General features: G+C 39.3%; 2 protein-coding genes across 7 annotated transcripts in view; one reads left to right on the top strand and one right to left on the bottom strand.

The window, feature by feature from the left end:
* LOC103617298 (solute carrier organic anion transporter family member 1C1-like) overlaps positions 1-17917 on the top strand; it is a 48508-nt gene extending 30591 nt beyond the window's left edge. The window contains exons 1-16 of one of the 2 annotated variants that reach the window (XM_017736683.1): positions 1841-1959; positions 4167-4292; positions 5225-5376; positions 6590-6731; positions 6818-6950; positions 8258-8373; positions 8958-9104; positions 9221-9319; positions 10777-11022; positions 11881-12045; positions 12529-12724; positions 13604-13766; positions 14437-14621; positions 15664-15728; positions 15867-15984; positions 16700-17917. In XM_017736683.1, the coding sequence (XP_017592172.1) occupies positions 5248-5376; positions 6590-6731; positions 6818-6950; positions 8258-8373; positions 8958-9104; positions 9221-9319; positions 10777-11022; positions 11881-12045; positions 12529-12724; positions 13604-13766; positions 14437-14621; positions 15664-15728; positions 15867-15984; positions 16700-16913 (2118 nt within the window). In that variant the 5' untranslated portion in view covers positions 1841-1959; positions 4167-4292; positions 5225-5247 and the 3' untranslated portion in view covers positions 16914-17917. Of the gene's footprint in view, positions 1-1840; positions 1960-4166; positions 4293-5224; positions 5377-6589; positions 6732-6817; positions 6951-8257; positions 8374-8957; positions 9105-9220; positions 9320-10776; positions 11023-11880; positions 12046-12528; positions 12725-13603; positions 13767-14436; positions 14622-15663; positions 15729-15866; positions 15985-16699 lie in introns of those variants that run through there. The other variant, XR_001862744.1, reaches the window with a different exon arrangement.
* A 7917-nt stretch (positions 17918-25834) lies between these two features.
* On the bottom strand, positions 25835-47243 carry LOC103617297 (solute carrier organic anion transporter family member 1C1). 5 transcript variants are annotated; one of them, XM_017736688.1, is made up of 17 exons: positions 46691-47243; positions 44886-45074; positions 44252-44356; positions 42540-42685; positions 41174-41315; positions 40945-41077; positions 39954-40084; positions 39591-39737; positions 37238-37336; positions 36011-36247; positions 34716-34880; positions 33197-33392; positions 31256-31421; positions 30289-30470; positions 28871-28935; positions 27557-27674; positions 25835-26754 (listed from the first exon to the last, which is right to left on the bottom strand). In XM_017736688.1, the coding sequence occupies exons 4-17, from the start codon at positions 42648-42650 to the stop codon at positions 26532-26534; spliced, it is 2115 nt and encodes a 704-aa protein (XP_017592177.1). In that variant the 5' UTR covers positions 42651-42685; positions 44252-44356; positions 44886-45074; positions 46691-47243; the 3' UTR covers positions 25835-26531. The 5 variants fall into 5 exon arrangements, with proteins under 5 accessions (XP_017592177.1, XP_017592178.1, XP_008633800.1 ...); XM_017736689.1 differs by having other exon boundaries at positions 44886-44975; XM_008635578.2 differs by lacking the exon at positions 44886-45074.
* Positions 47244-54281: the final 7038 nt, after the last annotated feature.

The raw sequence follows: 54281 nt of genomic DNA, 5'->3' as shown, positions 1-54281 counted from the left end.
CCAGGTTTCTCTCCACAGCGAGAGGTTTTATTATTTAGCATTATTATCCTTTTCCTGTGTGTTTATTAAATAAATATTTTTTTATCTCTTTCACTTTCCTCCTGATGGCTTTTCTTGGTCTTAAAATCAAGAGTCAAACATGGTTAGAAGGAGAAAAGGGATTTTACCTTGGTGTTTATTTTGAGGATCCTTAGGTCCACATGTCCAGGTCAAATGCACTGAAATGCACCCCACAATGCACCCCCAAAAGATCTGATATAATATTATAGGTGTTACTAATTAGCATATCTATCAAAAATTCCCCAAAGAGAGGCTTCAATGAGCCCCCCTCCCCAAGGAACCTTCCCCTGGTTGATTCTATCTTAGTTTCTGGCGTGTGTTCTGGAGAGGACCTTGGGGTCTGGGGCACACTGATCCCTAAATACAAAGCTTCTAAAATGTTTAATCTCTCAGCTTGACAAACAAGTCTAAGAATGTAGACAGAAAGCAGTAAGAATACAGAAGTTGTAAAAAAGGTATAACAAGGGTATAAAAGAAAAGGCAAAAAATCTTCATGGCATCACTCCAAGGAAATTTTTTTTTCCCGAACCTGGTGGTGGGGGGGGTGGTTGTAACCTGCCTTCTATCAGAGGATATTTTCCTCCAAATTTGTCCAAACCAGCACAGGGTGGTCGAAGCTTTATGCCACAACAGGACTTGAAGGATCACTAATGCTGATTAAAAAGAGGCCCACATCTGTTATAGGACCATGAGTTTCCACCTCTTGCATGTACTTGATGCTAAGTAATGCTCTGACTGTGAGGAATAGCTCTTTTAGAAAAATTGCAGTGATTGCAATGGTGGTTGTTTTTTCATTCAGGCTTAAATATAATGGATGCAGTCATCATGTAAAACCATGGATTTTCTCTGCAATGATGAATCACTCAGTCATGGAAAACTAAAACTTGTTCTGCACAAAAATTTACAACCAAAATGAATCAATAAAATAGCAGCAGAAATTTATGGAAGATTATAGACCAAGTTAAGATTGAAGCCATTATTGGACACAATGGACTGGTGATTTGGAAGAGCCAGCACGGATTTATCAAGGATAAATCAAGGTCTGACTAAGCTGGTTGATTTCTATGATGAAATGGCCAGTGATGTGATAAAAGTGGTGGCAGGGAAGGGGGCAAGAACTACCAGGAGTGGAGTATTGTGGTGTAACATCCGGGCAGACAGTATTCATACCTCACCTGCCTCAAGAATAACTTATCTTTTAACTACAGTTACTCTCAGTAATCAGGCAGAATGCACAGCAGGGGCACAATCAAATAAATTATCTCTCAGGAAACCTGCTCTGGTTTCCTTGAACAAGGGTTGTAAGTAGATAAAGGGCTGCTCCAAAGTACACATAGCCCTGCCTGTGCTGTTAATAGCACTAAACTATAAATCTGAACAGTATTCTAAGCATAAATGATTCTTGAACACCCGTTTTACTCCATATATCCAAGGTATTATATTTTCTCTTCGTGAGAGTCCTTGGCTGGCTCTAGCAGATCTGAGCTGAATGGACTTTAGCCATAGACTGTGAAAATGAAACTTCCTAACAAAATGCATTGGAAACAGGGATATTTCCAAAGCTGGGGCACCACGTTTTTAAACATCAGGAAGGTGTGAACCATTATAATCTAGACAAGGTCAGGAAAAAAAAAAAGATGCTTCACAAGAATGTGCAAAAGGAACACACTTGCACGTCTTCTTCCTAATTAACTTTTGACCGCTGTGGATAAACATGGATTTTGGGACCTTTAACAGAGGGCAGAACTGGGAGGAGACAAGATTAAAACATTGGTTTGTGTTGGAAGTTAATGATTCTTCTACCAAGTACCAGCAGAGCTTTGCTTAAGGAGCGAATACTCTGACTTTTGAGCATTTATGTGATAGTATAACTGCTGTTGTTGTGGATGCAGAACCTAGGTAGGAACCTCTTTAATATTCTTTTTGTTTGTCTTGACTTTAAAATGTTGCCATTAGTGTTTGCAGCTATTGAACACGACCTGTGTGCTACCAGTTGCATTTGCTGTAGTCGGTAACACCAGTGACAGTCCTGGCGAAAGTGTCATTGCTTTAATGATGGCATTATGCACCGTATGTGTGTCTCTGAACTGTAAGCATTGTATGTTGTGGACAATGCAAGCAGCATTGATGTCTGCACAGCTCTGTGATACTCACTTTTCATATTAGGTGAACTTAAAAGGTCTTGTTGTGATTGTATTTAAAAATCAGTGAGACAATTGGATTAGCACTGCAGTTAGTGTAAATCATTACAGTTCCATAAATTACTGGAGGAAATGTGGCTCTTGATTTGCCATTTGCTCTTCTACTGGGTGATGTCACAGTCCCTGAGAGTGTAACTGTGGTGATAATCAGCCCAAAGACTTAGACTGTCTTTGCTGGATTCTTAAAGGTCCTCAAACATCACTATATTTTTCTTTTATAAGAGTCTACAAAACCAGCAGCAAACTGGTGTCTTGACCTTTGTAAACTAATTACCTGTTATTCATGCTGAAGTTTTTTAACTTATGTTCTTATTTATTATAATTTGCATATAATTAGGGGGTATAAAACAAAGCTGGTGGTTTTTTTTTTTATCCAGTAAGGAATAGATCTACTGAATAGGCCCAGAATTAGGCCATGGCCCCTATAAGATCATGTCCCCTGAAGCACTGAATAAATCTGCACCTGTCCTTTGCAAGGCTGGCTGTATTCACTCTGCAATTGAATTGCAAGTTGCTGAATGATTTCCCATGATGTTGTGGAAGCTGTCTGCTCCCAGCAACACAAATAATCCAAACTGATTGTTGGTTAAGACCCTTGATTTTTCCACACCCAAAGTCGTTCTCAGAAGAGACTGTATTGAGCATAAAATCAAGTGAATTTGTCAAATGTCCTAAAAAGTGAACTGAGTGTTAAATTTCATCTGTCTGTACCACTTAGAAGTTTTTAGTGGATTTTTTTTTCTTTTTGCTTGTTTTTTGGGAAGAGGTTTGTTTTCTTCCCCTAAGAATAAAGACAGGTTAATTTTTGTTTGGGTTGATTGACTACCTTAACAATACCAATACCTTACTTGCCTGATCTTGTCTTTCTGCAAATGCAACTCTCTCAGATCCCTATTACAGAAGAGTGGCTTGTGCAGGCAAAGAATGGTAGTTTTAGAGAACTCATATTAGTGAAAGGGCACATTTGGTGCAGAAAGCTTCATACTTTTGCTTTCATACTTCACACTTTTAACCAGACCCTTGATTTATTAAACATGGAAGGAAATGCTAATTGAAAAAAACTAAAATAGCAACTTTATCAATACTTAAAGTTATCGGGCTCAGCAGCTACTGTATGTTGGCATCAATTGTGAATTGACCTTTCATCTTTTTTTTCTAATGCTCTTGTGGCCTGGAATTTCCCCAGCCCTCATCTCATCCATCTCCAGCTGATATTGGTATAGGTCAGGGTCATCTGAGGGTGGGAGGAGACACTGCCAGCAGATTCTAAGTCATGCTGTACCTTTAAACCCTCAAAAAAAAGCTACTTCTCCTGTCCTGTGACCTGCAATGATATTGCATATTATTGTAGCCATCAATGTATCATAATTACAAGGAGGTGTTTATATCTTCAGGTTACACAAAGACAGGTGAATTTCAGAGGACCAGATGCTCAAAAGTATTTGTGTACCAACTTTTCCTGAGCACCAGTAATTTTATTTCGTAACATTTTTTGTTGGTAGCTGTGCACTCTTGGAGAAATCCTTTCTCTACTTCTTGTTCCTATCTATCTGAGTAGCCAAGGGGAAGGAGAAACTAATTTTTTTGGTCCTGATGCATGTGCTGACCCAGACTTACAGCACAGCCACAGAAGAGTTTGGGAAGTAGATATTAGCAGTGGGAAAGCAGATGGACCTTTTCCAGCATTGCAAAAGTTCATCCAACTTTTTTCAGCTGCATTCAAGCATATAAACCTCTCTTTGTGCGATTTGTTCCCCCTCTCTCTCTTTTTCACCCTTTTCTCAAATGAGGAGAGTATTGTGAAAGGTGAAACAAATCAGATCTTCTGAGCTGTGATTTCTGAGTTCTGACTTCAGGGCATTAATTTCAATTCTCTAATAGAATATGCAATACTCCTACTTGCAGATCTGAAGATTTGCAGATGAAGATTGCTTTTTTCAAGTGACCCATTTTTTTCCAAGGGGTTCTGCAGTGGCTTCTGGATCGTCCTTGAGAAATCTGTTCTGTTTGTAGTAGGAGTTGCACAAACAGGCAAGTGTTTTCATTCTTTAAATAAACTTTGCAAACAGATATCTAACTTCCTCAACAGCTTTTCCCTGAAGTGTATTTTTTAGCTGTTATCCATCACTCAGATACAGAGTTTTAAAAAGCTGAGGAAAAAAAAAGAAATATTGACCTATTCATTGCAATAAACCAAAACACAACTTAATAACAAAACAAGGCTTTCAGCACTAAAACATTATGATGTATCAAAGGATGTATCATTGTCTATGGCTACAGGAAGTTTCTGAGGGAACTGGAGCACTTCTGCTGAACTGCTGAGTTGCAGATCATTTCATGCATCTGGGCATATAGACAGCACTCTGCAAACAGAAAGAGATCAGGGATACCCTGCGTATTATTGCAAGAGGAAAAAAAACCATGTAATATTCTTACAGGAGGCCAGTTAGCTGAAATAATAAATTGTTTTGTCACTAAGAATTGTTTCCAACAAGCCAGTGAAAAGGAATAAATTGGATGGTACAGTGCTGCTACAGATTTTACCAAATTGACGACTGAATTCTAAGCCACATGGCCTGCAAATTTAGAGCTTCCTAGGACTCCCTGTACTTCAGCACTGATGCTTTGTTGACCCTTGTACTTTATTTTTGGACAGAGACTTTGTCTCTTACTCCTCCATCAAAACTGCCTTTTTAGCATTAAAAGACAGGACAAGGTAGAAAGGGGGGTGCTCATGTCTCTTAAAAAAAAGGTGTCAAAACTAGACACTTCGGGATTTAAACAAATACACACTTTGAAACATACAAGTCGTTGAGTCAAATAATTTTCCATAGAAAGGTTCAGTTTCAACATCTCCACATTTTCCTATAATTAGTTTCACCAGATTCATCAGAGAGGTCCTTAAGCAGCTCTATTTTGGCATATGTGCTTTTGTATTTATTACTGTTTTCTCTTGAGTTCAGATCACTCAGTAAAGAAATCAGTCATGACAGCGGAAACCAAACCCAGCAATGTCAATGACTCAAATCAGGAAGCAGAACCTGACCAGCTTTTGGATGATGAAGGAAACAAAATTCCACCAGTCAAAAAGATTTCCTCTCCCACTGGATTGAAGGTTTGGTGCCATAGCAATATCACCATGAATTACCATTGTTATCTGTTAAGAAATGTTGTTCAAGATGTGACATGCCAAATTCCTTCACTCCTGCTCCCCCTATCTTTTGTGGAACTGGATACGCACTAGAGGTACAGGGGATGGTCAGATCTTATCTTTTTTCTAAAGAAAGTAAAAATTCATGATCTACCATATTTACTCATAAGTTACTTCAAGTGGAAGACTTGAACGAGCCTCAATTAGGTGCCTACAATGCACTTGCCTGGAGGTTGCTGTCACCACCATTCTTGTAGGGTCAAAATAAGGCGAGGTGAACCATATTTCGTCAAATGTTTTGTGGCTGACCTGAGGATTGCATTTTAAAACCCAAACTACCCCAGTAATTTTTGTTTGTGTTTTCATGCTTATCAGCAGTTTGTGATTGCAGCCAAACCCTCTGAGAGCACTGCTGGCATAAGGCACGAAGGGTGATTCTTGGATTTTTGCCAGTCAAGCTCAGGAAATATAGAACATGTCAGGAAAGACCCCACACTTGGAGATTTTTCTCTTCATTCCTAACAAAAAGAGAGTAAATACACCAATTTTCAAGCTTTTACTTCCCAGATTGGCTTCATTTCTTACAGTGGATAGTATTGCAATGTCTATACCTATATTTACTTTGTTTAGTTACCCAAGTTTCTGTTGTATTGGAACTCTTGCCCAGTGAGCAATAAGTCTATTTGGTTTTTAGACTATGTGGAAATAGCTGGATAATATTTAAACAAACTTAAACATTTTACCAAATAAATCTTTATTTGCAAAAGCCACAATGTGTGTTGGTGGAAGAAACAGTCAAACTACAAAGAGTATTAAGCTTTTCCTTGTGAGATATATGGTAAATAGGCAACATTTCAAAATATATCATATGACACGGAGATGAACTCAATCAGTCACTACCACATTCCTCATACTGATGTATCATAAAAACTGGCATAAAGCCTTTATTTTGATGCCATATGACTGAGCTAGAATCAGTTATGAATTGGCCTAAAATAAGGGACGCATGACCCAACCAAAAGGTAATTTGGGTTAAGATGTAACTTTGCCACTGCAATTGGAGTAACAAATATATGTAATGATGGTGATTGTTCCACACAGCTTTAAATATATTTGATCCCTCTGTGACCAGTTTTCCTGCCTCTACCTCCCATTTTCTGTCTGAATCTTTCTCCAGATATTTCTGGCTGCTCTGTCATTCAGCTACTTCAGTAAAGCTTTGTGTGGTACGATAATGAAAAGCTCCATCACTCAGATTGAACGAAGGTTTGACCTGACGTCATCTACTGCAGGTTTCATCGACGGGAGCTTTGAGATGGGTAATGGACATTCCCTAACATGCAGAAAACTGCTCAGAGAAACATGAGACAGCATCTGGCACTAATTCTGGTTCATTACCTTGCAGGTAACCTGCTGGTGATTGCATTCGTAAGCTACTTTGGAGCTAAGCTTCATAGGCCAAAAGTAATAGCTGTGGGATGCTTTACTATGGCTTTGGGATGCTTTTTATCAGCAATGCCTCATTTCTTCATGGGATAGTAAGTACTAATCATGGTTAATTTGGGTAACCTAACATTGGAATTGCATTCTGCTTTCTGGTTTTTAAATGAAACTTGGTCTACATTTAGCCTTAGATTTCCAAAGGCCTGTAGAACCTCACTTCCATGTGCAATGAAGCACACGTGACACACACACACATTACTATTGTGATGGTGACTGTTCATTTAAAAAATACAGCTCTTCTGAAGTGAAAGTTCAACTCCTGGAAAAAATGGGACAATCACAATGCTTTAGTTTCCACTCAGGCTTGTTCAGAAAGGAGGCAAAGAAGGAAATTATGCTAGAGCCTGCAGACGGATCAGTGCTGGTAGAACTCATACTAGGTTTTTTCCTGATCCAAATGCACATGCCTGGTTAAACTGATTTTCTGTATCTGGTTAATTTTTATTCATTTTCTGCAGGCTCAGAGAATTACTGCATTATACTTGTATGTGCTAATGTTTCTAGCCATAGCTTGGGCACAGGGATAGCTAATAGAGAAAGACATATTTATGTTGATTTCTTAAATATATAGGAATATTTTTAGGTATACTAGTGCAAAAAGAAAACTGAGTAATGCTTTCTTTCATGTTAGTGGATCTTGCAGACTTTTCATCAGTTTTTCACTCTTTAAGACAGACCATGTATCATACTTGTCTATGCTAGGCAGCTCATGAACATGGGCCTGAAAATTTGTAGAGCTTCTCTGCACTGTCTCTCCTGATGACTGCTCTTTGTTTCAACCTGAAAAATAAGCCTGCCTGGTCTGAGACAGGGCAGCTCCTTGAAGCAGAATGTGTGCTTTACCATGTTGTTCTGCCAAAGCTAATTGTACTTTGCCTCTCAGCAGCACTTGTTTCTGGGAAAGGGATCATGCTAAAGCAGCTGAACTGACCAAATGTATATCAAAGATGAAAAGGGGACCTTTGCTCAAACTCAAGACATTCTTCTTCTCCTTGGCTGTCAGGTCAACATGGGGAGTTTACTTGGACCTGGCCCTAAATTTAGACACCAAAAATTCAATCCCATCTGAAATACTTTCACAAGCCCTTTTGTATTTTCCAGCTTAAAATGTTATGCCTTCCAGACAGAGAATTCTAAGTCTTATTTGTTCTTCATTTTAGTATTTCAGTTTTCTAAAATGTTCTTAAATAATCTTATTTGCTCCTTCAGTAGCACTTTGAATTGATATTTAATCAAAGATACGTTTCTCTTTAGGGAAACAGCAGCCAAATGGTTCCAGCCCTACCACACTGGTGTTTCCCCAGTGAGCACTGTTTCTAAACCTACTGTTGTGTGTTTGCAGCTACAAGTATGAGACAACATCACATACGGCTTCTTCAGCCAACTTAACCACCAGCATAAATCCCTGTTCCCTACATCAAGATGTGAATGACACTGTCCTGGAAGTTTCGCTATCAGGTAAGGAACTGTAAATGAAAGTACAAATACAGGAGCTTGTTTTATCCTTGGTTGCAAGGATTCAGTTACCCAGGACCTGGAGCTGGGGAGTGGAAGAAATAGGACATGAAACTGCACAGAGTTTAACAGAAATAAATGGAGATTCCTATTATCCTCCTTACAATATGGAATACAGCTGTTCTATGTGTTCCTTGTATGGGACACAGGTAGAGAATGAGCCAAGTTCCTCTTCTTTGCACCAGAAACCATCTCAAACTTCTCACATTAAAGATACATTATATATGCCAGGTAATATATTTATGAAAATATCAGTAAGTTATGTTTTTTAATGAGCATTTTTTCTGATGGGTGATACTTACCTGTATTTTTAGAAATCAAATGCAATGGAGGAAGAAGAAAGTGTTATTAAAAGATCACGAAAAGTTATAATGGGGTTGACAGCATTTCATTTATCTTCCATAAGGAAAATGTTCTTAATGCCTTGAATTCTAAGCTATAATCATTTAATGCGCTACATTTCCTGTGATGTTTCACTGTTTCCCATTCAAATATTTTATTACAAAGGTGTTAACTCTCATCTGCAGGCTGTGAGAAGGAACCATCATCATATATGTGGATATATATCTTACTGGGAAACATGTTACGTGGGATTGGTGAGACACCAATAACACCACTGGGCATCTCTTATCTCGATGATTTTGCTAAAGAAGAGAATGTTCCTGTGTATGTAGGTAATCTCAACATGAAGTAAACTGAGAGAGTCATAGTATAACAGGTTGATCACCCTCTGCAGAAGACAACATCCAGCCATTAGAGGGTACTAGCATCTGCTTCATTGTATTTTCAGCATGTTTGCACACAATAGCCATGATGGGCCCAATGTTTGGTTTCCTGTTGGGATCTCTATGTGCGAAACTGTACGTGGATATTGGATTTGTGGATTTAGGTAAGCAAAAAGGAGGAAAAGTGAAAGTAAGCTAATACTTGTTCATAAGAAGTTCATATAAACAGTTGCATATGTTCTCATTATATTAATTATATTCATATATTTTATATTTTAATTATATTTATTTAATTTTTTAAATTGTATAATTTATTAAAATTTTACTGAATTACTAAAAGCTTTTAGAGTGAAGACAGAATTAGACTGAGAGCATATTTTAGAACTGTCCTTTAAGATTAAAGGATTGTAATACACACTTAACTCTATTAGTACCAAGAACTCTCACAGAACCAAGATTTTTTTCTAAACTTGAATTTTAACAAAAAGATTCTGCTAGCGCAGTAGCTTTACAGTTTGGGGGAATTATCCACCCATTCCACTGAGTATTTTACATTATTTACATTTCACATAGTTTTTGCAGCACATTATACACTTTTTCCCACCCCTTGCTTATTCAGATGAAGTGAAAACGTGTGTAAGTATTGACATCTGCACAATGCCAGAGGGGACATGGCAATCCCTGTAAGTGGTGGCTGTGGTCCTTCATCCTGTTCCCTTTCAGTGATCTTGTTTTTCTAGCAGGACAGAGAAGTTTTCAGATGTTCAGAATCCTGTAGTTACACAGGTGAACTATTTTGTCTTTGCCTTCTGTTAAGCCAGTGTTTGATTTTATTTAAGAGTAAAGACAGTGAGCCAATTCCAGTCATGCTAGGAAAAGTCTTGTGAAACATGCCAGAATTAACAATCATAAAAATACAACCAGCTGCTCTCATCTGCCTTGCAATCCATTTAAAGCCGTGGCTAATTTCGCTGACACTACAGAGAATGTCCAGTTGCTTGTTAGTAACCTACACAATTCAGGAGAGCAGAGGATGGTCTCAGGAGAAAGGTATCAGCCTAAAAAGCACACCACACTTGAGGCCTGTCTGCCACCCCTTTGGTTTCCCACGTGTTGGGTAAGGACCTTGGTGTTGCCATGTCTGCCACAAAACATCAGTCAGTAAAAGGTGTAGAATGGCAGATAAAATAGCACTGGACAAACAGGAATGGCTTCAAACCCAAAGAGAGTAAGTTTAGATTAGATGTGAGGAAGAAATTCTTCCCTGTGAGGATGGTAGGTCACAGGAACCAGTTGTCCAGAGAAGATTTGGATGCCCCATCCCTGGAAGTGTTCAAGGACAGGTTGGATGGGTCTCAGACCAACCTGGTGTACTGGAAGGTGTCCCTGCCCATGGCAGGGTTTTGGAACAAGATGAGCTTTAGGGTACCTTCCAATCCAAAACAATCTGTGATTCCATAACACCATTCAGGGTATGATTCCTGATGCTTTCACTGCATGGATCTTCCCTCATTATTGTTGGAAGTCAGACACTATAAAATGTAGCTGTCATAGCAGACAAAGGTTGGGAAGGTTCAGCTTCTTCACTGGGGTAACTTGTGCCTGTTTCCCTCATTTCTAGGGAGCATCACTATCACCCCACAGGATTCCCGCTGGGTGGGAGCATGGTGGCTTGGCTTTTTAATAGGTGGAGCAGCCAGTTTCCTATCTGCTATTCCATTTTGCTTCCTGCCAAAGAGTCTGAAAAAGCCAGAGAAAGCCAATAAGGACAAAACTTCACGTGGTCTCTTGGAAAACATGGGTTCCTCGAGGAATAAACTTTCTCCTGAAAAAACTAAGCCAAGGAAGTGGTCAGTAATGCTGAAAGGCAAGTGTTTCTCATGTTGAATAAATGTGAAAAGCAGTAGGCAAAACACACATAGGGAATGTAACAGTTCTGCAAAACATTTTGCCTCCCCTGCACTTCCATCTAAACCAGGCAGCTATCTCCAGGAAAGGAAAGATCCACCAAAAATTATTAGAAGTAAAAGGACTCTGAGGTTCTGCATGCATCACCTGCAATAAATCATCACCTGAGAGGCACCTACCTCTAAAATTTTGTGCTGGAAGAAATTTGAACAGTAGAAAAGTGTTTCTGTATTTGAATATAAAGGAAACAATAACGGCTCCTTTTGCAATATGGAAAGACAAATTATTCATCTGAGAGAGTTCATGGAAACTCTGAAGCATATTGGTACCTGATGAAAATACATCAGGCTTGAATAGCTCTGGTTGTGCAGTCCTTAGGCCACAAAAATGGTGGAAAGGTGATGGAAAGAGGTGACTTTGCTTCATTTGTCAAATTTTTTGTTTAGATCCCAGTGCAAGACACTGGATATCTCCACCAAGGCAGTTTGCACTTAGCCTTGAGCCTGTGATAATATTCATGCAAGCTGAACAAGTCTGTGCTGTGTGGAGCCCTTCAGTCTTCATGTACATATCTCAATAGAGCACCCAGGCCTTAACCTATACTTCTGTCTTCTTTTAGGATTCTCTTCCTGTATCTCAACCTCTGGTGTTTTTCAAGAACCTGATTTTGCTTTCAGATACCCTCATGCAAATGAAGATCAGTACAACCTGCACTTGGACAGCTGAGAGCAGAACCTTGCCCTAAGTTTTGCGGGTTACTCACCAGTAATTATGCCATGCATCTTTCAATGCCCACTCATATGTCCCTTTCTTTCAGATTTCTATACCTCCCTGAAAAAAGTATTGGGTAATCGAATGTACTTTACGTTTTTGTGTTGCTCACTGTTACAGTTCAGTGGTTTTATTGGTTTCTTCACTTACAAACCAAAGTATATGGAACAGCAGTATGGACAATCTACATCCAAATCCAACTTTATAATAGGTGAGTTACACTGTGCAAGGACTGCTTGTGCTGTAAGGAGTGCATGAGGAAAGGTTCTCGTGTGTTTTATCTGGAGCTGAATTCCTTGCAGAACAGGTTGAAGTAAATGGTGGTGTGACCTGAACCTAAATTATAAAAAACACGGGTTGTGTGCTTATGGGACCATAAGAAATTTTTAAATTATATTAACATTACATTGCATTGATACTATATCTATAGCAAGGGCACCCCAAATATGCAATGAGTGCTGTGGGGAAGTTTTAGTTGCTGAAGCATCTAACAAGTTCCTTGCAATGGAAGTGGGTTTGGAGGGTTAGGCACTTCAAAAACAGCATATGCAACCCAGGGGTTGGACTGAACACAAACCTTCCTGAAGTCATAACAGACCATGAAGCTGCCAGGGACAAACTAAGGACAGACTTTGGCTCTTAAGACCATAACAATTCTTTAATTCTAACATTCCCCTTCTATAATCTCTTTCAGGAGTGACATCCTTACCTCCTGTGAGTCTTGGAATTTTCCTAGGAGGACTTATAATGAAAAAGTACAAAATGGGCATCATTAGTGCAACAAAGTTTTCATTTACCATGTCATTTTTGGCCTATGCCATCAGTTTATTGCACTTTTTTGTTGGCTGTGATAACTATGTGGTGGCAGGGATGACAGTGTCCTATGAAGGGTGAGTATAAAATAGAAAAGATTGTGGTTTTCTCCATAGTTCTCAAAAAATGTACTGTGACATCAAGGCTAAAAGAGAAACATGCTTTTGCAATACTTGAGAGAAAGTGAACACTGCCACATGTCATTGGGGTAGTTTTGTTGGTCAGCAGAGTGTCAGCGTGACAAAGCCCAATGCTGGTTAAAGATTAATTAGGAATTGCATCATTAGCAATGTAGGTTGTTTTGCTGGGGGAGGGTGGGGGTATTGCTGTGCAGTGTTTTCACTAAGAATGTAAATGGTGGACCAGGGAATATGCTTAGGGAGCACTGAGATGAAAAAATGGCAAGCTCATAAGCTTAACTTACCTAGAAAGGAGAAGATGAGGGAAGACATCCCTTTTTGCTAAATACACAAAGGAGGTCTGAAAGCAAAAGAGAATACTGCATTCTTCATATCCTCCATGAAAAGTTAGGCTAGGCATTAACAGAGGAGTATTTTTTAAGTACAGCGATCAGGAGATCTGGTTTCTGTCACTGGTGCATTTTTACCAACAGATAAAGATATTGTTGATAGGACTGTGGTAACTGTTGCTAGCTCTAAGTTCAATTAATTGACCTCTCCCTCCTTTCTCTTTTCTGTCTACACCTGTCAGTAAAATCAGTAGAAATGCTTTTATTTGTTTTAAAATTCTCTATAATCTAGTAATCACTTTAATATCAGTGCAAGTAGGATGGAATCTCAAACAGACCAATAGAGATGTAGATACTCAGCTGTGAAAACATGGCCTGGGCATATGAAGGGGGTTTCAGGACAGCAACGCTGTCACAGAGAAGGGACTTTGCTGACTTCAGCACTGAATTAAAAATTTCTTACACTTGTCTGAACTTAACTTCCAAGCAACCCCATTCCATACCACAAAAATTCCTTGTTTTCTGAGTGCAACTCTCACTGCAAATGTGCCTCCAATGTGTGGGATCCTGTGTGTGGAGCCAATGGAATCACCTATGTTTCGGCGTGTCTGGCTGGGTGCAAGACTTCCGAGGGACATGGAAAGAGCACAGTAAGACCCTGCTTTGGTTTCAGAGGTTTTCTACCAGCTTATTTTCCATGTAACATCAGGGACTAAGTAGGATAAAAAAACCAAAGTCAGTAAGGTATTTTTGATTTCTGGTTACAGAGAGCACAGAAAAGAGAGATGTCTCTGAGTTATTGCACATTAAGCAAAAAGTCCTACCTCCTTGTTGTAGATATTAACTTTAATCTTCTGTAGGTTGAAGACAAGAGGTAGAAACACACGAATCAGATAGGTTTCATGTTGCCTGAAGGTTGTCCATGCTTTGCCTTTCATAAACCTCATTTTGGCTGCCATAAGGTTTTACCTAACAGTAGAAGTACACTAAGATGGAGTAGAATCTTCCCTGATACTGATCATTAATGTTTAAGTATGAAAAATGGGTTAAGGAAAGGCAGCTTGTTTCCTCCATGTGAGACTCTGGGATGTCAGGATACTGCTTGTTTTTCTGGGTGAGTGATTTTTGCTTGCCATGGAATGCTGGAGGTAATGCCCATAGTCCCAGAGACAAAGCTCCAGTCATTGGGCTGTGCCATTTGCATGTTTCCTGATGCCAGGTGACCACTCCAGAACAGAAATGGTCTGGAGCTATCTCTTTACTCTGTTTTCTCTCCAACAGAATCCCCATTTCATGAGACACCTGCTTTGTGTCTTCCAGGTCTTCCATAACTGCAGATGTCTTGAAATCAACAGTTCATGGACAGGAAACAATTCTGCCACCTTGGGGCAATGTCCAAAAAGTGATGATTGTTCAATGAAGTTCATTTATTACACAGTAATACAAGTCATAGGTGGCTTTTGTTATGCACTGGGAGCCACTCCTTCGTACATGATTATGTTCAGGTGAGTACAGCTGGCTGTGTACCAAAGGTGGAGGCTTTCTAGTGAGACTTTCAAAGTCATGTTTTTTTCTTCACATTAGGGAAAAAAGGACTTTCTTGCTCATCAGGAACTGTAGTGGTATGACAAGGAGTAATGGGTTCAAACTGAAAGAGAGAAAGTTTAGGTTAGAAGAAAGTCTTCCATGTGAGGGTGGTGAGGCCCCGGCACAGGTTGCCCAGAGAAGCTGTGGCTGTCCCGTCCCTGGAAGTGTTCAAGGCCAGCTTGGATGGGGCTCTGAGCAACCTGTTCTAGTGGAAGGTGTCCCTGCCCACAGCAGGATGGTTTTGGAGTAAGATGATCTTTAAGGTCCATTCCAAACCAAACCATTCTGTGGTTCTATGGTGGTGTAATCAGGTTTTCCAGAACATGTCCCTTTTTTCTGCTTGGATTTTTAAAGTGCCATGCATTTGTCAGGATTTCTGGATGTGCAAGGAGATGGCAGAGGCTGGATATATAATGAATTCAAGATCAATGCCCATTTCTGATTCCTGGAGTGCAGTTCCCCACGAAACAGAGGAGCATATTGCCAGGAGGCTTTGTGCTGTCCAAGATGTGTCTTTGTACAGAGGAATTCTATTCAAGCACACAAAGATGCTGCACTAACCCTGCTACCTGCAACTCTTTTGTCTTAGGGCAATAGGATATTTCCCATTAAGTATTCCATCAAGTGAGGGAAATGTATGCCTGAGTGTGAAGGCAGTTGGAGAGCTTGTTTCAATAAGGTCGGGATAGACTCTGATTATGACTTGAAAACTTCACTTCCTTAATTATGCTTAGTGAATGGACTTGCCAGGAGCTTTTTGATGGAAATCAGTAGATTAATTCACCTTTTTCATACCACTTAACACACTTCAGCAGATGAAGGAAGCACTCTTCTTCCAAATCTTGGCTTTCCATCAACAAGAGTATTAAGTTCAGGTTATTTAATAGCAGTTTAATAGGCATGTCTAAGCTCTAAAGAGGCCAACACTTCTTACTTATCCATCTTTTTCCTTTTTTTCAGATGTGTTCAGCCAGAGCTCAAAGCTCTCGCAGTTGGTCTATACACACTCATTATGAGAATGCTGGGTAAGAGAAATCATTGCAGAGTCCAATCCACCTAGAGCCGCTCTTGCAGCTCGTAATCACCACTAAGAAAATATAAAGCTGATTTCTAAGAAGATGTCTTTCTTATGAAATCTTGTCACATTTTTGCTTGCCTTCCAGGTGGGATTCCAGCACCAGTTTATTTCGGTGCAGTGATCGACAAGACGTGCTTGAAATGGGGAAACACCAGCTGTGGGAAGCGAGGGGCTTGCAGGCTCTATGACTCCAATGCAAACAGGTGAAGCAAATTAGGGCACAAAACCCTCACTGTGGAAAGACATGCTTTGTTCTCTTACACTGTAGTGTGTGATCCACACAGAAACGCTGTGACTAACTCTGGGCTCAGCTTTAAGTCAGTCCAGAATTCCTGAAATTGAAAAATCTTAACATCAAATGTTAAGCTCTCAGTTTTTAGTCAGTTTTTATGTTGTGCAAAAGAAATTTAATATCCAGGACAGAGATGTCTGGAATGAGTTGTAATTTTTAATGTACTTAAAGCAAATTAAAAATACCTTGGACTTCAGGAGTTACCATAAACAGGAAAGTTACCCAAATTTACCTTATTTGCAGGTAGTTTGTTCACACTGATGAGAATGCTAACTTTGGGCATTGGCCACTTTTGAGAGAAAAGTCCATGCAAGAATATTGTACTGAGTAGCTGTAGGTGTTGGTGAAACCCAAACACTATCAGTCTCTTGGGGTAATGTTCCATAGATTTTTCTCAGTTTCACTCAAACGTCACCACTTCTGATGTGTATGGAATTTCACTTTGCAATTATCTTTCTGCAAGTAAAAATGTCCAGTTTGTGGTATCCTGCACAAAGAATGAGTTTTAATATCTTCCCCTAAGCTTTTTTTTTTGTATATACTAGGACCTTAGCAGCCATTAAATTGATTTTCTTCAGTGTTTTTGAAAAATTCAATGGCCCAATCCTCTATGCTCTGTCCCACAGGTATGTCTTCCTTGGTTTAGCAGCAATTTTAAGAGGTCCTTCCTACTTGATTGGAATAATTTTTTATATATTGGTAAAGAAACACTTTCAAAATAAGAACTCCAGGCCTCTAGAGAATGGACAAGAAGATGCTGCTATGAATAAAGAAGACAATTGCAAGATCAAAGAACGTTTGCCAGGTTCTTCTGATGCGGAGAATGAATCCTCTATTTAGAAAGCAATTTAGACCAGTGGCATGTGAATCAGGTCAACTTCTTTCAGAAACACTATTCACAATGCTGTGAGTAACTAAATAATAAATAATAACACTGTAGAGAGAGTATAACTAATAGCAGAACTGCAAACAACAGCAATAAATACTAACAAACAAGTATGAAAGTGCCTTATGTGTACCTGGTTACCAGTAACAGAATGAGTTCCACAAACTGAACCAAATTCTCAACAGACAAAGAAAAACCTCCCTTGGCAGTTCTGACAGAGCCAGTCTGCTGTTTTTAGTGGGGTCAGGTGCTGCCAGAACATCCACATGCCAAAGGCCCACAAAAAGTGATCCTGATCCTGTATATGGAGATCCACGCAGTGGACTGACACAAGAGAGAGAAGCTCAAGGCTAAGAGCAGCTTTCTGATTCCATCAAATTCAATCAGAATTCACAGTAAGCCAAAGCATTTAGCCAAACACCTCATCTAATTGCATCATTGCAACTGGTTTTCATCTCAAAATTAGCAAAAGCTGTATTTTTCCGAGAAGAATTTTATCTTACCTGAGCTGAAAAGGTTATGCCTGCTTAAAAATACAGAAACTTTTTCATGAAAACAATTTAAAAAAAAAAAAAAAAGCCTTATAGTGGGGGAATTTTATTTAAAAATACTTTTTTTTCTAGTTAAGTGATTCTGAAACACAAGAATTACCCGTGGCTGTGTTGCGATGCCACGCAGTGTCCGGCAGAGGGCACTCAAACGACGGCGTTTCCCCCAGTGACTGTCGCAGCTATCGATTCGTTTTTCACACTCAGTTTTGGTTATTCCGGGACAAGTTCATCATCAGGCAGGAAAAACACTCATCCGTGTTTCCACACACCTTAAAATTCCCTCGGCGTGAGCCTTTAGCTCATATACTCAAAGCTGCTTTTGTTGGTTTTCTTTCACTGTACTCGCGTCACTTGGAGCTTGACAACTTGTTATTACTTTAAATAAAAAGATGAGCACTTGAGTAGCATTTCACAACAGGACGGCTGATACTTTAAAATAGATGCTCAGGGCTCAGTGGGATATGGTTAACAGGCATATTAGATAAAAAAAAACCCAACGTACATTGAGCAAAATGCTGAATTGTTCTGAAGTAAATGTTGTCTGTTATGACAGTCACTTAGCAGTGATTGCAGCAGCTGAACGGAGAAGAATGGGACTTTTTTTCCAAATGAAGTGATATTTACTGAAGGCAGAGATTCTCCATCCATCAAACTAGAGAAGTTCTTTATTCTTCTTTAGCCTGGAGAAAATGAGGCTCAGGGGAACCTTGTGGCTCTCTACAACTCCCCGACAGGAGGGTGTAGCCAGGGGGGTCAGGCTCTTCTCCCAGTAACCAGCAAGAGGACAAGGGAAAATGGCCTCAAGCTGTGCCAGGGGAGGTTCAGGTTGGACACTAGGAATAGTTTCTTCACAGAAATGGTCAGAATAGATGGCCCAGAGAAGTGGTGGAGTCACCACTCCTAAAAGAAGCACAGCAAAGGTGAGATGCTGTAAACTGCAAAATAAATTTACATTGTTCAGACCTTGCACTATGGGTGAGAAAAAAAACACAGGAAAAAAAAAAAGTCTTCTCCTAACTTGCTACTTTCTGTGCCTAAAGCAGGCGAGGGAATTATTCTTGTCTTTTCTATTAGTGCACAGAAAAACAACTGTGTGGAATCTTTCCCACATTTCAAGGAGTGGCTGATGTCCAAAATCAATACAGAAACAATTTTTGAGCTAAGTATGCTTTGCTTAAGGTGTTTCCCTTTTTTTTAGTATCTCCTCTTCAAGACAAAGCTGGAACACATTAAAAAAAAAAAAGAAGTGGTTTTCTAAGTCTTTCTAAGCAGTCCCCTGAGCTTTACGTCTGAATCAATGCAAAACATGAGAAAGGCTCATTGTTTTTTTATGTGGTGCTACAACCCCATGGATGTTGCCACAGTTTTATTCTGGAGTATTATCTACAGGCAATAAAATACATCAGAGGCATATGACACAGAGACAAAAAAAAAATCTGTCAGTTTTGTTTTGGTGACAAGGCATCTACTGATGCAAATCCATCAGGTGTGAATAATTTGACTTTGTCCAAGCTGGGAGGTGAACTCATTAACTGTCATCTAAAGCAGTGTTAAATATTATAGCTATTCTTTTTTTAAATTTCAGAATTTATCAGATGGATTTTTTGGCAAAATGCTCATCTGCCAAGCTTTATATCCAATGCAGCAGAACAACAGAACTGACTTTAGTTGCAAACAAATATATGCATTTTCCTCTCTAATAAAACTCTTGGAATTTAAAAGATAACATAAATTTAATGCATCAGTGTGAAATATGAAAACATAAGGGACAGCCTAGAGTTCTGTGCAAGCCCACCCTGAGTGCCCCGTGGGATAAGGGTCACAACCTGACCCTGTTGTGTTCAACTCACTTCAATGATAAGTGTCTTATATGCAGTGAGATCTCTCAAGTCTTTCAAAATGTCAAATTGTTTGCTGCATTCACCTGAAATCCTAGCAGTTATCAATTATTTTTAAAAGATACCTGCAATAATAGCACTAATTATTTTTCTTAGTGCTCCTTCTCATGCATGCTTTCTGGAATTCCTTACTTACACTAAGTACCTGCAAGTATCCATATTTTGTACTATTTCCTCCCCCCCCCCCCCCACCTTCTTGAAAACAGATTTTGAAGGAGAATTCAATAGCTGACTCATTTCTGAATCATCATTAATTTCAGCCCACTAGTCTTTTTTTTTAATCCTCATTTTAATACACAGGATTTAAAGTTGTTTGTTGTTTTCCTTGACTTCAGGAATGCATCGAGTTGGTTAAAAAGAAGCATTATGGAGGGTAAGAAACGCTTTTGCCATCCAGGTCTCACAAATGCCCTGTTTGACAAATCCTCCAGGGATATAGGAAATTCAACAGCTAGTTTTTAAGGTCATCCAAGCATTAGAAGGTCTGGAAGATGTGTCATTGGGTCAGTTGTCATTATCTCTATATTGATGACACCACTGGAGAAGGGATGCACTTTGCAGTCAATTTGAACTTGGAAAAAATGTCAGTATTGGCATGCAAAGAAACAGCAGGCAGTGTATTGAACAAATATGCTCCTGCTGATCCTTAAAAGGTTTGAGAGGACTGAACATTTCAACAAACATAGAACTGCAGAACAAAACTGATGTAGCAGCAGGTACTTAAGGAAGGATGGATGGGCCAAACTCAGAATAAAAATGCGTCAAATTGATGTATTACCTAAATTGTTCTATCTCTGAGAACAGATGAATTGGTGAAAACAGTTACCTAAACTCAGTGCAGAGAGCACACATGGGCAGTCTCTGCAAGACATCAGCTCTTAGGTGTTACACTGAAAGCTGAATTAAGAGAGCAAAAAAAGGACATGGAAATACAAGGAGCAGAACTTATTACAGTAACGAGACTAAATTGGTCCAACATTTGGTATTAACAATGAAAATCTGCAGATAATCCAGCCCAGTTAATACAAAAAAAGAGGACCTCTGGATAGGGACTGCACACAGGGCTAGGATTGTTTGTGTTGATGCTGGAGTGAGTTCCTGCACTGTGCAGCTTAAAATCCTGTTAAGAAATTACTCCCCTACTTGTAATCACCTCTTTCTAAGTTGATGCAACTTACCCTCTGCAGTGAGAGCTCAATGATCAGCATGCACTAGTTTTGTTCCTTTCTGCTGCTCCTCAGTTTTTCTCTCTGAAGATGTCTTCTGGGATCTACAGAAAAAAATGGAAATCATGGTATTTCCACCAAACTCTCCATTTGTATCTTCAGCTCTTAGGTCAGTCTCTGTCAACATTATGGAGTCAGAGAACAGAGAAAAACAGACCTGGAAATAACTATTATATATTACACATAAACATTTGAATGATCTGTCATGAGAAGAAGTGTTCTTTATCCGCCAAAACTTTGCTTGGAGCATCTGCTACCCTCAAGGCAGACATTTTTTGACACTGTTCAACACTGAAGTTGAACAGACTATCTGGGCATTTGAGATGTTCACATTCACTCCCTTACTCTGTTACAGTCTTACTTCTTCAGTCAAGAATGCAAGCTAGGTAAAATAACATTTTCCAAAGCACTTATAAAGCAGATTTGTAAGTCAAACTCCTAACTTAAAATTTGTCTTTCTGGTTTTCTTTATAATGGCACCCCAATGGATGCAGGCTCCAAAAAGGTTAACTCACATTCAATAATGAAACAGGACCGTGTCAGTGCTTTGAAAACTTCCATTTGTATGACTTAGATGACAGTAAACATACAAGAAAGTGAGTGCTTCAGGAAATACTTCCTACTTTAAAGAGATACAGCTTCAAAAATCAGGATGCTATATTATTTATTAACAGTTATTGAGATGTTCCCTCGTTCTGGATGAGCTTTGCATGTCTGAAAAATGATATTATATATAGCTTATAAGTATTTTGGAAACATTATTTTATCTGAAGTTCCCACCCTTTCATTTCTTGACTCAAGAGTAATTTTTGCCTGGAGACAACAGTTCTGGAAGTTTAGCTTTAATTCATTTAGTCTCAAATGACAGTAGTTATGAACATGCCTTTGCCTTTCAGTTTCCAGCACAGGGCTTTGGCCTTCTGTCCCATCACTTTCCCAGAATCTGTAGCAGGTGCCTTTTTCAGCACTTTAACAGGTGGCAGCTGGATTCAGTAGTTTAAGCTCACTCAGGTGTGATCATACCTTTGGCTGCAATATGAATCTCGTTTTGTATATTGTTCTATAACTTTATGATCTAGCCATTTTTCCAATCGAAACAAGGTCAGGTATTTGCAGGCTAAAGCAAATACGAGATTGGAACTGTCAGGGATTGTCAAACATTCATGATCTTAAAAGGGTTGAACCTGTTTGTGTGCTTGCTCTGAAATGACACTTAAAAACCCCTGAAAATTAAAAGTTAAAATGTTTTTGAGGTGTCCTGATTTTTTTTTGGTAAAGAAATGCTTTATTCAGTGAGCCTGCTGGTAGATTTTTTCAGACTTCTGAATACTAATGATTTTAAACTCAAAATTGTGACCCAAATTACCTAAAATAGGACACACAAAAATGAAAATCTTCCTCCAAACTTATTATCATATTTTTAATATGCAGATCCATACTTATAAGCATTGGTGGGAAACTTTTTCATAGTCTCCTACAGCAAATTCTTCTCTTCATTTGTAATTTTATTCATGTGCTGACGTGTTCCACTCTGCAAACCAGGTATCCTGATGAGCCATCCTCCAAATGATATAATATTGGATTTGGCCATTATAATCTTGTGTGATTCATACCTTCTACTGGCTGTGAAGAATAAAATTCTATGTAGAAATCTATCTACATGTTATGTTTAGAAGATGGTTTTCTGACCTGTGCACCTGCAGCTTTAAAAAAAAATGTTGAAGCAATCAATACAGAAAACCTGGCAGGACCTCTGAGATATTTCAGATCATATTACTGTTACTAATATTACTACTATAACCTGTTATTAGTGCTGGAGTAATATTTCAGGTTTCATTGGTCTTGTCAGTTAAGCCAGGACTCAGCACAAAGTCTGTGATTATGTGACCTAGTGTAATACTAATTTTAGAGGTAATAATATGTGACATCAGTGTTCCATTGATAAGATGATATTAAAATAAAGACGCATTCAAATATGATTAAGTCATTTATGGGTTTTGCAGATAAGAGCACTCATTCATTTATGCAGCAATATCTCCTACTGAGAAACATGAAACTCTTCTGATGATTTCCTACCTGGTGATTTTAGAGAAGAAAATGCTGCATTTTATATAAATGCCTTATAGTGCAACACAGATGAGGAGATGAATTATTTAGGTTTGACAGTCACTGACTCAGAATGTCTCTGGTTTAAGAGGCAGATCTGTTATAAGAATTTTAGCAATACTTCCTAGTGTTTTTTTTCCTGCAATCTGTAATTCTTTTTCTGACCAAATCTCAAGGATTCCCTCAGAATATTGTGTTACCACCTGTATTCCTCTTGTAACAGTTACTGTATTGCCCCTCATTTAAGTTCATTCCACTGATACACAGAAATCTGATGACCTGTTGCTTCCTCATAATCACTCAAGACTTACTTAGTTTTTCACTAAAAGTGGTAATCACATTATAGCATGTTTAGAACACCTAGCTAAAAAAACAGCATTTCAGTCCCATTGGAAAACAATCCCCAACTTGAACTGTGAATTAGTTATGTTTATGGAGTTCAGAATAAACACATGAATTAATTAGAAAGTACCACTGGAGAAAAAAAACCCCTTGTGATTCAGACCTATATTAACAGTTTCAGCTAGAAAAAACTTTGACCATATTTCAAACTAGAGGAAGGCAAAATGACAACATACTCCACAGTGAAAACTGGTAGACTAAATCTAATGTTACCTCTCTCCTATGTTATAAAAAAATTTTGAGTGCTTTACATTTAAGTTGACAGCCTGAGGTATTTTCTGTTTACTCTGCAACAAGTAGTACTTTATTCCTAACTTATTTTTGTGCCAGGATAGACAGGAGTTGTTGATAATGGGGACACAAAAGCAATAGGAGGGCTTGATTTTTATAGGGTACATGATCCTAATGCACACAGAAAACTGTGGGTTTAGGGCTGCTGGGGCTTTTTTTTCTATTTCTTTGATAAACAACTAGAAAACATCACAAAAACAGGTAGTCATAGGTCATTATGTCTGCTCAATTGTATATCTAAACACAGAGAAATGCCAAGTAACTGGGCTGTCTTCTGTCTTCTGTAGTAATTCTGACAGAAGGACTTTGAAAATGCCATTAAAGAGCTTTTTGATATCCTCAAAGAAGAGTTGGGTAAATACAAGGCTTATGCCCTTAAACCTCCCCCATTCTGATGAAAACTCACTGTTTTTTCTATTTGTCCATTGATTTCAGTGGCGTTACCATGATTTATGGCCCAGCAAGCTGTCTATAGTGGTCCCTAAACTACACGGTCTGTAGTCGGTATTTGAAAGCATGCCATGCAAATTTGTTGCAAATTTGCCTTCAAAATAGCTTTCTTGGTTAACAATTTCTCTCATGAACTCAGAAGGCAACACGTTTTTCTTCCTTCCTGGAGGATTTTCCCAGTGATTGGGGTCAAAGACATCACTGCTCTCACACAGGACAAAGATAACAGTTCTGATCCTAGAGTCAGTAATGTGATTTTGCAATCAAACCAGACTCCCAGGAGCCCCTCTGCCTCTCAGCATGGTGAAGCCTTGCCTTTGGAGCACAAGGAATTAGAAGGGAGAATGTCTTTACTTCTCTATTGTGAGAAGCAAGGAGATGAAAAGCTTTAGGAAAATGCCACTTGGTTGACCACCTATTTAATTTTCTGTATATTCTGTACTAGTTGATTGTTGAAGTACAAGTTGTTCCCTTGAAGAAACTTCTGCGTTCTGCTCACAGGAGAGTGCTTAGATTTGCACTCAAAAAACAGTACATGTTGGAAGCACAGGGAAATGAGAGCCTTGGAGTTGTCAGAATACTGAGCAAGAGGCTCATTTGATACTACCTGCAGCAGGGTTTGTGCTATTATCGATTTAGGACTGTTATGAAGAATGATGTTAATTCTTATTTGTTTGGAAAACCTCGCTTCACTAAGTTTCACCTGGGGTAAATATCTGGACATGAATCATCAGATCTGACCAGAATCTCATTTACACTCTGACATCAATTATCAACGCACCTTTGATAAAACATTACCTCCTGGGAAAATCGAGATGCTCCAGTCACAAAAACCCTATAATGTAAAAAAACATTGTACAGAAATAAGTACCCAAACAACAGAAGTAAAAGGGTAATGATGTTAGTATGAGTAACCTGACTGACTCTATGCCTGGCACAGATCATGAGTGTTTCTAGAGCTGCCAAGGTATTTATTCAATGATAAAATACTGCTTGCAGGAGAATGACACACCATGATTGTCTCTGTGTACAGTTCCTAAGGTTTCCGGAACTTGGATTTTTCTTTAATAATTTCCAGACCTAGATGCAATTTCAGTCTCTTCTAAGTGCTTTTCCTTTCATCTCTTATAATAGACACATCTTGCCCATATCTGCTGGCAGTTTACAATCAGAGCTGTGAATGTAAAAAACAATGTCTAAATGTGCTGGTCATTGTCTTTAAGCAATAAAATGCAAACAACTCCAGCCCCAAAGGCCAGGATATGAGGAACTTCCTTTCAGTGAGTATCAAACCAACCCTTTTCCCATCCCTGTTATTGCACTGACATGGGGCAGATGGTAGAAGAAAGGTCAGAAAATAATTTAATATGGAGAGTCCCTCTCTTTAGCCCTCTGATCTGCTACTTTCTCAGATAAAGTGTGGTAGATTTTCTCTATGTCTCTATTTTCTCTATTGTCTCTATTCCAAATCCTAAGGAGGTTTAAAATTAGGAAAGAAATTTTGTTTCCCAGTTTTAGGTTTCTGCACAGCACTGCAGGGAGAGGAGATACCCTCCAGAAAATAAAGCAAAATGCCTGTAGTGATGGAGACAAAATCTGCAGTGATCTTACTAAGTAGATTTGGTCCTTTGCAAACGTACATCCTGAGGGCTGTCAAAAAATATCACACTAATAATATTTTTAGAGACTTCTTTCCTCTTTTAATAACTGTTGGGATTTTCCTCCAACAAAGCCTCTCCCTAGACAAGGCTGCCTGTGAAAAGCTGTGAATTTTCAAGTATTCAGTTATGTATTTCAAGGTTTACTGGAGGTCCCTTAAACAATGAAAGAAATTTTTATATATATATACATATATATATATATATATATATATATATGGTACTAATACAGTGGTCCTTAGGATAAAAATGCCCTCCCTTCCCTCCACACAAACACAAAAAACCAAATCAAAGATACTTAAACACCTATCACTTTATTGCATCAGTTCAGAGTAATCTTTCTCAAACCCATTACTGAGATGTGCTGCAAAATTAACACACCACTTTCTTCATTTGCTTTCCACTTTGACTGTTTAACACTTTCAAGCCAAACCCCAGAGCTGTAGTGCAGTTTGAGTTCAGAGGGTGCTCTGAACAGCCCTGGGGGTCTCACCTGGCCATGGCACATGGGACTGAATCTGGAACAATGAACTCTGGCCATGAACCCCACAGCAAAGGCCATCAGAGAAGCCCAAGTGAAACTTGATTGGCCATGTAGAGCTGTAGGACTAAATACAGAGCAAGAGGACTCAAAATAAACTCAGTGAAAAATGTCAAAGCAGCTTGTTGTGGATTTCTTCTTCTTAATTTTTCAATCATAATCAAATTTATGACACTTGAAAAATTTTGGCTTGTCCTACGGTTGGTCTAGAAAGGGACTGAGAGCAAGAGGATGAGAGAATGCCCCAAAATTTTGAACACCTTTTCCCCTTATTGTTGTTTCAGATGAGAAAAGGAGGACAATTGGGTAAAGCAAATATAAAGCCAATGTTTCAAGGATATTTTTTGAACTCCCAAAATGTAAAATAATTGTTGAAGTCAGTAATTACACTCCTTTTGTGCTCAGAAAAACTGAAGCATAGGCAAAGTTACAAAAGACCTTGTTTCTTTTTACATATAAGTTTCCTCACTCTCCTCTGAGGTTCTTAAACCAGGAAGAATTTCTCTTTTGTTGGCAGTATCTAGTTCTTTGCTGGTTGATCTTTCTGCATTTTTAGTATCTGTCATCTCTTTGCCATCTGGTTTGAAGTGTTTCATAATTAAAACAGAGAGCACTATGTACAAGAGACAGCATCCTGCCCGTAGTCCTGCAATGAGGCCAAGATAGACATTCCTAGGGAAAAAAAGGGACAAAATACATTTATATTACTAAAACTTTTCAATTCTGTATGGAACCAAGTAAGACATGAACAGCGTTTTGACAAAACCATCTATTCTCAGCCAGGTATTGCTTCACATTTTAAAATAAGAAATAACAGGCAGAAAGCAAATGACCTCGTGATATTTAGCCCCAGACAAGCTCTAATCAGGTCTTAGACATACAGCAGAAATGTCTGGAGTGTGCTGCCATTCAGCAGACTCTATTTTAGGGCTCAAAAAAGAGGAGCTGCACCAGCTGGGGCTTTTTGCCTATTGTCCCTGTCCTTCCCCAGCTCCTCACTGGCACACTCAGTGCTCCTGGCCACAGTTCTCCAGTCATTTGAGTCCCCTCTCCAAGTGGATTTTGTGAGGTGTCATACAATAGGAAGCAAATAAATGAGGGATGAGGGATGAGGGATGAGGGATGAGGGATGAGGGATGAGGGATGAGGGATGAGGGAGAGAATCTGCAGAGCTACACGTACTCCACTGTTTTTCAGCATCCCACAAAGCCAAAGTGTCACAGTGCGCTTATTTTATTATTCAGTGCAGGCTACAACAAAAGAACTAATTCTGGTGACTTAAGGCAGTGTCCTGCAATTTGAGATGTCAGATTGAATGAAAATTATTTGGCTTATTTACCTTTTAAGGTCTAGTCAAAGTAAGGAGCTGTGGTGCTGTTAGTACCCTAATCAGTCTATAAATAATTGACATGAGGAAAGTCCACCTTGGTCCTTGCTGCCCAGATTCCCAAACCTTAATGAGGATGCAGCTTACCTGAATTCTTTTGTGTCATACACTCGGCAAGATCCAGATCCCCCACAGCTTTTTGTCCCCCATTTTAAGCAGGTCTCGTCTATCAAGGCACCAAAATAAATAGGGGCTGGGAGTCCTCCTGCAAAGAAATTCTCATTACATGATCTCAGGCATGGAGATCTCATCATTTAATGCCATGTAAAGAAATGAGGAAGCGAATCTCAAGGTTTTCGAATTCTGCCTGCATAAAATGGGACTAAACATCCAGCTCCAGCTTTGAGATTCCAAGATTTATGAAACTATTTAAGCAAGTACTTAAAGGGAGATGAAAAGATGGACAATTATAGCTTAATAATATCCAGCAAGGGAAATGTTAGCAATTCCCTTTGATGGTATTTTTATTAGAAGTTTAACTTCCGTTGTTTAAAGAAATAATATAACCAACATTTCTTTTGCAATCCCTGGTGTGGAATTACATGCCATGACATATTAATATTTATGTATAGTCATATATATATTCAGGTATTTCACAACAATTTGCCATGAAAAGGTGATTAGTGCAGTGCAAAGGGATGAAATTAAGCACTTGCTCCAAAGAAACCAGGTAATAAGTATTATTTATTTATTTATGTGATACAGAAAGAATTTCTTTTAGACAGACAATGATGTTTTAGTATCATCAGTAAGCTGTTTGAGTGAGAGTGTGCAATTATGTGAAGTAAACTCTTTAAAAAGCAGAAGACTGATTCTCTGCAGTGTTCAGCTAAAACACAGAGACTGGAAAAGAGATCCAAATGACTATTTGGGTTTGTCTGCAAGGCAGAGATTTCAAAATCAGCAAACAAGGGAAGATGAGGCAAGGTTTGCTTGAGGCAGGGTAGACTGTGTGTCTGAATATTTAAATGACTATTTATTGCAGATGAACTCAAGAAACAAAATAATAGGCAAAATGCATGGGAGCTTTAAGTGAATAATGGTCAGCAAAGGGGAGCATAGGTGTTAAGGATATGCAGACTGATCAAGCTCAGGTAGTTGTATCCACAGTTTTAAAAAATATGAAACTCAAAAGTAAAATGAAATTTCATTCCTTTGCCTAATTTATTTTCTGTGTAGAAAAAAAATCTGAAGAGATTATCATAATTTGTAAATACATACCATGAAATATGTAGCAATTTCCTTCAAGTATTTTGAAATGTATAGTCTGCTTACAGAGAAAATTTGGGGAAATTTCTTTTGTTCTTCTCTGGAGCAAGGGCATTGCACTGGCTAACTTTGGTTTACCTCTTTGGCTTCTTTGACTACCCACTTGAAAACCACAGAGAAATTAAGTCTTACCTAGTACTCTACCACCCAAAGTTTCTATCCCTACAGCAAAGGATTTCAGGTCTGGTGAAACAGATCTGGAAAGGAAACAAAAACAGTGCATTGAGGAACAGAGTAATGAAGCTACAGTCCTGCTGTGTACATCTGCACATGCCCCATCACAGGAGTACTGTGGCTTACTCAGCATAGCCCACTCAGTCCCTGACTGAAAACATCCACCACAGTTAAAGTTCAGATGTAGAGTCTCCTTCCACAGAAGAACACTCATTGAAATAAACAGAAGCATCTACAGAAACTCATCTTGAACCAAAGGAAAACCGGTTGTAAATACTTTTGGGAGACAATGCACAGGCACATTAAGCCTGTGCCAACCAAGACAGTTCATGCCCACAATGTAAGCTCCAAGAAGCTGCCTTGCTTTATAAGGGGCTGCACTGTGCAGTGACGACCAGAGGGAACAAGGGTGTGTAGTCCTTGTTAGATCAAACCCACCTCTGCCTCTAGCATTTAACACCGAGACAGCAAATGTGAGTTACCTGGCTATAAAAGTCCCTCATTCCTACCAGTGGAAAGCAGCCCGTGTCCATCAGGTGAGCTGCAAGAACTGACCAAAAGCAGAGGGGAGTACTGAGCTGGCACAGGGGCAGGAGGGCACCTTGCTGTGCACAGCCTGCTCCCTGGACTGGAGTTCATACACCAGTATGTTGTCACTTCAGCATCAACATCAAAGGGTTCTCATTATACATATTAGGGTTCTGAAAACCAGCCAGCAAAGTGAGCCTTGTCCATAACCCAGGTGTGCACTACACTTAGAAATACTGCAGGAAATCAGCAGCTTAGCCAAGTTATTTAGTCATGTGCACTGACCACTGGGATCGTGATTCACCCATGAGCAGGAGGAGAAAGACATTTGCACGTGACAGGCACAGAACATTGCCTTTTCTTCTGAACGTGAAACAGTGGTGCTGCTTTCCAACTGAAGGAATGAAAATTTTAAAGATATCCCTGCTGTAATTCTCTTTTCATCAGCTGAATAAAAAAATGGGAGTATCAGACTTCTCCCAACACAGAAGACATTGTGAGGCCACAAGGCTTAACAAAGGTACCTGTTTTTCTCTGAATAATGTGAACAGCATTGGCTATGGCTTAGCACCGCATCTTATTTCAAGACCTTATTTACCAATCTCTGGTAAAAACATCCCTATAACTGGAAATGAAACCCAGCATTCAGGATCAGCATAATGCCCCTGCCTTCATCACCAATGTATCTACTCAGTATCAAATTAGAATTAAATTTCTGGGCAGATATTTTGCTCTGCCTCTGAAAGAGCTGGATTTCAGAGTACAAGCAAATCCTCAGGGGCACAATTTGATCCATTCTGTTTCTCTTTCCCCAAGCTTTATAGTCAAGGTAAGGTAAAGTATTTCACCTAAACATAATCATGTATGTAGGAGTGCCTCCTAAGGCTAAAATAAACGCACACGCAGTCTGTAATGCTAAGAAATAGGGAAAGGCTTTGGTACAGCTTTCTCTTTGGCATTGTCCCAAAACTGCAGATGAATTGCCAGGCCCGAGCCCTTGTCCTTCCACACAGCTGCAATTGTGAAACACCTGAAAGGAGAAGATGAGAAGAAGAATTTATTTATTCAGAATTCAGTGGCACTAAACAGCTATTTCAGCAGCTGGATTTTTCACTCCCCATACCAGCCAGGCTGTTGCTCATGCTGAAAAAACTTCTGTAATCATCTCTGCAGACTGATGGCCAGGTTCATTGATATGCTCCAGCATCTCTGAGCTGCTCCAGAGACACAAAGCAACTGGAATTCTAGTTTCAGCCATGCCATTGCTAGAACAGAAGGTGCTCTGTGTGTGTTTAAAATGGGTCAAAGCTAACAAAATCAGATGTGAACTGCTATTCAGCCATTTTGCTCAGGCATCCCATGAAGAAGATGAGTAACAACAAAAAAAATAGAAGTGTGGACCCAAATATGCTATCATGCATATCTATCATTATATGCCTAAGGACCGTTTGGTGCTGGATTGAGAGTGGGCTTTGAAGTTAGCAGGAGACAGGGGTTTGAAGGCAAATTTTCCTGAAGTGAAGCTTGATGGCATGTATAAATACAAGCCTGATAATGCTGCTTGTCTTTTTTTTGGTATTGTTACATGAAGACAATTCTGCTCCTGCCAGAAGATAGAATCATTTGCACACCCCTCTGCAAACATAGAACATTAGAATAATGGTCTTGCTCAGGTAGGATTATCTGAAGTCCTGGAAATGGCTTTTCTGCTGATAAAAATGTCTTCCCTATATCTAGTCTAAAGCTACCCTCTTTTAAATTAAAATCATTGTTCCTTGTCCTATTGCACAATCATCTACCCCCCTGGATATTTACCATGTTCCTTCCCGTGCCAGATGATGATTTGCATCCCGCAAAGCAGGCTGTCGTGTATGTGATCCCATTATCCCCACAGACGGGGTCCCACTGATCCACCTTGCAGCCGCACTCAGCATTGCAACTGGCCATGTAGATGTGCTTGCTGGAGGAAAGGTGCTTCGTTCTGGAGAACAGAAAGAAATTAAGGAATTATTTAGTGGAATTATATAGTTAATAAAAATATATATATTAGGGGTAGCCAGGAAAAACATGGAGAAAATAAAGCAATCAAAATGGACAGATACCTGCTACCACCCAAGGCACTGGGAAGTTGTCATATGGACACTAAGGTGATTTCAGCTAAAACTAAGTTCTCTTGGGATTTTTCATCAAGCATTAACATTTTTATGGATTGTTACTGAAAAGGCATGGAACTGAAAAAGCTGGGTGGGAATATCTGGCATTACTTTTGCATTAGAAATCTCACCCCAAGAAAAAGAAAAAGAAAATCATACCTAGAATTTATCACAGAGACATGGCCTAAGAAAAGACCAGGAGCAGGATATTACACCATATCCAGGTCATAGAGGTAGGGATGTAAAACTAAATAAAACCAAAACAGCAAGATGTATTTGACATTTTTTTCCCCTGGATCCAGGTCACTGTATCAGGGCACTCTGAGCGCATATTAGCAGTTCTCAGTTTCCAGAAACTGTTAGGAGGCCACCAGCTACAAACCATCCTTGCTGTGAAGTCAATCACAATGTAAGGTAAAAGTGCTCAAAATCTTCCTTTTCTTCCTCCTTCTTCCTTCCCTCAATCAAAAGCACACATTAAGTGGGCTGCACTTCCCCTAAGTCTCTTAGAAAGGAAGATAAGTGAGGGATTTAGCCCTCATTAGGTTTTTGCTTTTCTTCAAAACATAAATTGTTAAATAGGTAAAACATGAAATGAGTCGCTAAACCAGAAACAACCCTAGTATGTGCTAAATTCTCCAGATTCAGTTCTCCTGGAGAAACTGTAATTCAGTATAAGCTCTCTTGTTGTTTATGCTTATTTTTAATTCACTCTGCAGTCTCAGATGTTGCACTCCAGATAACCAGTTATCTCCACTGCACAAACCTCTGACACATTTTTATGTCAAAAACTAAGCTCAAAGTTGAACTGGACATCAGGTTTGCCAAGATAACTTAGATATTTCCCCGAGCACAGGCTTAGTTCAAAAAACACAGGGCTGAGTTCCTGTCTGAACTGAAAATGTAGCAAGTCCTGCTGGATTCAGTTAAATCCTTTAAAATCCCTTGAAATTTGGACCAGACTGAGCTAAATTTAAACAGTAGGCAATTGTGGCAGGCTGCTAGAGTCTGGAAAATGTTCTCAAGGAAGCGTGACCCATGGTCCTGGTAAGGGAGGGGGAACCTCTCTTTGCAGCACACGATCCATGACCACTTTCCACCTCCCAGATGAGAAGTGGGTCAGAAGCAACTCCAGGTACCACAGGGGGCTGGCAATCCCCCATGTGGGTTCATAACTACTGATCTAGTGATGGTCCCTTCTGGAGGCAGTGCCTATGGGAAAGCCATTTTCAACACTTCTTTTGCATCCCACTCCCTACATGACAAAAGAAGGCTGGCTTTTAATTAAAGCTTTGAAATAGAATATAGAAATTTAGTTTGCCTGTAATAAATGTCATCTTTTTTAGCAATTTGCCAGAATATATAGCTATACTGTCAGTAACAGAGAATTTAGGAAAAAGAAATAGAGAATTTAGAAAAAATAAATGTCCAGTTTAAACAAAATTCGAAAAATAAAATAGGTATATTTTCCCATGCCCAGCATTAGGTATGATTTCAGACTGACAAGTCTGTTTCAAAACCTAGGATTTTCTTCTGTGCATCACGCCCAAAAAAGCAGCTGTGACAAATGACACAATCACCCCAAACCTGAGGGGATACAAACCCAGAGTAGGGCGCTGTCAGACCAGCCACCTGGAGCACCTCACAGTTGCACGTGAAGTACAGGAGGTTTAGCAGATATGCCACTATAAAGGTGATGCATGCAAACTTGGCCATTTCAGTTATGTGAAGCTTGAATTTCTTGATCAGGAAGCCTCCTAGAAACATCCCTAGGATTGTGATAGGTAAAAGTATCACACCTGCAATTAGAAGGTAAGAAAAATGTTAGCTGCTCTCACTTGCATTAACCCTTTTAGAATGAATATCTGGTTCTAGTATTTTCAAAATATCAGATACCTATTTTTGGGCTGATTCTTTGAGGTTCTGAGATTTGTATTACCTTCTACTAATTTCACTTCCCCACTTTCTTTTTCAAATCATATTATGACTAACAAGCTCAATTCCTCAATATTTGCTGCATCTTTACTATATTGTTGTTTGTATGTGTATATATATATATATATATATGTATATATACAGGTGCCTGTTAGAAACTGGAGTAAATGGCAATGTCTTAGCTCATAGGCACTTCACATTAAATAAAACATAAAAATTTATGAAAGCTACAAAAAAGTCTCTAAAATGGAATATAAAAGGAAGCTGCATCTGGCTCTTCACTGGATTCCATTTTGATCTGAGAGTGAATAATGACATGATTTGCATTTAGATTTAATCTGTTCAGTATTCCACAAACACCAGCCCTTACATTTACTTGCTGAACAGAGAGGTTTTACAAGGTGTTATTGGGAGGGGTTTGCCTTTCTCTGCTTTTTTGGTAGGTTGGTTTTCTTGGTCATTTCTGTAAAATTTTCTCTGCATTCAGAAAAAAAAGATTGAAAAAAGAAAGTTCTTCCCACATTTGTACCTGACCAAGGCATTGTGTCTTCAGATTAAAGTAATGCAATACCAGTTCTGCAATGACCTCACATAGCCTGGTTTTCCTGCCAGATTATGAGACCATATTAATTACTGTATGATTAATAAAATTTCAGTATTCTTTTTTGTAGAACACTACGAAAAACTTATTTTTGAAAGAACTGGTAAATAGAAAAAGAGCTTTGAAATTAATGAAGTGACACAAAATACTACATTTTGGTTCGTTATTGCTTATAAAATTTGCATTTGTAATCAAAATGAAATAACATTTATACCAATATGTTATTCTGAAAAAAAAAAAATTACACATTTCACTGAATATTTAATTCTTTTTCTAGTAGTTTTTACTTAGTTGCAGCTCATGCGTGGTTTTTACTCGCAAAAAGACACATAACCCAAATCTCACTATGAAAAAGCTTCCACCCAGTTTTAATAATCCTCTATCTCACTGAATTAGGAGCACCAGGAAAATTAACACTAAAATTAACATCCATTTTCAAAATATAGTAAGAAAATTAAGAAACCACTACATGCTTTCTTTTTAACCAAAAAAAAGTTCACACAAGCTCTTTCTGAAAAGGAAGGCAAAATAACAAATAAAAGCTTCCTTTTTGACACTGGAATTTGAAAAGAAGTCAAGTACCTACCAATTAGAAAGATGGCTTTTGCCACTGATACATTAAATTGCTGCTCCATAAACTTTGTCTCATAGGTTATCATCCCAACAAGGGAATTGTACTGCAGAATAGTGAGGAAGATGAACACCACGAAAATTGAATTTCCAAACAGCTTCCTGAGTGCTGGCAAGAAATCTGCAATGGAGAGGTATATGCTGTACACCCTGCTAAACACAGAGAAGAGTTGTTTTGGCATCCTTTAGATAGTAAAATTAACTTTGATGTAATGACTGGCTGCGTTGCAGGTTATAATTCTGTGCCTATCAAAACACATGCTTGCTCAAGTGAAAGTTTTCCTCATTGCCAACACGTGCCTTACAGGAGAAGCAAGGCCAAATGGCAACAGTGGGTGCTGAGATGGGGATCAGGGATCCCAGATTATCTTGTTAGGGCACAGGGCTCCTCCCCGGGACTGCTCAGGCTTGCAACACACCTTCTCAATGTGTGTACAGAGCATTTAGACCCACTGCCAAGTATAAAATCTGGTTCCTAAAGCAGAAGCCTTTACCAACCACACAAGAACCCCATATAAGGGTGATATTTAGGGAACAGAAGCACCTGCCCCAGAAAAAGGCTGGAATCATTTCTGGGACCCTTGATTAGAATACCGAAGTCCATTAAAATAAAGTGAACATAAACACCTGCATTTAGACTCTAGTCTGGCTCTTGGCACAGCTGCCTAAAATGTGGGAGTTCAAAACACATCTGCTGTAGAGGTGCACATCCATACAAACAAAACCCTGGGTCTAATAATAAAAATATAAAAGTAAAAGCAATGGCTGGTTGGATCTGGTATTGCCTGCATGAAATTAATTCAGCATCCCTGCGCTCATACACAAATCCAGTGAAGTCCCTCCAGCATCTGATGTAGTCATAATGAGCTCCATGTTTCCTTCCCAAACATTTGCCTCAGTGAAACAGTAGCCTGCCAGCTATGGATTGGCCATTAATGAGGGATGGGATGTTTTCCCCACTCTCTTCATTGTCGTAGGATCATAGCTGTAATACATCATCTCACAACTATGAACTGAGGATCTCCGGAGCTCAGAGGAACAGCACGAGTTTCTTCCAGCTCTCTGACATCAGGAGAGGACTGAAACTCGCCCTTAGCATGTAATTATAATAGCACAAATTAAAGTCGTTTTTGTCCATCATTTGCACTGCAGAAACATGCATTTCTCTGAAGGTTGTGTGAGTTCATGCTCAGCTCAGAATGAATCCATGAGACAGAATTCATATGCAAATATCTGGGCAATAATTTTCACCTTTTACTGCCTCTGAGAACTTTAACTGTGGCTGAGCTGGGGGGTCTATTTTACAGTGATCTCCTTGAACAGACAAGTGACTAATCTTCAAGTTTTCATTCTCTTCTTCCTTTGGTAAGGAATAGGGCAAAAACCAGAAAGGCAATGAAGCAATGAAGTTGACTGCTCCACAGATAAGCAATCCAAGCCACCAGGCACCAACCCAACGGGTATCCTTAGGATTTATGCTAATGGCATCTATAAAATACAGAAAGACAGGAAAATAGGTTAAATATTAAGCAGAACAATTATTATAGATTACTATAAATTACTGCATATCCTCATATATACTATTTTAAAAACAGAACAGAGGTGATCTATGTTCCATATGAAGAACTAAAATGCAGCTTGTTTCAAATCATAGAATCATAGAATAGTTTCTAAGGTTGGAAGGGACCTTTAAGATCATCTCACTCCAACCCCCTGCCATGGGCAGGGACACCTTCCACTAGACCAGGTTGCTCAGAGCCCCATCCAACCTGGCCTTGAACACTTCCAGGGGTGGGGCAGCCACTGCTTCCCTGGGTAAGTTGTGAATGACCCGTCCCTGGAAGTGACTCAGTCCTATGCAGTCAAAAATAGAGGTGTCCATTTAGGCCCATGGTGGCATTTCCTTGCCCCAATCTTCCAATACTCTCTGGGGAATGAGTGACAGCAAAAGGACCCTTTACCACCAAAAAAACCCCCTTCCCTTTCTCAGTTTCTCAGAGTCTTCCTTCTCCATCCTCAAACTCTACAGTTTTTCCCCAAATTTCCTCAAATTTTCCCTGGGATTAGAGACTTTTAAGTGATTTGAACAACGACATGAGTTTTGAGATGAATCTTTGCTGCATGCTTTTCATGAGAACACACTTTTTGCTAAGTGTTGAAAGTGTCCATGAGCCTATCACTGCATGGGGATGGGCCTTTCATTCAATCATTTGTACTCAGCTGCACAGCAAGGGTGTAACAAGTGTGTGTGCAAGCATAAAAGAGGTGCAGTGGGGGTAGGGGTCTTTTTGAAGTGCTATTCCAACCGCACTGCAACACACGATTTTAAAATGTCAATTTTTGAGCAGCTCTTGAGCAGGAAAAATTCTCTAGAGAGCCCCTGGTTTTGGGGCAGTGAGCTGGGAAGGTGCTTCTTGGCATGGAGGTTCCTACACCCAGACACCTTCTCGCTTCAGGTGCCACCCCATGGTCCCTTACCAGTGTTCACGATGCCAATGTCAACCCAGAGACTGGCACAGAACGAGCCAAGCAGGAAGCCCAGGGTCGGCCCAAACATGCCCGAGGATCTCACCAGGCCTGGAAGAGAAAGGAGACGGAGCAAAACACTGCATGTACAAGGCAAGCCTTCCTCTCTGAGGGCAAGGACATGAGAGAGGAGGGAGGAGACAGGAGAGGGGCACAGGCTGTTATGGAATGTCTCATGGGAGGCTCCTGAGCAGCGAGAATATAAGGTGTAAGCTGCCCTAACCATAGCTGTGGTGTAGATCAGAAGAAGGTGGGATGCTCCTAGGAGCAAATGAATAAGCTGTGAAGGCTACCAGAAACCTGGGAAGCTACACTGCATTTTGCTGACTGGATGTCTAAATACAGCAGAATTTGATTTTGGTGACCACTACTGGCAATCAACATAAAATAAAACAAAATATCTTCAAAATAATTCAAGCATAGCTTCTCACATTCCCTTGCCACTTGTGTTGTTCTGTTGAAGTTTAGTTGTGAGGAGGTAGCAGCATCAAAATACAGCTCAGTAATTCGGATTTGTGAACTCTAGCACAGAACTGACACCTTGAAGTTGCAGAAGGCTTCATTCTATTAGAAAAGAAGGAATTCTTTACCAAATGCCTTTTAGTTCTTGCCCACATCCAGAACTATGCTTTGTAAATCCTATTGTGTTCTACTGCAGAGATTTTCCTCCTGAGAAAGAGTTGGTTTTGCAAATTCTCTTCTGAATATAGTGATTGCTCAGCTTACCACCCAGAACTTCTGTAATAAATCATTACATCTTAACAAGTATGCTACATTTTCTGTGCCTTCCTATTGCAACTCTGGTATTATTGCGGTCACCACAACCCTACCAAAATGATTTTAATTCATTCTGTTACGAAAATGCTGTCTCTGCTTCAAAATAACTTGTGTTCTTGCTCAACAAAATACCAAAGGACAAAAGAAAAAGGAGTGACAGGAAGCTGAGACTTTGTTTCAGGGTCAAATAACAAGATTAATGCTCAGAATTCATCAGCAAGACTTGACTAACTTTTTTCATTATAGGAAAATATTTTTTTGTATGTTTGTATTTTACAAAAACATTGATTATAAATTGATTTAGCCAGATGATAAAAAATAAGATATAGAAAAGAAATAAACTTAGACAAGAAAAGAAATTTCTGCTCTATGGAAAAGACTGTTTCAATATTCACATTTTTTGCCAAGTGGTTCAGTCCACCAAAATGGAATAAGTGAATGAAAATTGCTATTCTGAATGTAAAAGTGAAATATTTTAATACATTGTAAATTAAATACTTTATTTCTTTTATACAACCCAGTTTTCATTTTGGCTGACTTCATGCTATTCTCCATGTTTACTTTATATTTTTAATCTCACTTGCCCAGTAGCCCCAACCTGTCTCAATCTCTCCCAGATTAGATTCTGACAAGAAAAAATCAACTAAACTTTTTAAAATACCTTTAATCTGAAGCTCAGAGGTGATTACAAATATTTTGGATAACTGCTGAGTGGAGCACTTTTCTTGACAGCTACCTCCCCGATACTTCCATTTTCTTCAACCTGAAGATTTTCTCATTCCCAAATTAAGACATTTGTTATGGCCTTTCCCTGTAGTCTATCTTTCTGACCAGCTCAATTTCACCAAATTTACTTCAGGTCACAGTTCTTGAGCTCCCTCAGCCACACAAACACCCCATGCTATTAAATCAGTTTGCCAACAAATTAATTAGCTTGGGTGTAAGTCTCTCTGTCTTGGGCAATAGGTTATGTGCTGTCAAAACAAGAATAAAATCCCAAGTAGAAAGGATTTGTTACAACACCCTGGGCAAGGTGTTGTTTTTCTTCCAGTAAATAGTGACTTTAAAAAGCTTTCAACTGGAAGTGTGCTGCATGTAAAATTCAAAAAGTCGGGTAAGAGCTCCTGAAACATGTTTACATTACTGTAATTAATTGTGACTACATTACAGATCCTCACATTAAGGATCATTCCCTTTTCTGTGAAATAGTAATTAGGAAGAATTTGGTCCTCTGAAGGTGTGGTACTGAAGATGATATGCCAGAAAAGACAAATATGACTTTGCACTTTGGGGAAATGAGCATTTGATTATTCTTCTCTTCATCACAGAAGCTACTCAGGGAAAGCAAAAAGACCATCCTGGAATGATCCCTAGAAAATAAATATGAGACGTCCTTTGCACTATTTGGGGCTTTTTTTGTCTCTGTACAACTCAAAACTATCCAGATAGATTTTTTTGGTGAGTATTTTCTTGACTATAGAAATGTTAAAGAACAGAATGTTTAGCATAAAAATCATTTGTACATTACCTATGTAAAATGCTGAGTTTTCTTCTTTAGAAAAATCATCGATATATGAAACTCCCAGTGGCATAATTGGTGCTTCCCCAATTCCACGTAAAAGGTTCCCCACCAACACAAAGAGCCACAGATAGGAATTTGTTGTTTTTTCACATCCTGCAGGCCATAAACATTTGTATTTCTGTGAACATAATTCTGACAATACTTTACAGCAACAGTAAAATAACATAAAATATGGGTTTTAACAATCATTATAGGGTAGGTTTGTATATATCATGGTTTCTAGCCAGGGTTTTACTGCTTTCCAGAAAAAAAGGGTGTACAGTGGGGACAAGCAGAAGAAGGGAATCCAGCATCAGAGCTTTATCTTACCAACATTTATCATTGTGCTGGGTGTTTCTGTAGCATCTGTGACTGGAAGGCCCTCAGATGACACTGGGGAGCAAGCTGACACACTCGTGGAGGAGTTGTCCACACTAACAGTTATCCTTTCATAATTGTAACTGGAAAACAACTATGTGAAATACAACTGACACACGAAGGACTTTGCTTTGCAGGAAGTGTGTCTGAGCCTTGTGTTCACATATGTTCATTCCCGTTTCATACAAAGTGGAGGGGAGGCCCATTTCCAGTGCTTTGCTTAAAAAAAATAGGTATCTTCATACAATTTTCAAGTGTTATGATGATTCTAACCCCAATATTTTCCTGAGCTAAAGAGTGACAAAGCTGCTTCCAGAGATCATTCTTTAGACAGCAGGAGAGAGGCAGAGTTCATCCACATCTGTCTACACAAAACAGAGCTGATGTTTTCCCATAATGGCACCTCTTTCTTACCTTTGTGGCAGATGCAAGGATGCCAAATGATTGGAAAGGTATGACCTGCTTCTGACAATTATGTGTTATGGCTTAAATGTGAAAATTTAGATATTTAATTCTCCCCAAGTTTAGATAAAAGTCTTCAGCATTTTAAAGAGCTTATCATGAGTAACCACCATGGAGAAAGAAACCTTTTCCATCAAGATCTAATTGCATTTCACTTAAGTATAAAAAAGGGAACACAGTTAAAAAAATATACATATCTATGTATATATATTCATCCCAGGTGAAAAATTTAACCCACTTTATCCTTAATTATGTATAAATTCTGTAGAAACCTGAGGTTTCTCTCTTGCTTACCTGTAGCAAGAGGTAAGCTTTCAGAGAGGAAATCAGAAAGTCAATACTAAAAAGTCCACCCATTTTCCTGTTGGAATAGCTGGAAGAAACTCCTACTGGCAAGCTTTTAACCCAGATGTGTGCTTTAAAAAACACTTCATATGATCAAGTTCAATTAGTGCATAATGTGAAAACTCTCCATATTTACCGTCCCGTTAGGAACTGAGGCATCACTGACAAAAAGGCTCCTACAGACATGATGAGACACCCAACAGCAATTATTTTTGGCCGATGAACTCTTGGTCCAAGGTAACTCACCAACACCATCACCATTAAGTTACCTGCATCAACAGGAGAGAGAACCAGTACAAAGAATAGATTTATGTTGGGGGTGAAAATGTACTAAGAAGCACTTATCCACTTTCAAAGAAATATACCTATCTCAAAGCTGCCATCAATAATGCCAAAAATCGATGATGAGATTTCAAATCTCCTTTCAATTTGACTGGACATGCTCTTCATGTAGCTTCCAGAAAATCCTTTGGCAAAAAAGGAAAAAGCTAGAGCTCCAAGAAATATCTGAAGAGAGAAAATAATTGAGTTTGCAAAGTAACAATTTTTGCTTTATGGCTGGATGCCAGAGCAACCCACTCAAGAAGCACAAAAATCATATGCTTTGCTTTCTAATTCTCTGTGAGAAGAATCTTCCCATCGTTATCATTAAAACAGATCTTACTTTCTTTTTCAGGGCGGCATCCAAAAACTCTGCTACTGCAAGGAAAAGGAAAATTTACATTGATGGTATGCACCTTCTAACTTTCTAGTACATATTGGTTTAGCTGTTTCCTTCCTTAAGAAAAACTTGTAGCATAACATTGTTCATTTCTGGTACTTATTATCACAGTATATCTTATTAGCTCTCCTTCTCCTGTTCTTAAAAACACGAATAAAAAGATGTATCTGCAACTACCACTGTGACTATAGCACACCTCTAAATGAATTTTTTGTAAAATATTACCTCATTTTTTAACTTCTGAGCACATTTATTGACTTCTGTGTGCTTGGAATCACAACCATAGAATCAGAATCATTTGGGTTGGAAGGGACCTTAAAGATCATCTTGTTCCAACTCCCCCACCATGGGCAGGGACATCTTCCACTACCCCAGATTGCTCGGAGCCCCATCCAGCCCAGCCCTGGACACTTCCAGGGATTCAGGGACATCCATCATTTCTCTGGGCAACCTGTGCCAGAGCCTCACCACCCTCACAGGAAAGAATGTCTTCTTAATATCCAATCTAAACCTACTCTCTGTCAGTTTGAAGACATTTCCCCCTGTCTTGTCACTCCAGGCCCTTGGAAATAGTTTCTCTCAGTCTTTCTTGTTGGCTCCTTCAGGTGCTGGAAGGCTGCATTTAGGTAACCCCAAAGCCTGCCCTTCTCCAGGCTGAACAATCCCATTTCTCTCAGCCTTTCCTCATAGCAGAGCTGCTCCATCCCCCTGACCATCTTGGTGGCCTCATCTGGACTCACTGCAGCAGCTCCATGTCCTTCCTGTGTTGGGACACCAGAGCTGGAGGCAGCTCTGCAGGTGGAGTCTCAGCAGAGCAGAGCAGAGAGGCAGAATCCCCTCCCTCCCCTGCTGTCCAAATCCCTTCCATCCCCCTATGGATGCAGCCCAGATCATTGTTTCCAAAACATATAGTGCCAAACAGTGCCATACATAACTAACTGAATTTTGATAGGACTTCAAATGGCAATTCAGTGATCCAGAGAAAATATGTGGTCAGGGCTCTTCCATACCTTTAGCTTTGAACAATTATGGCACATAGTCTTGGCAGGAACTGCACTGCCATCACTGTCCTGGAACAGTGATTTTTCTTTAAGCTGGCCAGCAGCGATTGGTCTGTCCATGGTTTTCCTTCTCCAGGTCTGATAGACAGGTCTTCCTGTTTGAAAAATATTGCTATGTTTAACTATTATTTGCATAAGAATTGCATGTTCCAATGTTTTTCAGACATACTCAGTGGCAAGACACTGCTTGAGATATCTGCACATTGAAATTTTTCCTCAGGAAAGACATTAAAGAGTGTTCAAAGTAACTACCGTAACTAGTCAAGGACTAGTGCACCTGATTTGTGACATCTGCTTTCTAAAAGACTCCAGGACTTTCTTGGATACATGGAAAAGCTATTGGTAACTTTCTGACAGTTTTTAGAAATCTTTGTGGAAAAGGAAAGTCCCCAGGCAGGTGGAGGTTAGGAGAGCTTGTCAGAAAAACATCTTCCCCACACTTGAACCAACTTTTTCTGACTTATCCATTTTTGATCACTGTTCCAAACTAAATGGACCTTTGGTGTGATCCAGTAGGCTTCTGCTATTATATTTCTGATGATTTTCTTAGTGAACACTACCATTCTGTCAGCATTTGGATGAGTAACATTATTAATTGGATAAATGTTTGTAGAATCAGACCACAAATGATGACAGAGGAGAAAATAGGGTAAGAATATGATAAGTAAAGATATATTAAGGTAAAAAAGAGCACTGATTAGAAGAAACAAATAATGACTATCTGTAAGTCTGCAAGCCTTCACAAGTTCCCTGCAGGACAGATGATAAATGTAGATATTTTATTAAGACTGATAAATTTTTTAGTTTAAAAGTTGGCTCTGATTTAAGGAGTCACCTTAGCTATGTTGGCTAGTGCAGATTAAGCTGAGCAGGGGAAAACAGCTAATAATGAGACATCTGGAATGATAATAAGTAAAACAAACCATTGCCAAGTTTGTCTGTTTGAAAACTGGTGCAAGAGTACCAAAATCAACTAGTTAGCTCTGATATACATTTGCACATATATTAAAGGAGCATAGAGGAACATGTGTCAAGAAATTGGCCTGTGATATTTTCCCCCCAAGACACTGGAATCTTAAATATGCCATGCTGTTTAAGTCATATGGGAACTTTCAAGGTTTCCCTCCTGCAGGCAGGACCCATGAGTGTTGTGGGAGGTTTTTGACACCAGGGTTGTGGGGATGTGGCAAGGTCCCAGGCTAACCCACAAACATCACTTGGTTCCTCTGAAGAGTTCAGTTCTCCCAAGCAAGATGCCCAGGATTACCTGGATTCCGAGAGAAATGTCCACCAACGCCCAGAAAGGACAACACTCTTAGAAACCCAACAGTCCCCTAAAAGTTACTCCTAGCAACCGAAAAATAGGCACTAATGTCTCATAAAGAGATATAAAGCCTCATAAGAACTCTAACCTGAATTTTGCAGATTTTAGTTCCAAATCCTACTCCAGTAAGAGGGGACTATGAAAGCAAACACATGTATATTTCAGACTAAACCACATATGAAATTTCTAAAGGGACCTAAACTTCCTTAGGCTATGTTCAGCAGCTACTAAATAAAAAAACAAAACAAAACAAAACAAAAAAAAAACAAAACAAACAAAAAAAAAAAAAGTCAAAAGTAAGCTATAGATAATTGAAGTATGGTGAAGACAGACTTACCCCAATCTTGACAGGATAGGAGCTGAAAGACAGAGTTCTCTAAAGCAAATACATTCTGTATTGATTTGTATTTTGCTGATGATTAACTCTGTGAAACATCTGACTCTGTGAAATAAGCAGTATCTAAATGAGTGACATGATTTTCTTTCCAATACATTTAATTTTAAATATAAAATTTGATTTATGGTGCCAGACTAATAATCTACCTTAAACTCAAATGTTAAACTGTAGAACCACTTCTCTTACACCTAATCGAGCAATCACATTTTCCATAACCATTCTATGAGAATCTGGCAAACCAGTGAATCATTGACACTAGTGGTATTTAAAATTAAATGAAGCAAGAAAAATAATAAAAGATTTAATTTATGAATTAGGGGTAATGGATAGCTTTTCTACAGAGGGATAAAAAGTCCTGCTCCAAACAGTGTTTATCCTTTAAAAAAAAATATTGAATCTGCAGAATTGTACCTTTGCACTTTACATGAAGTCTTTCAAGTTTAGTGGCAAAGAGATGTGCAGAAAGGCTGCACTGGCACCTCACAACTAAACAAACAAACCGACTAACTAACAAATGGAAAGAAGCAGAGAGGGAGGCTGTGGAGAGACAGTGAGAGGCAGAGAGAGCACTTACTTTGTGTCAGAGCGGTGTCAGGCTGTTTCTTTCCTGTTCCCGAGGGCTTCCAGGCTTGGAGCCAGTGCAACATCACAGCCAAAGCGCTGCCTGCTCCGAGAAGTGGAGCACTTCACCACATGTTTTTTAAACCTTGGATTTCCTTCTTACGGTGATTGCAAAACTTTCCCACAATCACCGATACAAAAGCTGTGCAGAAGAAGGCAGGTTTCTTGTGCTGCCACTGCTTTGGCAGGCTACCTGCCAGTGGTGCCAGCCTCTCCCGGGTGGAACAACTTGTTTTCTTCACTCTTTTTTTTTTCCCCTAAAGTCTAAACATTGCAGCTGCATGAAGCACCTCTCAAAAGGAACTCCCTACCATCCACCCAACAACCATGGAGTGGGCTCGGCTCAGCCATAAGAGCCCTGAGAGCACAGGCTCAGCTTTTCCAAGCATCTACAGCCTCCTAGCTTTCACTTCTTGGTGCTTTGGAGGAGGGTCAGCAGAGACACCAAGGGGTGGCTTAGCTCCTGAAAGGGCATGAACTGCTTTTTGAGATCTGAGCCCTCTGTGTCACAACCCCAGTGCAGAGGTTTGCATGAAAAGCCTTGATTATCTTCTTCTGTATAAAAATACATTAAGGGATTTGATAAAGGCTAAATTAACTCGATTAAATACATGGAATTATAACATTTAGTCAAAACTAAAAAAAAAATTATGAAAGCTGAAAGAAATTATAAACTTGCTAAGTACATAAATATGCAAGCTCTCATTATCCCCTGAAGCTTGCAGGTTAACTGCAGACAATCATTTTATCTGCCATATTTGCACTTGTTATTGGATTTTGCTTGATAGAATTTTACACATTTTACTGTGATCATTATATATTTATTGAGTTATTACAGGTCTTAATTTAAAGTTTCAATTTTTCTGTTCTACCAGCAGGACTATATACTCTCTATACTAGATACTCAGTGAACAAATAAAACACAGCTTTTTTCTACTATTTAGTAAGAATATTTGCAACAGAAAAAAGGGGGTTTTTCTATGATAATTTTAATGCAGTGTTCCTGCATTACTCTTTAAATGCTGACTTCTTGTTTAATTAATTTTGTTTTAATGCAAGGGAACAATGTACATGTTGAAACTCACTTTCTCTTAAAAGAGTTCAGAATATGGGAAATTCATCAAACCTATTCTTCAGATAAATTGATTCTCATTTGCATGCTTTTACTTAGGTGAAGGACAGTTATCTTTGCTTATTTCTTAATGCCTTAATTATTTTAATTATTTTTAAAATCTTTAAAAAGCTTAGATTTATTTACCAGAATATCATTAGAATGAAGCAAATTTTCCATCACCTGACAATGTCAAATTTACATGTACTGAAACCTGTATTTGGACTGCTTTTAACTGTTACAATGTTGCAAAGTTAGAAGGAAAAAAATGTATGAACATTAGCAGTGGATTCCCTCCTTATTCTTGCTGTCAGTCTGCAACCAGGTGGAAAAACTGAAGTCTGTTGAAAGGTCGCTGCAAGCCCATTGTCTGTTTGGGGAGCAGGCTCTTAAACACAGTTCTCAAGATGAGACATGCACAAGAAATGTATTTTAAAGTTGAATACATGGAAGTTTATCTATAGAGGACATGACACTTCTTGTGAACCTTGCATACAGATGCTAATATCCACTCACAAGGCAGCACCACATGGATTCAGTGCAGACACTTCCAGATGAGCCACTCAATCTGCTTCACCTTATCGTCAGAGGAGGAAACAGAAGTATTTTCAAAGGCATAGGTTCTTTGTTCTATTCTAGATACTTACTTTAGGCAGGAGATGGAATGAACAGCAGACATGGCTGTGAAAAGCTAGACGGCCAAGATCAGCTTTTGACAACAGAAAGTCAGAAGAGATGAATCCCACCATAAAAGACTTCAGCACTACCATAAAAACAGTCTTCTGCAGCTTTTTCAAACTGAGCTCCAGTGCCTGTGACAGCATTTGCCATCATGCCTTGTCCAAATCAGTTGTGATATGGCAGCTGCTGGCAGGTGAGGAAAAGGGCCCTTGCTACAGAAGGGCAGTCCTGGAGAGGCAAGGCACATCTGCCAGAGCCTGGCCAGCCCACTGGCACATGCTGGCAGAGCACAGCACCAGCAGCACACACAGAGCCTCTCCACAAGCCACACTGTGGCCTGTTGTGTCAGCCACCAGCCTGACAACTGGCTGGGAACCTGTTCTGCAAGGCCCATGGTAGCATAGAAACTCAAAAACAGGAGAGAAGATTACCAGTGAGGAAGTGTTTGTCATTGCTGCTGAAGGGTTGCTGCTTCCAGTGTGACCCAGGGCTGGCTTTGATGGGCTGGCAGTGGTGTGCAGCAGGAGGTGGGTGCAAGAGACCCTTGCAAACGGCCCCGGGAGCAGCTCCAGTGGGAGGAGCTGCCTCTTCCCAGCCTGGCTCCCAGCACCACCATCCACGTTCCCAAAGCAGGACGTGGTATCCCTGATGGGACGTGCCTGGCTGGCTGCACAGCAACCCTCATGTGTGATAAACCACATCAAAAGGGTGCAAGATGCTCCACGGCCAGGGCATGTAAGGACACTCAGAGAGAGAGTGCTCAGCCATCTCCTTCCTCCAAGAGGTTATTTGGTGTGGCAGTCACTTAAGAAACTGCAGAATTTTTAGCCCTGGCCTCCTGCCACACTGAGGTGAAGCAGATGGCAGCTTCCATTCAGGAGCTGCCTCTTGTTCATTGGTGGAAAAAGCTCTGCACGAGGGGGACCCGCTTGTCACCGCTTTAGTTATGCTCAGTTGCACTGATTAAGCTTTCCTGCCAAACAGAGCCCCAGCCTGGAGCAGCACAATCCCAAGTGCCAAGCTGGTAGCCAGGAGACAATGTGAGCTGATGGGGCTGCAAGGGCAACGTTCAGGGAGCTTAGTCTGCAAGTCACATCATGAGTTTCCTGAGTCACAGAGGGAGGAAGGACATGAATTCTGATAGATTACACCCTACTGCTGCTGAAACATTGAAGGACAACATGTGCAAAATGAGGGGAGAAAAACAGTTAATCCTCTGCTTTAATAGCAAAAGAGTTCTTAGAGGAATGACTTCTACATAAGTTGTTCAGTCTTTTTCTTGGCACCACTTTTTCACCTCTGGAAAAGCACACAGAGGATTTGGGGTTGCTAAGGCAAGCAATCACTTGATCTTATTTTACTAATTCCAGCTTCTTTAGGTCCCAAAGAAAACTCACAAAAGACAAAGATACAAGTGGCAAAAATAATTTCAAAGTGGTCTCCTATGAGAATTTTCTCCTGTAAAACTTAATTTGGCAGCTCTTCACAGGCATCATGCAAAATTGGTGCCATCTAACTCTGCAGTAAGGGAATTTTCTCCCCAATGGTGGGAGCCTACTGAGTACTCCTGTGTAAAAACCTCAAACAATATTAGTGGTAAATGAAGAGTGTTATGATCTCTTCAGACTGTAAGACAGGTATTACATGTGTGCTTATATGGGAAACAATACCATCAACCTTAGAGAAATAGACATTAAAAATTAATCCAACTCGTAACACTTCTTAGTCAGTTGCACCTTTGCATTTAGATACAATTTGTGCTTGAACTAATTAGGCTTCTGAAAAAGAAAAGGATATCTGAAAAAATCAAGTTTTTGTCAGAGTTAATGCAAGATTTCCAGTCTGAATCTCCAGCACATGCTGGAACAATGCTTTAACCTGAATAAAGGAATTATTGTTTAGATACACCCTACTCTTACAAATAAAACGTTACAAGATTTGAACAGCCCAAACTGGGGATGCTTTCAAAGCTGAAAAGGAGAAGTTTAACTGACAACCTTTGGAAAAAGGATGCTCACTTCAATGTATGCCACTGGAAATCACCTTTCACAAGTGTCTTATGCACAAGCTGAATTAAACACGAACCTAACAAACTGATGGAGAAATTTAGCTTCTAAAAATCACAGCCCTTTTGTGCCACAGAAACTTTGTATCAAAAGAAAGTAAACAAGCAAGTCTATAGTGGAATACAACCCAAAGGAAATCATCTTCAAATATGTTATTATTGATTTTTTTTCCTCAGGCCAAGATCTCTGATGGCCTCTCTAACCTCCAGCTCAGAGTGGGACCTGCCCATTGCCTGTGCCAGCCCTGTGAGAACGCAGAAGGTGCCTGAGCTGGGGTAAAAGGAGCAGGGAGCTGGCTCACAAAGTGTGCTAGTGCCTTCATGAGCAGAGCAGCAGTGGAGAGAAGCCCTCCACTTGTAAATAGCTAACTCTGGGCACTTCCAGTAGCATATCTGTGCAAGGAGTACACTTTCAATCTTATCTCCCCGTGGGTGGTAACAGGAGAAATTCCCTGCCGCGAGAAGAGTGCAAATCCCCTGGATTCCAGTAAATTTGACCAAAGTCATAGGAAAAACTCTTGTGAGCATTATGATGGGCCTACACAGCTATGGCTTATCAAAGTAGTGGTTGTTTAAGGGCTAGCCAGCTCTTGTATTCAAAAGTACGATAATAACAACTTATTAAATAATTCTTAAAAAGTATTCATTTTATCCTTGGTGGAAAATGTAGAAGGAACATCTCAATACAAATTTGTTTGTATATTTGGATATTATAAACTTACCTTCACTTTTTTAAAATATGAAGAAATCTTAAAGTACTTTTATATGCAAGACTATTATTACTTATGAAACCTAGAGCTGTTTTTCTACTAAAGGGTGTTTCAAAAGTCATTAAAGAAAACTTAAAACTTTGTACTTTCGCTTAAAAAGAGAGGGATGTGGGAAGCTTCAAGGAAAATATTTCCTAAATTATCTCAGATCTGTACTTCCCTTTGCAGTTCCAAAGAAGGCTGCTTTTCTTACAGTCAGTTTTTGAAAAAATATTTTACGTAGAGTTTTGTTTTTCAATAAAACCATTCATTAGAATAGTTTTAACATTACTTAAGAATTTTTTAAGCATTAGTTTCAGTAATTGGTTTTGAGCAAGCTGGGTTTTTACATGAGAACTAACTAAAGCAAACATATTGTGAACTATCATTAACATTGTTGTGCAGCATAAACTTAGGCAAACATCCCACGGGAATTTCTTTCTTCTACTGAGGAATGTAAAGATATCACCCTCTATGATCTGGAAGAAAAGTCATAGGTATCACTGATACAGCTAGAGCTCTAATCACTGTTTTGGTATTCCACTCCAGGAAGCAGCATGGTTCTTTTTCACCCATGTTTCTTTGTAACAGAAGTTCTGTAAAGCAAAAACAGGAGTCCCTGAGACAAGTTTCTGACACTCAGCTACATAGGACCAATGACAATCCAATTTCCAAAAAATAGTTCTTTGCTTTTTGTTTTGTTAATGTCCCAAATTATTGAAAAATCTCAAAGGTAAAAAATTCACCCAGTATCAAAATGTTAAAGCAATATACAATAAGCCATTTTTCAAGGAAGCAAAACAAAAGGCCACCAAGAAGCAGTTTTCAGAGCAATAGGATATGGAGCATGACACAAATTTCATGCATTCTTGAGACAAATCATAATGTACCTAGTACACACAGAGAATTTACAGCCTTACTTTAGGGAGATTGACACTTGTAAATACCTGAAGAATGTAAAAATATCAAAGAGAAAAAAAATAAAGTTAAATTGGATGGGAAACTCTATATTAAAATAAAAAATTAACATTACAGGGTACTTGTGACACACTGGGAAAGGTTCCAAGAGAACAAAATTAACAGAGTATAAAACAATCTCCAGAGAAGTAATAGAAGTCATGCCACCTATATTTTAAAATTTGACTTGGCAAACATCAATAAATATGTGCCAAGAAATAATACTTTACTGATGGTAAGGAATGTAATTTATTTACTGTACCCGATTTATAAAGTCAAAAGTGTTAACCCAACTTGGTCAGTACAAGAATTAGAGGCCTGGGACACTAAATTGTTGCCCTCTGTTCCTTACCATCCCTGCCTGCATTCTCCAGCATGAGCACTATAAAGGGACAGGAGTTTAAATCCCCTTTGACAGCCCCAGAGCTCCCATTTGCAGCTTGCAGTGCAATTGTTATACCCGAAGCAGATGCACCAGATGTTTTCTCTCCTGCTGTCGTGTCAGTGCCAGGGATGTCAGCCACAGCACCCTCTGCTTATTGCCCTCCCTTTCCAGTGACCACAGGCAACACCTTTTATCCCAGAGAATTATCTGCCAGCCCAAAACTCTGGGGAAGCAGTTTTTCTTCACTGCGCACCAGGGAGTTATCTGGATCCCTTTCCATGCAAACACAAGCTAAATGGTACCTCTCTTGGTACCTCTTGGTACCTCTTCTCCTACCTATTTAATTTTTTTAAACTAAAGGTATATTCAGACTAACCTGAATCTTGGTACTCTCTCTTCCTGTCTCTTTATTTAAAACTGTTATTGTGAGTTTGTGATTTTAAAAATGCAAATTAGCATTGAGAGCTCAGCTGTCATTTAGGGCACTCAGGCCTTTGAATTTCAGAGTAATTCCCTATCAGTGATCTCTGCACCTGGAGGACTGAACTGCAGCCCTGTATAGGCTCCTCTCTCCTTGGTATTACACACACTGTGAAAAATTCACACAGCAGAGAAGTGAGGTTGGTACCAATTACACCACCTACACTGAATGACTGCAATAGATCACCCTCAGAACCAGAAGGGCTTCTGTGTAATACGGGTTTCTTTGCTATTTATCAGCCTGCAGTACCAAAGGAAAACAGCTCTCCCACACTTACCACCCTTCATGTCCCCAGGTATTTACTGAAGTTGTAATTCTTTTTCTTAACAATACCACTGTCTGACTCAGTGTGTGTATAGTATCAAGTTCCTGATGTTCATACAGAAGTAAGATTTGGAGAAATACCGGCTCTTCTCTTCTCTACATAGACTTGTCTAATTAACAAAGGAAAATATTATACTGGATCTCAAGGTCTCTGTGAGGACAGCTTATAGCTGAACCCAGCCTCTGCTGCTCAGGCCTTTCTGACCTGAAAACATAGCATGATAAATTAACAGAGGAACTGGAAACAATGAATAGTTTTGTCTTTCCTATATTTGAACTTAGAAATAACTTCTCTAGCACCCAAGACAGGATTTCAGATGCCAGGCTTCTACAGGAAAGGAATGAAAATGAAAAGGGAAGTCCTTTATTAGACTCCATCTGTTAAATTGTAATGCTGGAAAATTGAAGGACAGCATAAAAAGGCTGTCTCTGTCTGAAACAAGTCTGTTTGGGTCTGCGTGCATATATAGATATATACACACACACACACGCAGACACAAATATATATACATATATATATATATATATATATAAACACATCTGAAAGGAATGTTCCTGCAAAATCCCAGTCATGGAAGTAGAACTGTCAAAGTAGCAGCAGCAACATTGCAAATCCTGCTATCCTATTATACAGACTCCCCAGGAAGAACATTCAGAGCTACAATGTGAGGTAGAAAGCTACATCACCACCACCACCAAAAGCAAAGCAAAACAAAACAAAACAAGCAAACAAACAAACCCCACGAGTCTTGTGCCCTCTTGGCAATTTTTTCTAAATTCTGAAAATTTCTGCAGAAACTTAAGCTCGTTTTATATATGATTCTGTCTTTATATCAGAAAGTTTTCTTGCGAAGAAGGAAAAACCATGGTGTACCAGCCAGCATGCAGCTGCCTGCACTCTGGCCATCTGCTTTGAAACAATAGTAACAGCAAAGGTACAGCATGAACTGGCCCTCTCTGTGTCTCATTAACCTCAAATGAGAAGTTTGTTTTTTCCAAAGCTGGTTTTGGAACCATTTAAATGATAACCTCACAAAGCCAGGCAGCCTTTTGACCAATGCAGGGGGCCAAGGCCTTTTAGAAAGCAAAACCTCTGGAATGAACTATTTCTTTTAAACCACCATTTCCCACCTGTAATGGGGCTTTCTGCCCTCCATGTAAGGGCCTTCCTCTTGCTCTGCCCAGGCTGTAAGGATCCAGCAAGTTGCCAACCTTGGTCACACACATGAGCAAAAGCCCTGAGCACAGTGTGCTTGTATCCCCTGAGCACCTCTGCTGGAAATTAATAGGCACACTTCTGGCCTGGAGCTACCAAATGGTCTCTTCTAGAAGGGAAGTCAGGCATTGCAACACCTAAGATTTCACCTTCCAAAGGGATCCTCTGTTTTATCCTGTGATTTAGTCTGCTGTGATTTAAGAAATGTATGTCCTTGATTCCCTGGACAAAGCAAGAGAGGGGCAATTACCAAGCAATTTTCTACATTCTCAGAGAAAGTCCTAAACAAAGGAAGTTCAAAATCCCAACCATCGTTACTGGGAACACTTTATGCCTTGTTAAGAAAGGAAAAGACTAACAACAATTCTGTGTGAAAAAAAAAAAAAACAGCAGTAGCCCAGAACTTGTTGCTGGATATACCCAGTTTGTATCATGTGACCAGACTTACATAAACTAAAAAGTGATCTGGCTTCTTTGCATGCCAAATCCCATCCCAGCTATTCTCAGGGTGTTCCTCTCCACAGCCACAGGCTGAATTAGCTGCTGGTACCATGATTTGCTTTGATGAGAAGAGTCTGTAGGGAAGAGTCAGCTGCTAAACTCCACTTGAGATAGAAAGATTAGAAAAACAGCCCACTGTTCACCGTAGATGAAACTACAGAAAAAGAAAGTAAACTTAAGCTGCCAGTAATACTTGCCCAAAATTGTAATGCTCATGTGTTCACAGACTACACGTGTTAATATATGTTTGTATCACAAACACAAAGCCAGCATCATATCACAATCAGACTTGACCTCAACCAAATTATAGTGTAAGGATGCAGCTTTGGTCATCACACCTCCCTTCTGTCCACTAATTAAAATCAGCTTGCCAGGTAACATAGTTTCCTCCCAAATGAGTAATTTCCTGTCAAGAAAAAAAACAATCATGATCATAGCTTGGGCAATATGCATATCCAGAAATGTTTAATTGTAAAGGTTTCAATTCTTAAAAGTTGGAAGCAGCAGGGCTGCAATGAAGGTTATACCAGACACAGTATTTTTTAGGATACAGGTTAGACTAAAATAATGAGAGACTTGGCAATTAAATAGCTGATGAAATTAAAATACAGACAAAATAAAAATAATGAAAACAAATTTTAAAACACATAGCCTGCTCATGCACAGAGATGTGCATTTTACAAAGCACTGACATTTTTCAGTGAGACTGAAGACTTGTTCTTTCTTTGAAAATGATGGCTCAACAGCTGATCACAGTCTAAAAACACCCCAATGGAACATCAAGGGTCATTACAAAAGACCTTGAGTACAAAATGCTAGATGAATACATGTTAAAATGCTAGATAAACACTTGTGTGCACAGTTTGTGTAACATTGCCT

The sequence above is a fragment of the Corvus brachyrhynchos genome, unplaced genomic scaffold (genome assembly GCF_000691975.1).
Source record: "Corvus brachyrhynchos isolate BGI_N302 unplaced genomic scaffold, ASM69197v1 scaffold246, whole genome shotgun sequence".
NCBI classification, from domain to species: Eukaryota; Metazoa; Chordata; class Aves; order Passeriformes; family Corvidae; genus Corvus; species Corvus brachyrhynchos.
The sequence above is the reverse complement of the archived record's forward strand: the minus strand, read 5'-3'. Positions and strand labels throughout refer to the sequence as shown.

What these genes read in the sequence shown, in the direction of transcription:
- LOC103617297 (XM_017736688.1), bottom strand. Translation starts at nt 42,650, where the DNA reads ATGGACAGACCAATCGCTGCTGGCCAGCTTAAAGAAAAATCACTGTTC. An exon ending in AAACTCAGCATTTTACATAG is followed by an intron (nt 37,337 to 39,590) that starts GTAATGTACAAA and finishes TTTCTCTTCCAG; the next exon opens with GCCTGGTGAGATCCTCGGGC. An exon ending in CATTGGCATCGTGAACACTG is followed by an intron (nt 36,248 to 37,237) that starts GTAAGGGACCAT and finishes TGTATTTTATAG; the next exon opens with ATGCCATTAGCATAAATCCT.